At 43.3% G+C, this 61,787-nt stretch overlaps 1 protein-coding gene across 5 annotated transcripts; it reads left to right on the top strand.

Moving 5' to 3' along the window:
* Positions 1–12,149: 12,149 nt before the first annotated feature.
* Positions 12,150–52,366, top strand: IRF2 (interferon regulatory factor 2). 5 transcript variants are annotated; one of them, XM_053975504.1, is made up of 11 exons: positions 12,847–13,190; positions 13,271–13,318; positions 29,057–29,186; positions 30,114–30,221; positions 35,181–35,280; positions 35,896–36,072; positions 38,047–38,093; positions 41,163–41,274; positions 44,095–44,259; positions 49,616–49,662; positions 51,023–52,366. In XM_053975504.1, the coding sequence occupies exons 4-11, from the start codon at positions 30,135–30,137 to the stop codon at positions 51,332–51,334; spliced, it is 1,047 nt and encodes a 348-aa protein (XP_053831479.1). In that variant the 5' UTR covers positions 12,847–13,190; positions 13,271–13,318; positions 29,057–29,186; positions 30,114–30,134; the 3' UTR covers positions 51,335–52,366. The 5 variants fall into 5 exon arrangements, with proteins under 5 accessions (XP_053831476.1, XP_053831480.1, XP_053831479.1 ...); XM_053975501.1 differs by lacking the exons at positions 12,847–13,190; positions 13,271–13,318 and adding an exon at positions 12,150–12,239; XM_053975502.1 differs by lacking the exon at positions 13,271–13,318.
* Positions 52,367–61,787: the final 9,421 nt, after the last annotated feature.

Here is a 61,787-nt window from a genome sequence, read left to right as displayed (position 1 = left end):
GGCGTCTATGGGAGACAGTAGCACAGCCACAGCCAAACTCTGCAATTCAACTCACTGAGGTCTCATGGGGATTTTGGTTGGGAAATTGGAAAACTGGAACTCAGATCTAATGAGATAAAGTGAGATCCTGAGTGGGGGCTGTGGGGGAAGGGAGGGATGGGAGAAAAGGCATTTTAAGGCACAATCAGCCCTGCCAGCCACATAGGCACAGTGTTGGGCAGCAAGGAGAGGCCTTACCTGAGGTCTTACCTGTGTGCTCCCACTGACTGCTGTGGTACCTGGCAGTGCATCAAGCCCTGCTGTCTTACAGAAGTTTAACTTCCAGCAGGGATTAGCTGGCTTTGGCCTGGTAATATCCAGACAGCCATGTCGGGTCAGGTGGGCTGGGGGCTGTGCATCCACTATTCCCAGTTTTCCACAATCATGGATAACAAAGGCAGGTGGACAGCAGTCCTGTGATAACGGACACTCAGTGAGCCCTCCAAGCCCTGGGGTTTTGTCCTTTGTGCATTTCCTTTAAGTTAACAAAATAACCAGCCTTAGCGTGCAAGCAACAGCATTGAAGCTCTGGCACAAAGCGGGAGATGGGGATCTGAAGAGCACTGGGTTTTAGGGAGAGATCATGTTTTCACCAGAACCATGAACAAAGTAGGACAAAGAGGCATTTTGAGCAACCTGTCTTTGTTCACTTTCCTCATGTCTTCAGCTCATCAGGACTATCATAACTACTGCATCAAAAGCAGCGTGGCCAACAGGCCAGGGAAGGTCACTCTGCCCCTCTGTTCCACTCTGGTGAGGCCCCACATGGACTATTGAGTCCAGCTCTGGGGTCCTCAGCACAGGAAGGACTTGGACCTGTTGGAGTGAATCTGTAGGAGAGCCACCAGGATGTTAAGAGGGATGGAACACTTCTCCTATGAGAAAAGGCTGAGAGAATTTGGGTTGTTCAACCTGGAGAAGTGAAGGCTTCAGCGTGACCTATCTGAGGCCTTCCAGTACCTGAAGGGTACCTACAGGACAGATGGAGAGAGACTTTTTACAAGGACATGTAGCAACAGGACAAGAGGGAATGGCTTCAAACTGAAAGTAGGCAGGTTTAGATTAGGTGGTATGAAGAGATTCTTTACAGTGAGGGTGGTGAGACACTGGAACAGGTTGCCCATCCAGTTGTGGATGCTCCATCCCTGGAAGTGTTCAAAGCCAGATTGGATAGGGCTCTGAGCAATCTGGTCTAATGAAAGGCGTCCCTGCCCATGGCAAGGATGTTGGAACTAGATGATCTTTAAGGTCCCTTCCAACCCAAGCCATTCTATTGATTCTATGAATCCAGACCCTTAAGGAGAAAACAACAATAGTGTATCTTGATCGGTTCTGGTTGGTATTATAGCTTAGCTGTGTTGTCAAGGTGAGGGACAGGAAAGCAACAGTGTAGTTGAAGTTCTTGACATGAGTAATCAGATGTGATGATAGGCCAGGTAGTGAAGCTCTTCTCAGAGCTATCTTCCATGTCTGCTCCCTTTTGCACACGAAACCATTTAATGCACTGGTATTTGGCTCTGGCTAAGGGAGAGAAGTCATTGACTGGACAATGTCTGTGACTTCTCAGCTGGTGAAGTGAAATGCTGCTGCTGAGAGTGCCAAGTGCTAAAAGTCACGCTGCTGTCGTGGTTTGACATGGAAGTGAATTTTTTTTTCAGGATGTTGGGTCAAACCAATCAGTGGTCAGGTTTGGATATTGGCACCTGGAGGGGCCACTGAAAGTATGGACACGCCTCTGAGAACACAGGGGGTTAAAAGCAAGAACTCCCAGGGGAACTGTCTCTTTGGTTCCGGTCCTCAGAGAGTGCAGTGCAGACCCCCACTGCCCAGCCATGGGCTGGGTGGGGGAGGGGAAGCCACGCGGCCTGGTCCAGGTAGGCCGAGGGGGCTGAAGGACTGGAACCGAGCCAGCTCCTGTGGATGGAAGGATGGAGAGAAGCGGAGATGCCTTTGTTCCCCCCCTCAGAGGGAAAGTGACAGAGAGCCTGACAGCACCTGGAGATTTGCTGCCAGAGGAGAAGGAGAAAGAGGGGGGGATGATGCCCAACGTGGGAGACGGGAATGCTGGGCAGAGATTTCAGCCGTCCAGGGAGTCTGAACTTTTAACCCTTTCCGGGAAATGAGGGCTTTGTAAAATATTACTCCTCCTTGATTTGTAGTGGAAGAGAGACAGTCTGGGACCTGAGATGTTAGAAGAAGAAATATTTAGGTGGGAAGAGATGATGAAGTAGCTTTTGGCTGGACTTTTCTTGTTAGCCATGGACTGAACCAAATTCTCCTGCAATAGAGACTGCATTTTAGGGGGATGCAGTGGTGACCCAAGGAGACCTGTTTCAGCTTCGAACAGCACAGGAATGGCAAGAACAGAGGAAAGCTGAGGAGGGAATGGTGATGCCCTCTGTCTTCAGAAAGAAGATGATCTCTGTTCCTGGACCCTTGGCCCCAGGGGAAAATGGGGGGGACTGTAGTCCCAGGATGAGAAGCTGAACTGTTGCTTCTTTTGGTCCTTGGCAAAGCATCCTTAAAGGAGCCCTATGAGCAGTCTGTCCATGCACGGTGGTGAGAGCACTGTGACATGGAAAGGAGAGCGTCACACTGGCAGATTTTCTCCGGGCGGTTGCCATGTATGACATGGAAACACAGGAGGTGGCAACTGTGTTTCCGGGGGGGTCTGTGGTGCAAGAGAGACTTCTCTCTCCCTTGATCGATTGAGTATTGATTATCTGAAGGGTGGTGATTTGATCAGGAATCCCGGGTGATGTTTCATGGTGGGTGTTTTGGAAATTGGGAGGAGGAGGGGCGTGTTTTAAAAGGTCTTCATCCTGGATTTAGTCTGTGTGTGTCTTGTGTAGTAGTAGTTTAATAAAGTTTTTTTTTTCCTTTGTTAATAAGCTTGGGCCTGCTCTGCTCTGTTCCTGATCACATCTCACAGCATTTATTTGGGAAGGTGTATTTTCATGGGGGCGCTGGCATTGCGCCAGTGTCAAACCATGACAGCTGCTTTGGACAATTGGTCATGGACCAGTACCAGCAGATGAGCAAGTACTTGCAGATGAGCTGAAATGTTCTCTTTTCAAAAAGAAGAACATGATTCCCCAGGTTGGGAAGAAAGGGGAGAGAATGTAATGAAAACCTTAAATACACAGTTCAGTTGGAAAAGAGTGAACTGTGTCTGCACAAACACTACCAGCAGATCTTCAAACAGCTTTTGTGTAAATGTTCTCTGCAACTATTCAACAAACTATATACAACAGGTTTATGTGCATTAAGATTTGGCTTGCCAAGCAGTGAAACACGGCCCTTTCTTTAAAGCTGATTTGGAACTATTAACACCTGCTTATCAGACTTGTACATATCCAGCCTGAGGCATAATTTTATAAGGCTTTCCCATACAGAGAACTCTTGACTCTTCAGCCAGATCCACTCCACAAGTGAAATGGCAGTGCAGGAGGAAAATAAATGCAGTGAAATCATACATAATTGCTTTTTCTCCACCTCTATTATACAGGGAACAGGTGAGTCAGCATTCCCATGGAACTACTTTACTGTGAAAGAAGGAACTCTGCCTCAGCCTAGTGGCTGTTTACTCTTGCCTCTGCTTTTGGTATCTGCATACTAAAACTTTCCTGCAGGGTTGATTACTGCTTATAAGCATCATAACATGCATACCTGTGGAGTACTCCTTTCATTAGAAGGAGGATTTGCCGCCCCACATGTAATTACTGACAGCAAGGTGCAAATAGTGACCACAAGTACCTGAGTTATGTTTTTCAAAATAGTCCCACTGTCATAATGTACTACTGAATTCCAATTGGGTTCATGGGTCCAGGTGTCATGCCACGACTTACAGAGCGAAGGAAGCAAGCCTTCTCCTAGCTTTAAATTGCCTAAATTGTTGCTTCTGATTGTTGTTGATTTATTTGAAATTCTAAAAACACAAGCACAAATTAATTGCACTACTGGAGAACCACCATACAAAGCAATATTATTTCTTGTAGCACTGCACAAAAGCAAGGTTCCTGAGACAGAGAGACACTTTTGTACTAGGCACTGTAACAGTAAGTAAGAAGAGACAGCTGTTATCTCTGGGAACTTATCATCCACATTGTCTGAGAGAAATAAAAGTAATGAGGAAAACTCACAGCAGACAGGTAAGACTGGGAAGGTAACAAATTTCCTGAGTCTGAGCTGGCACTGACTCCACTAGCCTACCTTAAGAGACAGTCCCTCTGAAGATCAAGGTTGATTGATCTCCTGGTTATTTTTTAATTTGGGCATTTTAGCTCAGCCTATTCAAAACTCCTCTGCATGGCAATGATCTTTTATCTGCCTGCCTCTCTCTGATCTGCACTTGGGAAGTCAGCAGGTAGAGTGCATCACGAGCCTTGCTTCTGCATTGCATGTCACTAATTAAAGAAGCCATTCAATATAAAGCTCCTACTCATGTTCTCTATTAATAGCCAGGAGTTTTCCTCCACCCTACCCTCCCACAACCTCTTTCTTTTAAAGTGATAAAGCAGCCCTGTCCATGGTTTTGAGATCCCTTGCGCTCAGACACCAACTCAGCATTTTTCCAGCTGCATTACAGCAGTTCTCTGAAGAACTCAAGGCAGTTTCCTCAAAAATATGCCACATAATGTCCCTGTAATGCTATCAAGATGTCAGCAGCAATGGAAGATTCTGGGAATAGATTACTTAAATTTGATGTCAGCTTTTACTGTGCCATGAAAGGTTTCTTTTTCAGACCCTGACACTGATTATCCACTCACTTCTGAAAGCCTCAGTTATGTGGGCTTCGCAAACCTGAGAGCAGGGCAACGGCCAGAGTGGCAGAAATTACTTGTCAAAAAAGAAGTGCAGTGAGATGGGCTGCAGGAGAAATGAGTCATAGATGAGCTGCACTCCAAAAACAGCTCAGCAGGGCCAGCTGCTGCCTTTCAGAAAATTAACTTGCTGGACTTGACAAGCTAGCACTGAAGGTGCAGCAGAGGAGCTCAGCTTCAGCTAGTACAGTGCATCCAGAAGATGCTTCATCTGCTCTTGCTTTGATGGTGAGCTGGATGTGCAGAGGTTATGGAGAAGCACTCTGGAGATCAGTGTTGCTAGGCTGTATACATTAAGGCAGTCAGCAGACAGGACTTCTTATCCAAAAATTACTCTTTTGTTAATAATTAAACACAGATTAGGAAAGGTGAAAGAGCCAAAACTTTAAAGAGAGTGGTGAGTTGGAAACAGATTTGTATCTTGTAGTGACCATTTTAACTTCAGATAGAAAAGTCTTAAATTAACTGTTTATAACTGGGTCCCTCTTTTTTTTTCTCTTTTTGTGGTCATGTTGGGTGGTGTTGCAGTATGAGCTGGAGAGTGCACCAAGGAGGAAAGGCTGGAGCTATATTTAAATAGCCTCCCAAAGCTGTAGCATAGGAGGCTGTTGCAGGGTCAGACAAGCTGTGGGGCACACAGAGAATTTCCTGTTTTGTCAGCAGGAAACCTCCTGAGGAGGACCCCCTGCTTTTTGACACCCCTATGTCTCCTTCACCATTGAGAGGTCAGTGAGGTGGCCACATCCCAGCACCTCTTGCCTCTCCTTCTGAGATGGGCAATGGTCCCTGACGAGTCCCATTGCCCAGCAAAGGGATGCACTGGCATGGACCATGACAAGTGGGGATGGGAGCTGGGATGCTGGTTTGTCCATGTGGGCACATTTGTCAGGGGATGCCCAGCGTGGGCTGGGGTAAGACCAAGGGGTGGATTGGCTCCCTCTGTCCTCCTGTCCTCCAGTTTTGGAGGGGAGGAAAACACCCCTATCATGGGGTGGAACTTTTCTCCCCACAAAGCCATGGGATCATGGCAGGATTTAAGGAAGAATATAATCTGCTTGGGAGAGTGATTGATAAGACAATGTGCTTTTTAATGTGAAAATCCACTACAAACAGGAAGGTAAAAAGAGAAAAGTGTCTTTCCCCTCTACAAAGATAATTGAGCTATTTTTAACAATAAATAAGTTTTGAATTAATAAACCAAAGGATGTGTTTATACCTTATATGAAGCAAAGCTGATAAAAAAAAAACAAACCTGATTATTATCCTGAAGAAACATATTCATTCTGCTTTGTCAAGCCAATGGGCAACATATCACTTATCTTTATATTCTACCTCAGTTTCACTGGGAAAATTGCCATAAAAGCTTCCACTTCAGTGAAACACTCTATTGAAGCTGGGCTAAGCGGGATCACTTTCAGGTGTGATCTGCTGAAGCAGCCTGCCTCCCATCCAGGCTTTCTGTGCCAAACTCCACTCCAGCCCTGAAACGTCAAGATGCTGAATGTGTTTTTAAAGGACTTCTTTCCTCCCTAAATTTTGCTGTGTGGGCCAAGAGATGTGAGTAACCAAAACCATTTCACAATGCTGTTAAGCAAATTCCTGGTTCTCTTTCTTCGCTCCTATTAAATAAAGCTAATTGTGTACAGCAGCTGAGCTGGCAGAGCGATGGGCTGAAGTATTGCAGCCAAACAAAAGCAGTGACAAGTAACATGAATCGGCACTGTAGTCGTCAATAGTGTTCTGCTATCTCCTGTATTTGGTTTGGGCTCAGGAGACAGGCTCTTCCCACTTACCTGTCCTCCTGCAGCACCTGGCTGCAGCCAGACCATTATGATTGGGAAGGCATAACAATTTCTTAGTAGAATAATGTCTGTCACAGGTTACTGTTTTATCTCTTGGCTCTTTCTGACTGAATTTGCTAAGGGCTGGATAAAACAACACCTTTATGAAGACACTTGGCTTTCCTGAAAGTACAAGAAGCTTTGAATTGCAACAGAAAAGTTTTATTTTGCAGTTTAGAGAGGCTACTCTTTTAGAGATCTGATCTGAGTAAATAGATTTTTCCATCTGGAAGTTTTCTGTAATTATTACCTTAATTATTACCAATAGAAACAAAGCCACACTCCCACCATCTCATTTCTTAGCAATCAGAAGAACAGCACAGCTGGAATATAGAGCTGGGAAGTACTCCCTAGTTTAGACACCCTGTTAAGCCTCTCATAGGTAGGTGTCCCTGCTGGCACAGCCCAACCAACACCAAAGGAAATATCCCACGGATGGGTTTGCTCCAAAACGCGTTCAGGGAATTCCCTCTTTGTGCTGTGTGACTAGCACTGGGGTGGTGCTGCCGGCGCTCAGTCCTGCTGCTGTCCGTGGCTCCCTGCTGCAGCCGGCCAGGAGGGCTCAGCCCGGGCTTCTGCCGCTGGAGGTGCCACAGCTGCGCCCTGCCAGGAACGGGCATCCCATAGGAGCAGCCTGAGCAAGCTGCACACTTCCCTGCAGCCATTAGAGTGGAGGAAAAAGGGGGGAAAGACCACAAAAAGTTTGAGTTAAGGAACCTGGACTAAATGAAGACAAAGAAGGAGAGGTGGGAGGTTCTACCCATCCACACTCCTGTGTGCATATTTAATTTCAGATGCATGCTCTCCCTGTACTCAAGAGGAATTGCTCATGTCCTCTTATTTAAGAGCCTATTTGCTCAATTGGGACTGAAGTGAGTTATTTTTTTCCTTCCAGAGGCTGGGTAAGGAAGAATAGACCCAGCTATATCTCTAGGGTTCTAGCAACAAGCTTTAGTTTTTATGAATTTTAACATGAGCATAAATACTTTTAGAACACTGCAGAAACACCAAAGCCCAGACAGTCCTTTTATTTACAACAGTATACACACAAAGTAAATGAAACAAAAAACCCCCAACCTACCAACCCTCCAACAAATTAAACCGATTTCAGAGGACAAACTAATTAGAACTTCTTAAAAGGTTAGTCAACACTTTTCCATTATACTTTGGGTGATTATTTGTGTTACAGTAATATGCAAATACTTTAAATTCTTAGCCCTAAAAATCTCATGGGTTTTTTGTTTGTATGTTTTTCTCTTTTTTAATAAGAAAGGTGTCATTACTATCTAGTATCTAAAAATATCAGTGCAAAAGATTACATCACCATCAGAATGTTTATCACAGAACAAATTAAAACTGAAAATAAATTTAACTGTGCATCATGTTTAAAAATGGGTGTAGGCTCTCAGGAAGATGTGGGTAATACTATTAAAGTAAGAATTATAAGACTCTAGCAATTGATTTTTTTTCTTGATACTGGCCTGTAACATAACTTAGCTTTCCTACTTCAATGTATCAGAAAAATAAACAGGTCAGTTGTAGGTGAGTAGGTAAGCTTGAGTCCCAGCTCCATGAGAAAATTCACCTTCTCCAATTCTACGTATGAATAGTCCCAATGCCTATGACAGTGATTTTAAAAACCAAAATGCTGGTATAGTCAGCTCCACATAAAGACAGGGTAAAACCCAAAACAAAAGCAGCAAAAAGGGAAGATGTCATAAATATTATTTAGCCTTTCAAAAATATTATTAAACATACAAAACAAAACAATAAAACAAAACAAAACCAACCAAACAAAAAAAAAAAAAAAAAAACACACCAAAATGGATGGCAAAATGGCATATTTATTTACCTTCTGGAACTTAGGGGATTCCCAGTTTGAAGTTTTTTTCTCACATAAATGAACTCCAGACTAGAAAACAGACTCATTTGTGAAGGAAAAACAGGATGCTAGTGGAAACAACTAATTCCAGTAGCCAGATCCCTAAAGAAGGTGGTTAAAAGAATAAGTTGCAAAATTTGGCAGTTCTGCAGAGGAAAGGCTGTGAATACATGACACTTCTGGGTTAAATTCTCTGATTTTAAAGCTGCCATATCTCCCTGAAATAGCAAAGTCACAAGAGGTTAAAGTCTCTTTTTGGAGGGAATGAGTCACTGCTGAAAGTTAAGTTTAAAAAATGAAAGTTGCCCATTCCCATTACCTTTCAGCATTAAAAAAAGGAATCACAACAGAAGATTTAACTTCTGGTATAACTTCTGATTTTGTGGTGCTAGGAGATGTGTAGGGAAAGGCCTTTGTCAATGCACAGAATGTATCAAGATCCTTGAAGGTGCTCCACTGAGATCAGGTGAAGGTGGTAGGAGAAAATGGCAAGAGCGAGCTGCAAATTCTGCCCAATGGCTTGGCTAGTGTTTCTCAGGGAAGCCCACTGTTTCCCTTGACCAAAACCAACTAATGTAATTCATAGCAATGGCACTTAGTGAATAGTGTCCTCTGAATGAGACATTAAAGTATTAAAATGATGGTATTTTTTTCTACACAATATTTACTGATACATAAACTACAGCATTTTTGACAGCTAGCTCATTCTGCAAGCAAATTAAAAGCACATATGAAAAAAAAAAAAAAAATAACAGCTACTGAGTATTGCAAAAGCCAGCCCAAGTCACTCTGCTCTTTGCTTGGAGGGAGGTGTTGGAGTAGCATTCCTGCCCTGAATCATTTGCAGGCATTTCTATTCAGGACTTTTTGAAGGGTACCAAAGAGGTTCTAGCCCCTAGAAATTTGTGGCTTTGGGGGCTGTTTGAGGCAGAGTTGGTGTTTTTACATTTAATAGACCTCGTGAAATTTTATTTCTTCCATGAATGCGTACAGGTGTTTTTTTGGGATCCCCTGTGAAATACTGGCACCTCAAAGGAAGATGTCCTACTGTTTAATTACCAGCTGTGTGAAGATCCACCTTCTTCTGTTTGCTTTAAATTGGCCACCTGCTAGTTTCACTTGATGCTCTCTAGTTCTTACATTAGAAAAGAAAGCAAATAATCCACACCTACTCCTCTCTACTCGTTATTTTCTCTGGTCTGACTGTTTTCTGTTGTTTATCGCTTCTCCATCCTGTATAATCTTGGTCACTTAAATCCTTGAATCACTCTAACATCAGGGTGGCTCCATATTTTTCTTTATGTTTGTTGTTTTTCTCTGGGTCTTTGCTGTTTCTGTCACACATGGGCCAGAGCGATCCTCAGGAGGCATGTTGCAGCCCTCCCCATTCTGTTCTTTGCATTTCACCCTGCCATCTCCAACCAGCTTTGGGATAGTTTTGGAGTTCTGAACCAATTCTTCCATGAGTTAGATCCTATTTTTAAGTTTAATTTCCATGAGTTATTTCTTATGCAACTGTTAGATGTTATTTCTAAGTGGGAACAAGTTGGTTAGAAATTTCTCAGTTTCAATCAGTTTACTCCTCTCTAATCCAACCTGGCCATATTAACCACCTCCAACGTGGTCAGAGGGCACTAATACCCTACCATTACCCTAGTTAGACCTTAAGTCTGTGAAAATTTGGCTTTAGTTATTAGAGTTTGCTGATTTTGCTGCTTCTTTTGTCATGGAGTTCATAGCCTCTTTCCCTATAGCCACAGCCTAGTCTGACCCTCCTACATAAGCTGTGGTCTGTCACTACCATGTCTTGCTGACTATTTCCTTTCCCTGCACATCTATTCAGTCAAAATGCCAGTTTGAACCAGGTGTTCCATAACCCTCATTCTCATTCCCCTGTGGCTTCATGGACATCAGTCTCTTCTGGAAGTATCTAGGAATATCAACCATGTGAGTAGGACCTTCCTTGCTTCTCTTGTGCAGCTGCTCTGGGAACCTGTGTCCCTCCACATGAATGTGGCTCTCTCCTTACTGCTGGGAATGTTTCTATAGGAGGAGATGCTTGATTCTACTGTCCTACCTGGCACCCTGTGTCTTGCTTCCCAAACCTCTTCCTTGACCTTTCCTACTTCACTGGTGCACATGTGGACCACAGCCACCTTCTAGGCCGTAGTGGTTTATTGGGAGGTGGTAGATTGCTGACACCCATGGTCTCTACCAACCTAATTTGTTTTGTGATAATGTTCTCAGTGCAAGGAAAGCCTTTTCACAACAGGAGGTCTCGTCACCCACAAGGATGGACTCCCTTGCTAGCTCGGTGTCCTCTGCACGTCCAGGGATGCTGCCACGAAGGATCCTGAGAGCACACAGCACGTGGAGAACAGGTCCCCCTCCATTTGCAGCTGGAGAGCACACAGCTCCTTAACCACTACCCTGTGCCACTCCCTGAACAACCCCCGGTGTCCCGGCACTTCTCCCACCGCTGCCGGCCGTGCATCATATATCTGCACAGGGAGCTGCACCACTTGGCTACCTGAATACCTTGTATGTATGTGCATACAGCACAGATATAGACAGATATGTGCGTGAGGGAAATACATACACCTGTCTCCATATACCGCCTTTTGAAATTACTATATTTCATATCTCCTCCAGCCTCCAAGTGCTGTTTTCCTTTATCATTTATGGCTAGGGCTAGGAATGGCACATTGCAACCTCAATGGATTTTATTTACTGTAGTTTGAATCGGGATTATCAAAATCCTGTAGAAAGCTTTGGTTTCTACACTGACTCCACAACTAACGGCAGTTTGCAAAATCTGTTGAAATCCAAGAGCCCTCTCTTGAAGTAAGCCAGCCGCTTGAGCCTCGCTGGGTTCAAAGGATCTGATCTGTAATTATCTTCGTTGTGGAACTACGACATTGTACTTTTCCAAAGGCAACGACAGCTCTAGCATGCGCGTGTACCAGATCGAAACCAAGACTCCCACCTCAGCAGAGGGGCTAGAGACGCAAGGAGCGATTCAGTCCGTGCTGGTGGAACTGAGCGGCAGGGATTTTTCTCTCTGGTCTCCGGCAGAACCTGCTTTGAGCGCTGGGTTTGCGCGTCCCAGAACAGTGCTCCCTCGCCCCTCGCTCCCCGGGGCTGGCTCCAGCTCTCGGTGCAGCCCAGCGGGCCCAGCGCGTGTTGCGGGAGGCCGGGGATCAGCGGGAGCCGGTGCCGGGCGGGGGTCGGTGGCGGAGCCCCGCGCTGTGCCGTGCCCCCAGCGCTGTGCCGTGCTGTGCCGTGCCGTGCCCCAGCGCTGTGCCGTGCTGTGCCGTGCCGTGCCCCGGCGCTGTGCTGTGCTGTGCCGTGCCCCGGCGCGGCGGTGACGGGCGCAGCGCTTCCGCGCCCGCCGCCGCAGCCCTGCCCCCGCCGCCTGCGCGGCCGGCCCGGCCCGGCGGAGAGGCGGGGGGATTTCCAAGCGGCGGCGGCCTCGCCGCTTCCTCTCCTTGTTTTGCTTTCGATCTGGCCCTCTCTCCGCCCGGGCGGAGGCACTGAACTTTTAGTTTTGCTCCCGCGATTATTCAGCGCCTGTTTTCATTTCCATTTCGTGTCCCCTGGCAACGGCGGTAACCTTGAGGAATTATATAAGGGCCGCGAAAACGGGCCGGCAAGGTAATTTTGAATTGTTTTCTATATTTTTTTCTATTTATTCTTTTCTTCGTGTTTAATTTTCATTTTATTTTTCCGCATTGCTGCCGTTTCCGTATGCGGGGCAGCGGGGGCTCCCGGGCAGATGCGCATCGGTTTTAAAAACAAAAGGTCGGGCTACAGCGACCGGGGCCGAGCCCGATTCCGCGGCTACATTTGAGAAGGGGCGGGGGGGAAGGGAAGACGCGGCCGCGGCGGAGATGGAGCGGACGGGGGGTACCCGCCGCTTCCCGGGTGGGGAGGGAGCTCGGGCGCACAGACAAAGGCGGGGGCGTTGGGTCGGGAGGGCCGCGGTGCGGGCCGGGCCGCGCCGGGGGGCCCCCGCACTTGTTGCGGGGCTGGCGGCTGCGGTGGCTCCGATAAGGGAAGGGGGGCGGAGGGGCCGCGGGCGGGGGTCGGTGCGGCGGGGGGGGCGCTGCCCCCGCGGGGCCGGGGGCGGGGAGGGGCGTGGCCCGGCCCGCCTCGCGGAGGGCCCGTTACACAAGCGGCGGGGCGGGGCCGCCGCCCCCCGGCCCCAGCGCCGCCACCCGCCGGGACGGGGAGGGAGCGGGGGCCGGGGGCGCCCCGGGATCCCACCCTCGTGAGGGCACGGCGGCGGCGGTGCGGAGGGGGCAGATGCAGCGGGGCCGCGGCGGGCGGGGTCCGCGGGAGCGGCGGAAGGAGGAAGTGGCGCGGCCGCTCGGTTCCCTGCAGGAACGGCCTCCCGGGCGGGCACGGCCGCCTTTGCAGGCGCTGTGCTGCCCCACGCTAGCGAGCCGAGAGCCAAGCGCTGGACGTCAAACCGCAGAGGGAAGTTAGGAACAAGGATTTCCTTTGTGCGCAGTACGCGGGGTCAAATTTCTAGCGTCTTGCGATGGCTGGGATCGAATTTGCAAGTACCTGAAGGGTTGGATCCCTCGGCTCAGATTCCCAGAGGTACTTAGGCCTTTGACTCTTGTTTTGATTAGTGTGAACTCCTAAGCACCAGAGTCTGTGACTTAACCTTACTTCTTTAGACACAGAGCTCAGATAAAGGAATTCCGGAGTACAGAACTTTCCTTCCGGTAAGTGTACGGTTGTAATTTATAGCCCACCTTACCGTGCTAAGGTCCTGCAGACAGCATTCTCTTGAAGGTATGAGCAGCTGTAAAAGAAAACATCAGTTTCTGGAGATGAAATACAACATGTTTAAGTTTACAGTTATTTCATTTAAGTCTTAACAATCTTTGCAGAATGCCTGTTAGTACCATAAAAAGAGAGTTGAGTGGAGCAGCAACATTTAAATTCACCCTAACACAGAGACGTAGCAGAATTGACGTGTGATGCAGATGGTCTCAGTCTGAATTGCTGTCTTTCTTTGCAACCAGCCCCTTCAGATGCATCAGTGTCCTTCTTTGGCCCCTGTTGGTAACATGCTGCCAGGGAATTACTTCATGTGCCCGTTTTTGCTGGGAAACCATGATGAAAGTTGTGAGAGCTCCAACTCCTTAGGCACAGTATCACTTCATGTGCCACACTGCAGCTCTTCAGTGCGGTTCAGGCACAGCAAGGTGTCAGCCTGCTGAGCCCTGTGTTATCTCCCTGAGGCCGGGGGTCCCAGCAGGTTGGCAGATGCAGGTAGAGCAGTCAGTCACTATTATTGTTTGACACATATGTTAGCACTGCTACCCAGTTACTTGCTGATGACAGAAGTGACAGATTTTAGGAGATGTCAAGTCAGTCTCTAGAGAAGAGCTGTTCATCACAGGCCACACTGTGTGGAAATGGGTAGCCAAGAGGTATGAGAAGTAACATGCAGGTTATTAGGAAGAGGGGGTTAAAGGCCCCTTTCTCAACTGAGAAAAGGTCTTTCATGTGTGGGACCAAGTAGAGTTAGGGGCAGTTTTAATACAGAGTTGAGAAAATGATGAAGAAAAAATGGTGCTAAGATTCAAGACAAAATAATTTTTTTTAATAAATAGAGTTTACATTAGAAGAATAGGCTTTATGTAAATAAATTTGCAACCAGGCTATGTATGCCTTCAATGAAAAGATGTGCTTATATATATTAATATATGTTTGAAAACCAAACGGTGAGGAAAGGCTGATGGATAAGGATTGTAAAGTTTGCAGTGACACTCTCTCTCTTGAAGTGGTGCATCACCTTCATGGTGTTAAAATATCTCCATGATAGAATACTTGGAATATCAGAAGCTTTGTGGATGCATAGAGAGGACTGAGTAGCTTGCATGTGCATGATGTGGGAAACTTTTTGTTAAAGAGGAAATAACTGTTTGGGGAAGTAACAGAGCGTCCCATGTCTTGATGTTCTAGGCCTGTGTAGGAAGAGTAGAGAGATTAGGGCTTTATGACTGACTGCCCAGACTAGATGTTGACAATAACTGCCATATTTAAGGGAGTGTAGAGAAACTCCAAGAGTAGGAAATATGATTGTTAATGAGAGGCCTCAGTTGCCCCCATGAAGATTATGTCATGGCCCAACATGACATTTGCCCAGGTGCCAAAAACCCCTACTTTCTGGGCGTAGCTTGTACAAATACACTGGGGTAAACAACTCTGGACAAGGTACTGCCCAGCAAGAATTAAGTTCAGAATTTTGTATTCAAAATCCCAGCCAGTTCTGACTTGACACTGATCATAATGTTCTTAAACTCAATGTTGTTTCAGGAGCTGCAAAGACAAGAGTTGTTGTGGCAGTGTTTACTCTTCCAAAGTAGTTTTTTATATAGCGAGGAAAGAAATTAATCAAATGGTGAGAGGCAGCCAAAAGTGTAAAATAGTTGCAAGTGGCATGTAATTCTTCAAAGACACTAATAGTAAAGGCTCAAAGCAATTGTATGTCATCTGTCAAAAATACCAAAAAAGATGAGCAGGCTGACAAGCAAAGTAAAGCAACTCAGTACAAGTAAAAAGACCTCTTTCAAATGTTAAGCTTTTGTCTTCAAATGGGAAAGGTGGAAAAGAGCATTAAAAATGTGTCAAACACAATTAGGTAAGCCAAAGAGTCATGCTGCTAACGGCATGAGAACAATTAGAATATACTCTTTGAAGTGCATCAAACCCAGGAAGCTTGCTGATAAGTTATCCATGCGTAGAAGGAGTGCTCAAGGAAGATAAAGTCAGTGGAAGAGTGAAACAAATTCTCTGAGCCTTGCTTCACCAAGAAAGAGTTTAAGGAGATTCTTTTGCATAAGGTTTTCTATTTTTTTTAAGGAGTGAACATGTCGGAGAGTTTTCCAAAGTGAAGTGTCTGTAGGAGAGGGTATGAGAACAAACTGTTGGGAAGGATGAAGTAGAAGGCAGGTGATAATTGTTGCAGAAGGTGGTGATACTTGTTGCAGAGTTTTGAAACAACATAAATGGAAAGTTGCTGATATGTTGCCTCTTGTGTGTAACTCCTTGAGTAGGCTTGCTTTGGTGCTCCAGAAATGGGATGTAATAAATGACCTATCCCTTTTTCAGGGTTTCTGTGGAGATACAGAACTCGAGGATGGGCATTTTTGTTTGGTTGGTTGGTTGCCAAGGGTTAGTGAATGGGACTAATGAACATGGGTATAAATGTGAAACAGTGACAAAGACTAGGCCTGATTTTTGTTGCCAGGGCATTGAGTGTCATGACTCGTCCAGCGTTCTCTAAAGGTATTGCTGAGTTGCTGTCTGGTTGATGTAGTCCTTACTAAAGTAGGGCCAGTTTCAAAGTGGGATCAGTTTGCTTTGGGCTGTGTAGTCATGGCCAGTTTGCTCAGTGAAAAGAGGTTGTACCCCTCACCCCAAGTCTGGCCAGGGACTATGCCATTTAAGGGATGGAGGAAGGGATAGGTGGGAATGTGACAAGTTTGCTGGTTGTATTAACTCATTTGGAGCATGAAAATCCCAAAGGCTGAACCACAAACTCTGCAGAAAAATCTTATTTTGAAAGTGTGGATGTAAGTTTGCAGATGAAGTTCAGTACAGACCAATTTCAGTGTAATACGCATGGAAGGGATTGCAATCCTACTTTTCTGTACACAAAAAGGAAGCATGAACTGACTTTCTACTCAGGAAAAAAATCATACAACTTGTATAATCCAATGAAAAGTTAAGCTCTGTGCCAAGATGTGGCTAATAAAGGACAGGACAGATTAGGAATTATTAGGAAGGAGTTAAAAAAACAAATAGAAAGCACCATCATGCCACTACAAATCCATGTTGCTCCCCTCTTCTGATTCAGGAAGTAATGAAATTTGCTGAGCTACAGAGGAGGATGTCAAAGATGATGAAGTGTAGGAAGGAGCTTTTGTGAAAGAGTAAGTAACTTGGAAAAGAAGTGACTTGAGGGACCGTGGGGATATTCTTTAAAATCATTAGTGTCATGAAGAAAGTGAAGAGGCAAGATAAATGAGACTCAAATAAAACAATTGGGAGGCAACTTCAAAAAAACATGTTTTTCCTGCAATACGTAAATTGTGGTGCTCACAGCCACTGTGTGTATGTCAGGAATTTACTCGGGTTCACGAGTGATTAGTTAGTCTTTTGGAGAGAAACTTGCTGTGCAACTTAGCAGTCACGACAGTTCAGTATCAAATTTTGGGCACTGACTGCTGACAGAGAATTACTGCAGATGTTGATCAAGAATCATTGCTGAAAGCTGCTAGTAGAAATTTCCACTGAGAAGCATAAGCTACAGTCCATTTGCAGATAACAGAGAGAAGCAAAACCGCATATTGCCCTTTGTTATGTGAAACTTGTAGCATAAGATTTTATCAAACTTCCAGGAAAAAAATAGCCTATGATGATCCTGTTTAATTTGGGCTTGCTACCCCAGCACTTGTTAACCTGACACCAGTTACAGTCAGGTTAAGTATATCCTGCATGCATTTAACATTGCATCGGAGCGGTACCCCTGCAATATTCCTCCGACATTTGCAGGATCAGAACCTCAGCTTGTGTTTTGTGTATCATATATTAAAAATCATGGTCCGTTTCTAGGTAAAGATACAAAACTAATCACGTGTTACTCTTGCTTATCTCTGTGTCTCATTTGTAAAGATTGCTCTTTTGAAACCTGATTCTTCAAAGGCCTGCAATGATTGTGATATTGAGGGCATAAACCATGAGGCAGTATTTACAGAAGTTTTATTGTAGCTAGTGCTGCTACACACTGTGATTAGTGCAAAACATTTTCTGGTTTGTCCTTTGAGTTCTCAAGTGCAAAACAAAACGATAAGCAAGCTTAAAAGATTCCGGATACAATGAAGGAGAGGAACAGATTTGTTAAGTTGCATATTCCTCATGTATGAATAGCATTATGAAAAATATTATTTGGTTTAATTAAATAAGTTCCTCTTGGGTTTTTTTTGTTTTGTTTTGGTGTGGTTTCATTTTTTAAAATAAATTTTATTGGAATGTATGAAGGTTCTTTGTATTGACTATGAGTAAACTCTTGTGTTAAGATTAAAATAGCCATTAAAAAAAACTGAAATAAACAATTAACAGTTAGTGGAATGGAATCCATAATAATAGATTAATGTCAGCCTATGTGTATGTAAATATATATAGACAGATGTATGTATCTATGTATCTACATATATATAAATACTTAAAATTAAGATATTTTGTATATAGCATAAATAATACATTGTACAGCACATACTTCTTATTGATAAACTGTGAAAAGGTTTTAAAACTTGCTCTTCAAGTTAGTGCTGGATATGTTTGCAACTTCTTGGAAGCTCATGTAAAATTTCTGGGTTTTTGAATGACCTAGAGAAGAAAGAAAGAAGTGGTAAGCAGTACAGTAATGATTGATTTCTTAATTTGTAATATATTGCAAGCCCAGTTTTCTGTATGCCAGAAATCTTCTGACCCCTTTGTTTGCTTGGGAGCAGATTGCATTAAATCAAGTACAGCAGTCTTCAGGACAACATTTTATCTTGTTGCAGCTTGGACACACATCCAGGAGCAAATCTGCCTGCATGTGGCATACTGTTTCACCCCAGGTGCAGAATTTAAATTTTAACTCTTAATTAATTTAACATGCAATTGTTGATATATAGGTTGCTATCTTTCAAGATAAGCTTGGAAGTAATAATTTTCATATTGCTGTCTATTAAAGAGTAGGGCAGATTGCCGTTTGATGGTTTTTCAGCTAACTTAGACAGGCTTGGTTTGTAGCTTCCAGCATATTTCTGGTGTTAGGAATGGCATTAAAGTGTGTCAAAACTGGTTAAATTTGTCCTTTGTTCTGAACTGCACGTGACAGTGGATGTTGTCCAACCATTTCCCTTTTGCTGTAAAATTATTTTAAGTACTTTTAAAAGACTTAGATACTTTAGAGTAATACAGCATAAAAGAAGGAAGGGTTGCTTACACATTTGGTTTTGTAAAGTGTGATCTGTGGTTAAGTTCTGGGTTTTTTTATATATATGGAGGGATATATGTGACTTGAAGAGCCCTGATAAGTGCACAGAAGACAAAGCCTGTACTGTAATATTTCTGTTGATATTGTATATTGCTTGACAGCAAGCCTCCCAGGCAAGCCTCTTACAGCTTTATCTAAGCAAGATACTGCCTTTGTTGTTAAATAAATTAAGGTAGCAATAAATTTAGCTCTTTATGTGCATTTCATGCATATATGTGTAACACATTTGGTGCGTGATGTGGGCTTTTGTGTATTTGGTGTACTGGCTGCTCTTTAAAGGTGTTTTGTTGAATCCTTTATTTAGAACTTTATATGCAACTGAGACGTGAATCAAGTGGAGACTAGTGAAGTATTGAATTTAATTGGATAAGGCATATAAATCTGTAAAATCAAAACTAAACAGCTCCACCCCAAAACACTTTCTAAAATTGCGACAGCATCTTAAAAAGTTTATCTAAATAAAAATAATTCTGCAATAGGAAAATGGGCAGGATAGGAGAGTAATGTTTTTAAATTACTGTCAGCTTGCCTGCAGCATTTGAGTTCCCAACAGTGTTACATGAAAAAGATGAAAGCAAAACTTGAGGATAAAATTGAAACCAAATATAAACAAAAGTGAAACCAGCTCCGTTGGTTTTCATTTCCCAATTGGCAAAAATGAAATAAGCACCGAGGAAAGAAGCATGAGAGGTTGAAAAATTAATTCAGTTTTACCATTTATTTAATGTGTTGTCTAAATTAGACTGTTGCATGGCAGTACTCCCTTAGCAAACTATACAATAGAGGGTAGGGGCTGCACTCCTGGTTTATCCAGGTGCCACTTTTCACAGCCAGAGGTCTGGGCAAAAGCCCTGCAATATGGGAAGTGGCATCTTCTTCAGTCACAGAAGGGATGTTTTGAAATGCTGTGGCAAACACGTACACTGAGTACAGTGGAAGTTATGACACCCAGGATGATGAAAGGGAGTCAGTAATTCAGCTGGCCAGAGCGCTTGAGTTTTAGTCATGTTGAGATTTGAGTTTGCTAATAGAATAGGGTATAAAATACATGGTTGGCTTGTTTTTTGTGGGTTTTTGTTTTTTTTTTTTTTTTTTTGCATTCCACCTTTGGGGTCATCCACTTAGATGGGGGCAGATCAACGGTAACCAAAAGATGTAATCCAGTATCAGCTTTGCTGATGGCATGAAGTGACTGAATGGTTTCACTTCATTTCCACACATCAGTCAGCATCTAGAAGAATGTACTTTGTGACGTTGAGAACTACCTGGTGAATTAGTCAAAAGATGGACAAACATTGGACGGCTGTGTAATCTCAAATACATTCATTTGAGATTTCATTTCTCCTTCTTCTATTTAGATTTGAGATTTCATTTGTTCTTCTATTTAGAGATGCATGCTTCTGGGCTGTATTGAAAAAAAGGTTGGGTGTTGACAAGAAGCTTGAACAATCTCTGCTCTGCTAAAGCTGTGCTGGGGTGAAATGAAAAACTTTAATTCCAGAGGTCCATTTCTCACACATTTGAACACATTGCATTCAAGCATATAAAAAGTAAAATTTTTAGATGCCAGAACAGTTCTGAGATTTGAGATTGATGAGAGAATCCAAAGAAGTCTAACTTTGTTAAGTTTAATAATATTTATGCAGCTTAGATGAGAAATGTGGATGAGTTAAGTTGTCTCACTCTAGCTCAGTAGTATTTTAGGAAATTTCTGAGATAGAAATAGCTGCTGCAGATCACAAAGTGAGGCTAATTGCTGTTGGTCTGTGATCAACACAAAAGCTTTAAATTAAAAGTACATTTTGTAACCAATCCTATTAACTATTCATATCCTGTATGTCCTGTGGCATAGGAAAGAGTAGAGTAGCATTTCTAGAAAAGGAGCATTAGATCATATCATTTCAACAAGCATAAGTACAAGCATTTAATACTTAGTACACTTTGTGGGTGTACAAGAGAAAAATATTTCTTTCTTAAATTCTCCAGTGTCAAGCAATATCTCTGTAATAACTAATTTAATTTATTTTTTGTGCTCAACACATCTGTGTCTTTCATGGTGCTATTTTTGTAACTGTAAATAAGTTCATGTGACAGACATGTTTCCAGCTCACAGTGGGTGATTCAGAGGATCCCAACCCCCAAGTCTGTGCCTACCACGATCTGTCTGTAAAGAAAGTGTCAAAGTAATCATAAGAATGTTTTTTACAAATCTGAAATAGTGTATACTTTTCTTGAATACCTTTTCTTAGAAGTAAAGGAGAAATTCCTTTGCTGAAAGGGCTGCTTTTGCTTCTCTCCATGAGAAGCAAAAATAGAGGTAGTGAGAGGTAGTTTATGTCTTTTGCTGCTGGATCTGAGTGCTGTGCTAACAATTAGAACTTTAGGTAGCAAAGGTGTAGTTGTGGGTTAGCTATTAACTTCAGTGGTAGAAACTGCCCTTGCCCAGACAATAAAATGAAAGCTTTAAGCAAATATTAAATCACACTTTAGTGTAGTGAGCAAATAGTTCTTGCTGTGTGTTGCAGAACAGTATGTTATACAAACAAAGGTAGCTGTGGGAAACAAGCCCAATCCAAGCAAGGTGGATTATATCAGATGCAGGTCATGGCCAGTGAATGTGAAAACTCTTCCTTGAACACATTTCTCAGTATTTGCTATCTGGAATAATTTTTTCTGCATCCTTGAGTGCCTCTAAAATGTCATTGACTTGCAATCCTGTCTGAGCCTCACAAGCCATCATCATTGTGAGAACAATGAGCTTAAGCACTTTTCTTTTACAATGGCTCTTTTCTAATGTATAGCACCCTATAAAGCACTCCCCCTGTACTTAGGCAAAGGAATGTTAGGCAGGACACTGAGATAAAGACTGCCCAGGCTCTAAAAGGTACTCTCACAGTTTAAGATTCCGATATTGCTGGTATGTTCATGCGTAATTTCCCACTGCTTTCAGAGGGATCCATGTAGTAAAAGTGCTTGTTAAAAGTTTTAGGGATGTCTCCTGTAAACCTAGTCATGGAGCTCATGAGAATGCTGTTGAGTTGCATCAGTGAAGTGATTGTTTATAATTTTTTTGAGCTTTAATAGCCTTCTAGTTTTCACCTTGCCAGAAAATTCTTTATGAATCAGGTGTCAAATGCTGAGTTTTCCTGACAGCTTTAAAGAACACACAGAGTTTGGCTTCCATGGATTCCAAATGACAGCTAGCAGCAGCAGCAATTACATGTGGGGTATTCAGCAGTGGATTCACATGTGAGTGCTTAATTCTAGAATAAAATTGATTATTTCGAGGTTAACTGCTCCCCAGTGCAAGGAATTAATTACTCCCTGACAACCATGAGAACAACTCTCTTCTTGTAAACAAGCCCCTCCCAAACTTGTCTGAGTGAAGTACGGAAAAGTCACCACCTCTCTTTTAGGCAGCATTTGAGAGAAAAATATTTAGAAATTCCAGATACTGAGGACAAATTGTGGTCGGTAATCAGACGTAACACGAAGCTTAAGAAGAAAACAAATCAGATATTGGACTGATTATAAGTAATCAATTTATGACTGCTTTTGAGACTCCTGGAGGAGGTGGCAAGGGGTAGTGTCTCTTGTGTGTCAAGATATGTTGTCATCCTGATGCCACCAGAATCTGGCATCTCCCATCTTCACTCCCTGCAAGACTTGAGAAAAAAATAAAAGAAACCCCTAGGAAACAAAGTATTCTTTTAAAGCTGAAGCTAAAGCAATTATTTTGGATTGTCACCAGACTAGCAGACATCGATGCATGTGCAGATGAGCATTGTGGCAAGGATGCTGTGGAGATGATCTTTAGCAATATGTTAAAAGCCTGGCCCAAGTTCCCAGTTGATGTAGGTTGCTGCAATGCCAGAGAAGTGGATGTTCTCGGCCACAGACGTTGTGTTCTTCAAGTGTGATAGTGTTCAACACAGGAGCCACCACAAGGGAAATTTCGTTGTGGGTATTGAGAAGCTGAAGCCTTGCTTCATTATGGCTAAGTCCAGAAGCAAAAAAAGAACAACCTTCTGGCTTTATTGTATTAAAATAAGATGGATTTTCTTCAGTGAACTTCTAGTCTACAAATCCAAGGGCTAACCTTAATGAGGCCTGAGATCACTGCAAAATAACACCTCATGTCTTTGCTGCTGAGGGAGAATAAGTTCTATATGGAAACCAAAGGAAAGAGTCTGTTTTGATGTGTAACGTCTGAATCCCAGCCAGGGCATGTTAACACCCTTTGGGTGGAACAGAAATACTATAGGGCTGATGAAACACACTCCATATACAGTATGAGTTCTCACAGAACTGTTTCCTGGGCGTGTTTAACATGCAGTGTGTAATGCTGATTTCAGTACATGTTTAAGTTACTTTTGCATTTGTTTTCTTTGGTTTTTGTTTTGTTTTGTTTTCAGGGAAAGTCAGGTTGGTTGTTTTTTGCCCTCTGTTGCTTGAGGATAAAAGGGCTTTTCTTCATTCTGCTTTGTGTATCGTTCTTGGGTACAGCAGCAGGAGAGGAGCACATGCTGAATACTTCCCTCCTCCTCCATCTGCCTTGCAATGTGGTGGGCACAACCTGGACACTGCATTGCAGGGCCTTGGAAGGTTAGGTAGCTGTTGCTAGCATGAATTTGTCATGCAGCAGCTTGATTTCCCACGTTTTTCACCCCACAAAGCTTTCCCCTTAGCAGCCATAGTCCTATTGTAGCCCTGCCACATTTCGTTTGAGAACCTAGGGAAGCAGGTGAAGTATTGCCTGGTGGTTAACTGTAGAGGTTCTTCTTAATGGCCAGGCCATGCCTTGCACCACTTACACCTGTGCTCTCCCATCCTGCCTGCTCTCCAGTTCTTGACTGTCTGGCATTTCTTGATGAAGTTGCCTCCTTCCTGCAGGCACTGGAGTAAGTAAGGTGCCACCTTTCCTGGCTGCAGTGAACTCTTTCTTGGTGAAGGACAGGAAGGACATAGTCTTTTCTGCTGCCGCCGAAACATTGGGAAAGAGCAGGAAAGATATTGCTGTTGCTACAGTGTGGATCAAAGTGTTACAGCCAACACAGGAGCTGGGTCTGTGGAGCAGACTGGCCATGGTGAATAGTCTAAAGGAGCTCACAGTAAGAGGTGCTTAGTTAGAAACAAATCTGCCAGTGATGTCTGCCTCATCCCTCCCTGTTCAACAGGGCGTCACTGACTGAATAATGGTAAGGAAAAGGAGGCACCACTGCATGCAATTAAAAGACCAGAGAGCATAAGTTTTGTTTTCTAACTAGCTATGAGTCCAGAAAGTCCATTACTGGTTTTTATGGGTTTTCTTGCTTCGTATCTAAGTGAGGATTTCACTTTGAATCTGTAACCCTTGTACCTCTAAAAATGGCAATGCCCACTTTTCCTCATTTACTACTCTTTAATGAAGTGTTTTGCTGTTGGTTCCAAAAAAAGATATGGATATTTGCATAATTTGGGATTATCAGAAAGAAGGCATGTTCTGCAGCACCTGTGGTAAGATCCTCCTCCACCTCATGGCAGATAGGAAAGGTACCAGGCAGAGGTCTTGTCTCCCCACACACTGCGGGCAGGGGGAATTCAGGTGTCCACAGCCAAAGCAACTGAGTAAAGTGCACTTCTGTTTTCCTTTCAGTGTCAGTCTCACATTTCTGAAGTATTTCTGGGCAGATGAGTCTAACAGGTTTTTTTTACCTGAGAGAAGGTTCTATCCCTCTGATGAGTTTGACTTCTAAGCAGGGCTTTTCTCAGAGTACAGATGGTGAAATCTTTGGAAGTGGTATTCACAGCAGAATAGCTGAAAAAGGTGGTCATACTGCAAAATCCTATATGAAGGCAGAGTTCAGTCTGTGACTAAAGAGCAGAATTCTGCTCCAAGTACTGTTATTTAAAAAAAGATCATGTTTCCATGTATGCAGGAACAGTCTTGGCACAGACACAAATACAGAACCCAGTTCTCTGAATCCTAAATTTAGCATATGGTCTCATTTCAGCATATCTCTTTGGTCACATGGGATGATTGATGCTTTTCTTAACTGCATCAGCCTTAGTAAACAAAGGGAATAGTTTAAAAGTTTATCAGCAAAGCACAAGTAAAGATAACTTCTCTAAAAAATAATATTGCCTGTTCTGTGTTTGCAGAGAAAAAATAAATTGATACCATGCAATATTCTGCACATATCCTCTGAGGAACAGATGTTTTTCCACAGCTTTGAGCAAAGGCTGTGACCTACTTCGCAAATGTGCCTCCAAGATCCTATCCCACCTTAACTTTTCACAACCATTAGTAATATTTCCATATACTGGTAAATCTTTTAACTTTTGTGATAGGGAAAGAAGAACTGCTTTTCCAGAGGTTTTTTGTGGGGTTTTTTGTTGGGTTTTTTTGGGTTTTTTTTTGGTTTTTTTTTGTTTTTTTTTGTTTGTTTGTTTGTTTTTTGTTTTTTGGTTTTTTTTTTTTTTAGTTTTTTTTGTTTGTTTTTTTTTTGTTTTGTTTTGTTTTTGTTTTGTTTTGTTTTGTTTGTTTTTTCTTTTGTTCCATAGGAATATACTTTTAAGAAAGTACCCACAGACACAGAGTAGCTTGTATTTTTGGGATAACCTTTGTGCCTTTTCAGTTATCCAGATGCTGCCAGAGTGAAACTGAAGGAAAGAGAACATTGTGTACTGCTCAGAATGCCTGCCATGCCATTGCTTTCACTTTCTGTCTACAGCTGCTGTAATTCTAGTGAAGAGCTCTTCATTCTCAAAGGTTGCACTTTCTGTATGGCAGGAGTGTTATCTCTGTGAAGGAAAAAACAAGTCAGACTTACTAGAATGTTCTTGCGGCGAGTAGGGAGGGACTACAAGCCCTTTATCAATCATTATGGAGTGAAAATATGTGTATATGCATATTGCAACCAGTTTGTACCTTGTTGGGGAGTAGCCTTCACCATGTTCTTGAAGTTCCTCATTGCAAAAAATAGGCTGAACTGACCACAGGACTAGCATGAACAGTGCAGTAATTAAAGCTTCGAAGAAGATCAAAATAATCCCTCCATAAACTGTGGTGGCAGCCAATCCATGGGCCATGATTCTTGTGTGGGAATGGCTTTTCACAGGCTCCCAGTGGCCTCCCCCTCTATGCAAATCCCAGTGAGCTGGGGCTGATGTCTTGCCCACCTGCCGTTGGTTTGGGAATAATTTTATTGATGTCTTCATGTCCATCGATATGTTTAAGCACCCACCTCTGAAACAGGAAATGCCCCTGACTGTGGTCCCCTCTAATATTAAGACAGGTGGTAAAAATAGAGCAAGAAAAGGGAAATTATATTCTTGGAGCTACCAGTCTTAATACATTTGTAGGAGGCATGATTAAAAATAGTGATTTTTGAAGACTGGCTGTCTTACTAAGAATGCCTTACTAAGAATCATAGAGTGATATCCTAGCAGGTAGTCCTACTTACAGTGTCTAAATGAGCTCCTCTTTTCAGATAGGGCGGAAAAATGCTTTCTGAGGTCCCATCTGCAGTTGACTGTGTTTCTTGGTGATTAGTCTTCCTTTCCTCCACCATGAGAAACCAGAAGAAAAAACAAACAGGAATTATTTTCAACATAATGCCAGAAAGACTTCAGCTTTGGGTCTCTGGGAATATTAATCATTTTCCTGTGAAGCCTGCTAAGTTCCTGGACTTCTTCAGAAAGCTGACTATGCGAAGAGTAGTGTTAGCATGCAGCAAAGCTGGGATGGGACTGTAGAGCGATGGAGTACAAGGTGCTTCTTTGCCACCGGTGGAGCTGGTGCTGCTCCTTCCCTCTGCTCCTTCCTTCCTCCCAGCTGGTTCTGTTCCTCTCCCTGGCTCCATCCATGGTCTCTGCAGTGTGGAGGAAGATGGTGTCAAGTGACACAAGGAAGGCATTAAGCCATTTTTCTCCTGATTAACCAGAGTGTGAAGGTTCAGGCAGTCAAAAGTAACCAGGCTTCTGGAGAGGTTTCCTTAGGCCAGCAGATGGGTACCCACAGCTCAGGAGATCATGGTAGCAGTGAAGCCAGTGGGACCTGGATGTGTTGGCAGCTCTGAAAATACTGTTAGACGTGCACTTGCCCCGGGTACAAAAAATACCAACAGCTGTATGTAGCGTCTTCTAGGTGCGAATGTGCAGGGGAAGTGCAACATTGAAGCTGATCAGGAGTGGGAGATAAGTGGGTAAGTGCTTCTAGTTTTACAGTCACCTCCAGATTATAAATGTTGATGTTTTGTTGTCCTTAAAAGGATTGACTGTTCCTGCTTTTTTTCTTTCAGCTGGGTAAACACTGAAGAAAGGCTGGCAAGAAACTTGGCATACCTGTTGTTTTATAGGGCTCATCTTAGTTTCTGATTTCGTAGGTTTGTTTTATAATTGATATATTCAGATGGGTGGTGAAGCTGGCGTGGTATTAGGCAATGGCCCCTGAAACTTGAAATAGGCATGCGTTTGCTGCCTATTTTGGAGCATTTCAAATGTCTTTACAAACTGGAATGACTCTTAAAGTCAGGTGATTTAATCTGATTTTAATCACTGATGGATGGACTCCAGGTCCTCCCACCTGGAGCCAGTGGAATAAGGCTTCAAATTCCATTTATGGACAGACAGGAGCTACTTTTAAGGCACTGCAGATGCTGATGTTTCTTTCTGTACAAATTAATCATGCATTTGACAGCTCTGGATGGAGATACTGCACCTTCATTTCTCACAGGCAATTACTCAGTAGAGTTGACTTGGTATTTTCATCAAAAGGGTGTTGTTGACATGCAACTGACAAAAACCCTGTTACATTTTAGCGCCATTGTAGTCATTGCTGTCCTGAGGCAGACAGGTCTGGGAATGTCTTCTGAAGACATCCAGTTTTATTTTAGAGCAGCATGTGCTCTAAAAGGAGCATGTGGTGGGGGTTTTGTTTTGATGAGCAGAAGCACGGCTGTGCTTCCTCCTTTGTGAAGGACATAACTCCAGAAGATTATCACTGTTCCCTCCAGCTGAACATCATTGTAGGATTATTTGTACCTGGGTTTGAATTTACTTTATGCTGAATAGGTCTTGGGAGTCACTCCTCTCTTCTCACAAGCCAAACTTTTCTCCTGATTACCTTGGATTAATTTGTCTTGGTGTGGGTAATGGATGGAAAGGTGTGTGCTGACAGCTGCAGTTGCTAATCCCAGAGGAATCCCAGCATGCCAAAAAGGAGATGAGCACCTCTCCACAGCATCTAAAGGGGAGCAGCTGGGGAAGCCCCCAGGAATGTGGGAGGGAAAAGACAGGTTGGCTCAACTCTGCCATGTTGGGCAAGACTGGCTTCCTCGTATTAGCGATTGTTGGCAGCTTTCTTGCTTCCTGAGATGTATTGCTTTTGTACAAAGGCAGCTTCTGTTTCCTCCATGTTGCCTGTCCCAAGTGTGCAACATGCTGCTACTTTCAAGATGACTTTTTTGCCTTCTGTCTAAGTTGTTCATTCAGATGGGTTTGAAATTTGTCTTAGAGGCTCATTACCCAGAAGATGAGTCCAACTGCTAAATGGGATCACTCATATTGAGTATTGAACCTAATGCACAGTGTTTCCAGGAATTTACTCAAAGTGCATGCATACTTAAAGATTCCTTACAAAGAAATGCATCTGTTGCAGATAATTGTTTCTTTCTTGTCAGACAAATAAAAATTTGCTCATGTTTTTAGTACATTTCCATTTGCATTTTTCAGCTTTGACTCAGACTGTAGTAGGGGAAGATGGTAGAGATCTCCTGTACACATTCTGCAACCTGGATGAGGATTGTTGGTGCCAAGGGGAGGGGGGTGCAGCAGCATAACTGCATTGCTTGCCACCAACCTGGGGATGAAAAAGTTGAACCCACATTACCCTTACCCAGAAAACAGCTTCCCTCTTACACAGAGAAGGGATATGCACAAGGGCTTGTCTGCTGTTGGATTCTTGGGGTTGGCTGTTTTTTCATATCTGAAGTGAACCTGAAAGGGAGCTGAGCAGTTGCAACCGTTTTCTGAGCTATTTTAGAAATTTGTAGTTTACTGCAAGAGGCTGCAGCTGAAGCACAAGTGACCAGCTCCGTGCAGTAGTAAACAAAATACTAATATGTTTGCTAAGAGATTAGTGTGAGCATGGCTGCTGGTAAATTGTCTGAACACATCAAAGAACCTTATTGTTACATTCAGATTTTAATTCCTTATTAGTTTCAAGGAAATACATGTCCTCAGAGCAATGAGAGGAAACTTTGAACGTTTTTCTTCCTCTTGTGCTGGGTGTGGGCTTGATACTGCCTAATTGTTAGTCTGTCCCATGCCTGTACTCCCATAGGAAGCGAGAACAAACCCATTTACAGTTGTGCCATTGCTGTGTGCTTTCAAATTTTTCTTTCTCTTTTTTATTTTTAAGATCAAAGGTGACAAGGATAGTGGAGCAGAGAAGTTAAGAATGATGCAGAGAACACAGATGTGAAGAGCAAAAGAGAGAGGAAGGAGCTGAGCCCGGTGCAGAGGGGGCAAGGAGAAGCAGCAGCCTAAATGCAAGTACTTGAATGTGGAAATGATGGGTTCCAGGGTGCTTAACAGACATTTAATGTGGTGCTTTAATCTGCCTCTAATGCCAGTTGGTTAATATTTTTAAAATTTTCTGCCTCAGGTTCAAGACTTTGGACTCTTATGTCAATAATTTACAGCTCTAAACAGGGAAGTGGCATTGAGGTCATGTGTGCATGTGTGAGAGAGAGAGAAAAAGAAGTCAGTTTGAGTCTTAACTGGATAATAAAAGGTGGCGTAGTGTAGTGTAGGGGTGTGTGAAGCACTCACTTCATAGCTGAACAGCACTGAAATGTAAAATAGCAGCTAAAAAATCAGTGAGTGGATTGATCAGAGAAAGCTGGAGGGAGGGGGTGAAACTACTCAGCCAGAATCAAAGTGCTCTGCTAAATTGCTGTGATGTAAAATGTACTTTTATTAATTCTAGTCAAGTTCATGGGACTGAAACTGCCATTTCAAAGCCCTTTTGTTAGCAGAAGCATCATTTTAGCTAGTACAATGATGCCTCCTGCATGTGATATTTTTTATTATATTTTTTTTTTCTTGGCAAAAAAAGGTCTTCTGCAAATGCAGGTATGTGGACCAAAAAGAGGTGTCTCCAAGAGTGTAAGTGTTTTTCTTTGTGTCTTCTGGTATCCCACCTGTATCAGCAGACAAACTTTTGCTGATATCCTATGTCATCTTCAGATGAAGGTATTCCTAATACAAGTGTACCAGAAGAATATTTTCTGCCATAATGAAGACTTTATCATCTCAGTTGCTTTTAGGGGAGGTTCGCACACAGATCTAAAATAATGTTTATATTTACAATTGTTCAGCCTGCAAAGCTTTAATAAGTGTACTGTGCAGAGGTGGAGGAGCTGCCTGGGAGTTCTGCCTGGCAAACAAGTAACCTTGTCCCTTGTTCCCTGCAGCTCCTTCCCAGGTGGGTGACAATGCCTGTCGAAAGGATGCGGATGCGGCCCTGGCTGGAAGAACAAATCAACTCTAACAGAATACCGGGGCTGAAATGGCTAAATAAGGTAAGGGGGGATGTGCATGCATGTGCTGAAGGGGAGCTTGATAGCAGTGGCTGAGGTCTGCATAGGTAAATCAGCTCATTCCTGGTTTTCAAAGGGGTGACAAGGAGGAAGGGCAAAGCTGAATTCTTCCTGCTGAACCTGTTCCTCCAGTCTTGCCTGCCAGATCTGAATCGTCCTGCTTTGGCCTGGTAGATCTGTGGCTCATTTAAAAGCATTTTCCAACTCTTTGTTGTTGAAGTGAGTGTTTTTGAAGACTCTACTTGGACTTTTTTTTTTTAACCTGGGAGCACATTGTTCAACAAGTAGCATCAGAGGCATGTGTTCAAAATACTCTCCTGAGGAGGAAGACTATGTTCTGTGTTAGACTGAGTTGAAGCAACAATCTGCTGTTTCAGACTTGTGTGACTTCTCTGACACTTCTCAGCTCGGGAGAAAATAGGGTGACTTTTCCCCTGCCAGACTCAAACCTAATATCCCTGGTCCTGAGCTCTTACTAAGTGCTCAAGACACTTTGAGAGCACAATCGTGAGCTTAAAAATGTCAGTGCCCAATTTGAATTTATTTTGTTTGATTGAGTAAAATCTAGGAGTGTATTTGAGACTTTGAATAGTAATGAATTGTGGAAATGTTGCATGCTTTCTGCACTATGCAGGAGAGTAATTCACCACACTGAAAAGCATGAAGCTGTTTTTGCTACAGAGGCTACTTTATTATCAGAATGGGTGGAAATACACAAAATCAGGGGCAGGAACATAGGAACTGCCTGTCTGGTTAAGTCACTAAGCCAAATAGTCTGGTATCCTCCCTATAGCAGTAGTAGTTGTGGTACTCAGGTACTCATTTTTAGAGTTGAGGAATGGCAATTGAAATAACTACCTTTTCTTTCAGCTTTCAAAGCTAGAAATGCTCATGACTATGAAATTATCAGGAGCACTTTAAATTTCATCTGTGAACCTTGTTTCTCAGTAACTTCCTGCATCAGTGACTCTCATGCTGTGGCTGGTAAATAAATATTGCTTTATCCATTCCCTAGTTAGCTGCACTGTGAATTTGAGTAGGTCCTTGTTCTTGCATAATGGGGTCACAGCTGAAGAGGAGACCGGTTTTTACTGTTGGCTTTGTAATTTGAGTCCCATGTTCAGGTCTTTCTGGTTGAATATCTCTATTTTGGTGTTAGGTTTCCTACTGACACTGTATTTGCTGTCCTTTGCTGGGCATTCCTGCCTAATCCTGAAAAAAAATTGTCTGCGTTGAGGTTTATTAAACTCTGATTCCCCACTTCTACCCTCTGGTTAGGCATCTGCCTGGATTGCCTTTGTTATGCTCAACAAGAAAATTGCACTCCTGAGCATTTCTGTGTAAAAATATTTGCACATTCATTTCAACAATGGATTATTAAACCAAAAATATTTCTATTTTTACTGTAAATCTTGACCATAAATGAAGCCATGCATGGAACCAGTGAAGTGTCATGTGTATCACAGCCTGTTCTATACCCACAGAATCAATTTTATAGGCTGTAGTATTTTAATCAGAGTTTGGTAAAGGATACTTCACAGTTTAGGTAAGAAGGTGTGTCAGATTATCAAGAGAATGAAACTCATGTGTGTGCACAGCTTTTAAGGAAATAAGGTTTAAATATGAAAGAGACATTATTACCATTCTGGGTTGTTATTGGCTGTCCGTTCTTGGGGGCTTTTTCTGAACTGAAGAAATAATTAAATCTCTCTCAGTTAGAAATGACAAATCAGGTACAGGTGAAAATAATTCTTTCCCCTACTGTCAGTTCATCATTATACCTCCAGAACAAACCCCTTCTTATAGGCCTTGAAGCATAAATACTTGTGTACCTCTTTGGTGAAAATGTTATCCTTCTGAGTGGCATGAAGTAGGAAGAGAATTTCTTTGCCTTCCCTTCTTAATTCCCTTTACCTTTCTTTACCTTCCCTACCTTTACCTTCCCTAAATACCTTTACCTTCTTTACTTTTCTTTGCCTTCCCAGAGAGACAAAACTGGGAGGTGTTAATGAAACAACATAGTTCAGCAGTGGGCAGAGGGGATGTCAGGAGGGGGAGTAGGAGAGGTCAGCGTTCCTCATGGATCTGGAAAAGGAAACATTTCGAGCTGTAATGGAGAGACAACCCACTGCTTTGATGGATGCTTGGAGTGTTATCTTGGAGATGGATGCTACTGTTTAAGATTTGTCCTGACTTTGTAGCTAGTATATGGTCTCACGCTCCAAGCATTTTGCAGTCCCAGAGCTCCCAGTGATCACAGATCACAGAATATTCTGAGTTGGAAGGGACCCACTTGAGGATCCTCAAGTCTAACTCTTGAGTGAATAGCCCGTGCAGGGATTGAAACCACAACCTTGGCATTAGTAGCACCATGCTGCTGTAATCAGCTGAGGTTTGATCTACTTTCCTTTTCATGCCTATTTCTAAGAATGTCACAGCTTTTCCCTTTTGGTATTCCCACTGGAGTTTGGTAGCAATTCCTGTTACAGTGCAAAGGTTTTGTGGGTTGTGTTTTTGACTTTAGGTGAGGCTAATTTTTTAACAGAAACATGAGATTCCTACACAAGAGTCCAGTGATGGAATGCTGGACCAGTCAGCACATGGTTTTCCAAGTCTGAGGGAAAGCACTGATGACCCCTTCCTGTTAAGGTCATTATTAGGCAGCACTGGCTGAAGAAGAATATAGGTAATGTTTGATAATGTGGGAAATAAAGAAGTATTATTTAAATAGAAAGTATCCAGGTAAACTAGAGCAGAGCACTCTACTACATGGTATTGATGTAATCAGCTGTCTTTGCAGGATTTCAGGGAAGATTAGATATTTCATAGTTGATGAGATAATATGTAATTTCTGTATAGGAGTGTAAAATTATATATGTATTATAAAATTATAATACACATAGCTTCTGTGATTTTGTTATTTGTGTGATGATTTGATATAATTCCTGTGCTTCAAGATATCTGGGATTGGGAAGAACTTTCTGTAATGAACAAAAGCACTGTAATGACCACTTAGACTACTGCTGAGTGTCCTTGCAGCTTCTTTTGAAGCAGTGAGTACAGTTGATGATGACAGGATGCTATGTCTGGAGTCTTGTTCAGTCTGCTAGGTTTTGAATTATCATATGGTCTATTTTAATCTGGTCTATTCTTGAAGTTCTTGTTGATAGAAACTGTTTTCTATTGAAGTGATGATTTTTTTTTCCTATGCTTATTATAGTCTATGAAAGACTAAAGGCAGGGAAGCTTATTCTAGGTCTGATGAATACAGTAGTGTTGTGGACCACAAAGAGTGGCTTTGAGGCTTTCTTTTGACTGCTTTGAGTTGGGAAAAGAAGTATCTCTGTGGATGATTTACTTATATGTAGAGGGAAGAGTAAAGAGGCAAAAGACACGTGACAGAAGTGATGGAACTACATTAAGAGGAATATTGAGTGTGAGGACTTGAGGGGAATGAGGAACATATTAAATCATTGCTTGCACCAAATTAAAGATGAAGCCAAGCAAGAAAGGAAGAATGCAATTCTGAATAAGCAGATATGACAGAAAGGATTAAAGATGAGTTGAAGGACAAAACACATGCTCAGAAGAAGAAAAGATCACATGGGAAGGAAGGGAAATAAACGTAGCCTTGGCATGAGTGAAATATTAACCAGACAGTCAGGGAAGAAAAGTGGTTGCTGGGGAAAGGGGAAAGGGTGAAGGATTCATCTAACCCGGCCAGATATCTACAATACAGTCATTTAAATGAGAGCTGCCTGTCTAGAGTTGTATGTAGTCTGTAGGAAGAAATAGGCTCTTTTAGGGTGGAATTCAGGCAGCATAGCTCAGGTGGCTGCTGCAGGAGGAGGGTGCATTTTGCCCTGGAAGTACTTTTCTCTTCACAGACTGATAATTGGATCTGAACCTGCAGTGACAGAGTTTATAGTGCAATATGTCTGCATGTGAAGCCAGATAAGTATTCTTCCCAATAGGGGAGAAAAAAGCTCGGTTTGTATGGCTTTGAAGAAAACAGCGTGAAGAGTTCTGAAGCAGCCCTCTAGGTCAGGACAAAGGAATTCATTACTGTGTTGTATGACATAAAAGCACATCTGATCCCGCATCCTTCTGGCCCAGTATCCTGTGTGCTAAGTGCTTGTGGAAGGAGTGTAGGAAACATGTTATTCAAGCTCTGAAAGTCACTGGACCCCCAGAGCTGGAGTTACATCCTAAAACTATCATCTTTAATAGTTGCCAGGGATCTTCCATGATCCCTTGGGGAATCAGTTTATACTGACACCATATAAGGCATGCCCTGATTTAGCTCTGTGTTAAAAAAACTAAATTAAAAAAAAAACTTCCTTTGCATTTCTTTAATTGAACTTTTCTTTGGTCTAAAGTTTCTGAACTAAAATGTGTTTAGGTATCTTCAATGCACTTCTTCACATGAGTGTGTCTGGTTTTTTTATCCCCACTGGAGAGATGTCTGCCGCTGAGATATTCTTTTGCTTGGCATACAAATTTACAAGATCTCTTTTCTTCACCATGCTACTTTTTATTGGCTGAATTCTAAATCCCTTGATTTTGCTCTGTTCCTATGGTTGTTTAGTTTCCGATACATTTTTGCTAATCATAGAAGTGTCTGTGCTGACAAAACAACGCTTTGTATGAAAGCTTAGAAATGTGTAGTACTGCGTGTTTTTTCCATGTGTCAGCTCGGAAAGCTGCCAGGCTCATCTTCCCTGAAGTGGCTTCTGAGTATTTCATACACTTGGACTGTGCTCTGCTTTGGTGATGCCAATGGATATTTTCCTGTTGATTTCAGTGACAGTGACACTGGGCTAGAAGGGAGCAAAACACTTGGAGATGCTGAAACTGTGCTTATAAATTAGTGACTTAAAATCATCAGAAGATTCCTCAAGTCTATCAGTGTTGGCATTTCCTGTTTGTTTTCCCTTCCAGGAGAAGAAGATTTTTCAGATTCCCTGGATGCATGCCGCAAGACATGGTTGGGATGTTGAAAAAGATGCTCCCTTATTTAGAAACTGGGCAATTCACACAGGTATTGGAACTCTCTTTTTGCAGGACAGATTTTCACATCGTTTTCCCTTTTAAAGTTACATTTTCCTTCTTTTTTGTCTTAGCTTTTACTAACACAGAGAGTGAATTTAAGTTTCCAGATTTGTGGGAGGCTAAGTGTTTTTTCAAGGCCTGTGATACTCTCCAGCTTAATTGAAGTGCCATAACTCATTTGCATTGAGGAACACAGTAAAACATAATTGATTTAAATGTTAGCAATTGGGTTCAAAACTGTCAGGAGTAGTGCACAGTCAGCACTTTGTAGACATAGGCCTTTAGGCTTTTTATGCCTTTCTATGGATTTGAGCCAGATATAATAAAGGTAAATGCTGTGCAAGCTTTTCCATGTTGTTATGGAGTCACATCAGATCTGCAGTGCCCTGAGTCTTTCTTGAGCACAAACCGTTCATCATCTGTTCTAGAAATGTGCATGAGAATGAGATCACAGCACTCTCTTGCAACCTCAGCTATTGTTAGAATGCTTGTCATGGGAACCAAAGGCTGATACCTTGAAGCTAACCTACGCTGTTATTAATTTGCCTCAAATCTTCAATCACGTGTCATATGTGCCTAACTTTTCTTTTCTTTTCTTGCTCAGGAAAATACCAGTCAGGAGTAGATAAACCTGATCCAAAGACATGGAAAGCAAACTTCCGTTGCGCTATGAACTCCCTGCCTGACATAGAAGAAGTGAAGGACAAAAGTATAAAGAAAGGAAACAATGCCTTCAGGGTGTACCGGATGCTGCCCTTATCTGAAAGACCTTCCAAAAAAGGTAGAGGGGAGAGCTTTTCAACATGAAATGCTGTTGAGGGCGTTGTGTTGAGAAAAAACACCTGCTTGCAGGTAGCTTAGTATGCAACAAGCCACCAATGCAAGCTGTACATGGTGCCCTGGCTGGCTGGGAAATGACTGGAACTTACGAACGACTGTATGAAAAATGGGCTGCATTCAGAAGAGAGGATCAATGAGATGCAATACCCCCAAGCTGTTGATATTTGTCTGTTAAACCTGATGGAGTTGTGTTCAGAATCTACTCCCAGGTCTCCTTCAGTCAAAGAATATGATTAGGGGGTATTAAAGCTCAACACATTTAACTCAGTAGGGGTCATTCAGAATATGGTGGCAGACATTTTGGTATCTTTTTTCAAGCAAGGGTACAATTAAACTGGCTCTGTCTTGAGCTGAGTGAGAGCAGTACACTCACTCAGAACATTAAACCACGAAACCACATTGTTAGTTACAAAGACCATGAAAAACCAACCCACAGAGCATGATGATGGTGAAATGGGAAAGGTCTGAATCCCCAAATTTAGGAATTAAATCTCCTTCCTGCCAGGAGAAGACCTAACCACCAGGACAATCTCTTAAGTATTTGGTTTTTTTCAAAGTAGAAGCATTGCTTTATTTAGGGCTCATTAGCTTTCATATGGCTTCCTAACTGGTTTATGCAGTAGAACAATGGTTTCCTTAGTCCTCTGGTATCCTGTGTTGTCTAGAATTTTGGATGAAAAGGTAACCTATAAACTAAACACATGGTGTTCCTCTAACACCTGTAGCTACAGTTTGCTACTCTCTTAGATTGAGAAGTGAAAGGCAGATTTTCAGTTTAAGGTCAGTGTGACTGGAAATTATGAACCATGGCATTTTTGGGGCAGAATCATACTGTGAAAGGGAGATCAATGTGCAAAAGGTAGAACATTTATTTTGAAACTGTTTCCAGTCTCTTGTCAATAGTGTATTTTGTTTAGGCCCATTCCCCTGGACCACAACATGTCTCCTGGCAGTAGATTCGTGTAGGAGATAGAAAAGTTCATCTTTAAAGCTGAGATTCTGGGAATAGGGTCTGTGGTAGGAGAAGATTCTGCAGAAAGTCCAGTTACTGTAAAACCCTGACATAGTTTGGGCCTCGTATATATTTTTACATGCCCTTTTTTTGTGTCATGTGGCTAAACACGTGTAGGAGCAAAAGAATCTGGCTGCAAACGTTTCTAATTTTCTGTGGTATCATGTAGTAGAGATGGGAAGAGCTCCTGGGACATGTCTGTGCTAACACTGGGGCAGAGCTGAGCTTGCACCAGCAAGTCTGAGCTTCTACATCAGGTCAGAGCAGGGGCAGCAGCACTGGGGTCTGCCAAGGTGCATGACATTTTGTGAGGGTCACATGCAGTATGATTTTTGGGATTTCAAAGTCCAGCATGATTGCATAAACCACTTTTGCATGAATTGTATTATGTATTTCCCTACCAGCTTGCAACTATTTACAAAAATATTGGTTGAAGTTTATTGTGATCTCTTTTCACATAAAATCAATTAACAATCTCCCTTTTCCTGTAGCTACAGAGAAAACGTCAGAAATGTGATGAGGCATATATTTTGATTTTTCTTCCCTTTAAGAATATTTTTCTCCCCCTTTCTTTTTTTTTAACAGGCCTTGTTTTTTAATTTGTCATTCTTCCATATTTTCACTTTGATTTTTTGACTGCAGTTGCTTTCCTTGGTCCCACAGTGGCTCTCTTTTGTAGCCTTTTAAAAAAGAAACACAAAGCCAGTGCGTTCAAGGTGAATTTTTTGCTGCCCAGGCCTTAAGGGAAGGGTAAAATTAAGCAAAATGTGTTCTCCCTTTGCTAGGAAGTCCTGCCATTTTGAGGCTCATTTTGTGGCTATTTGTTGGTGAATACAGAAAATGTGAAGGATAACTAACTCATGGCACACAGGACTTTATGAAATCTTCCTTCTGTTGTTGCAGGAAAAAAGACGAAATCTGAGAAGGATGACAAATTCAAACAAATTAAGGTAAAAAGTGTCTATTTAATGGTGCAAGAGCTTGTGAATACAATCTGTGGCAAATATTTTTTAACAGCCCAAACAGTATATTGTGGTGGGTACTTGCAAATGCTTGTGGTTTGGTTAAGTAACTACAGTTAGCCAGGATGCTTGGGGTTGGTTTTTTTTTGAAATGTGAAGGCTGTTAAAGCCCTGACTTACGTCATCAATGGACACAGCCCTTGTGTTACAATGCCTGGAGGTTGGAAAACTGGCAGTCCGCTATACATTTGCCATTTCTTTGTCTCTGTAAGGAGAAATACAGTAATTAGGGAAGGAATGCTTCTGAACAATGGAGCTACCTTTTGGAGCAATTAATTTCTGTGTGTAAAGCACTGGAAATTCATTTTCATTTAGGCAAGGGTCAGAGCTGCACCTTGTGCTCATGCTTTGTCTGTTACAAGGCCTCAGTTGTAAAGCTCTTCAGTTGCAGCCTGAGATTTCTGCTTGTTCAGAGCCTGGGCCCAGACTGATGTCTGCTGTCCCTGCGAGGCATGGTATTTCCTGGCTTTCACACCTCTGCAAAGGGCCTCTGGGAGGTGGTCAGTATTACACACCAGCAGGAGCTAGTCCACCTTCAATTTTTTTAACGAAAAAACAAACCTCAGAGATTTCAGACTCTCAGCTTTCAGTAAAATTGGTGTCCTTGGGCTGTGTGTAGCAGCTGTGCTACAGTGCAAGGACAGATCGGTCCCCTGCTGCTCACTTGTGAAGGGCTGTGCCACTCATGCCTGGGTTCAGGCTCTGCAGCCTCTGGCCAGGAGATTCTCGGGGCCAGGTGAACCCAGAAATGTGGGAAAAAGTGCTCCACTGAAACGGTTTGGAAAGCAGGTGCTGCCACAGCAGTTGTGACTTGTGCAGTTACACCTCAGAATGGTGTGACTTTTAAATTGTCTTAAAGGAACCACTTTGTAACTATCCTGCTTGGCTCATACAGCCACGTGTGCTTGTTACCAAGTGGTAGCTGATGTTTAGAGGGAGCCAGTAAAACTGCTTTGGTCAGAGCCGAGCAGTGTGCCAGCACATACACCTTCCTACCAGTGATACCTCCTGTTAGTTCTTGTGGCTCTGAGCTGGGGCCAGGTAGTATTCTTGTCTGTTCCCCCATTGTGACAGATGTGTGCAGTGGCTAGCCTGGATTTGAAGAGGTGCTCTTCCCGTACTCAGCCACTCTTAGGCTGATTGTTGAATGTTGAAGGCTGTAGTAGTGAAGGGTAGTAAGTGAATTAAAGCAAATGCACATTTCTGAGCATGAAAGCTTCTTACAATTGCTTTGCTTGGTGATGAGAATTCCTGAGATCCAAGTTGCATGTTTTGAATTGAACGCCTTACGGTTGCCTTGAAAAATGTCTTTTAGTGGAGCCCAGTGGGAGGCTACTCCACAATTTGCCTGGTAACTGCATTGGCCGAATTTCTACCTTATCCTAGATGTATCCTTTAGACCATGCAGCTCCACATTGAGAGATATTTTTTTAAATCCCAGTAACATCTTTCTCTATGCATTTAGCTTACGCTAGACATCTGAACACTGAAAATTCAGGTGATTTAACACCAACTGTGCCAGTATCCAAGTCTCTTTGTGGATCTGGCACCATCACCTGAGTTCTAAGATGCATATTTGTTTCTGAAGCTTGAAAGGGGCTACTAAATAAACTTCTCTGTAATCAATCCTCAAAAAAGTTGAGCAAGTGCTTCATGCATAGTATTTCCATAGGGGCTGCTGTGTTTGCTGTGAATTAAAGCAAACAGCACCAGATACTCAAGGCTCCAGTGTGCAGCCCTAACTTGTCTCTGCAGTTGTGACCCTCAATGGATCAATAGCAGCTAATTTTATCTTTTTAAGCTCTCGGAGTCTTTGACCTATGGGCCAGCACAACTGGTGCATCTCATCAAAGATCTAGCTGCCATTAACACTTAACTCTCCACCCTTCTGATGTGCCGAGGAATGTTGCGACAGGGTGCATGTTTGCCTTGCTTTAGTGTCTGGGAAGGTGCTTGTGTTGAAGTGACAATGCTTTTTGAGTAGATCACAATCACAGCATGTGACATCCAGGAAAAACCTATCACAGTGCCCCCAGTGTTTTGTCCCAAAGATAACAGTTCAACAGTACTGGGATGGGCTGGCACTGCAGGTCCTGAGGCTTACCTTTGCCCTGCCTTTGATGAAACGCTTTAGAGCAGTGAAAATGAGCATGGTGTGGACAGCTCTGCACCTCTCTGTGGGTGTCTCTGCCTCAGCAAGCAGGGGACAACTTGCAGCCTTGCAGGGCTGGTAGAGTAAGAACAGAAGACTTTAGACATTGTAACCAATAAACCTATGAGAGAGTTAATACTGGAGAGGAAGTTGCACGTGTAGAATAATCCTTTTAAAGAAATCCTGAGTTAATGGAATTAATTTTTTGGTGTCTACTCTGAAGGGATTTTTTTTTATTCCCACTCAAGTGTATCAGGCTTACAGAGAGGCATCTTATGGAAAGCTCGATCTGTGTAGAACAGGTGGTGTTTTCCAATGCTGTTGCCCTGTGGTAATGTTTATGATGTGATCTAAAAGGCTGTATTTAGTGTAAACACTTTGGTTTGCTTTCAGGCTTGCTATAGAGAAAAATTAAGGCTAGAATTTAGTAATTGCTGTACTTAGAAACTAAGGCTTCCTTTTAGAGAGTGGAAAGAGATAGAGCATATTTGGAAGGGACTGAGGGTGACTGTTTAAATAGAGTACTGTTTTCAAGCAGTGTTTCTTCCTTGCTTGTTTCAAATGTTAATCTCTTGTAGTAAATAGCTTACTACTTCCTTGCTCTCAGAAAGCTTACTCTAAATTTGAAAATTAAAAATAGCTTTCATTTCAAAGAACAAGATTTGGAAATGAATTTGTCTTGGGCTTCTCCTCAGAGAAATATTTGTTCTAAGACAGTGTCTTGCAGAAAGCAGGGGGTATATGGCAGGCAGAAGTCATGGGATTTATTACCACCTCAGAACAAAGAGATGAACTATCTCCTAAAATAAAGCAATCCTGACCCAACTGTACTGTTTTCATTCTAGCAAGAGCCAGTTGAATCATCTTTTGGGATGAATGGGCTAAATGCTGTCACTTCTGACTATTTCCTGTCCTCCAGTATAAAAAATGAAGTTGACAGTACAGTGAACTTTGTAGGTAAGTACTGCTATGCTTTTTTTACATACTAAGCACACAGGTGACTTCAAAAACCTTTTTGGTGTGCCAGACTTATCTTTCCATCAGCATTTTGCACTTCAGGGAATGGCACGGTTGCAGTCAGGTAGACCCATTTCTCAGTAGCCTAGGCCGTGCAAGATTGTGGTTGCAGGCCAGCCCCACCCCTTGCAGAGACAGTGAGCAGTACTGTGCCACTGGGGTGGCTCCCTTGAGAGTAAAGCACTTACAGGCACTCTTAGCTGGCTTCTCATGGTGGGGGCTTATTCCACAGGGTAGTCCTCAGCCATGAAGAGATTGTAGCCAATGTCACCTGGGAGTTAAACTGCAGTCAGATGGCAGTTTCCCATTGCTTAAAGCAGAGGTTTGTATAGAATAGCATTTTATTTGGGAGTTCAAACCAGTAGGCAAAATGTAGGAACTTGATTCTTTTCACTGACACCTCAGTAGCAGAGATAGTTTTTAACGTCACTGAGCTAACGAAAAGGATCATCAAAGATTGCATTTAGAAACCAGTACATTAGGAATTAGCTGTCATCTCAGCATGTGAATAATTGATCCTCAGTAGAATAATTGGACTGGGCTTTGACAGCTCTTTTTTGGCTAAGGTTGTCATTGCAGCAAGAGCTCCTAATAGCATGACCCACATACCATTTTGTCTAGAACTCCACTTTTAAATATGACAAATATTTTAGTATTCTGCTTGGAGAGATGGCAGAAATCATGTGCAGTGACTATTTTCGATCCCCATTTCTTAGGTCACAGGGCTTTGCATAGTCATTCCCCTGAAGTACTTGTGTGGCTGAGGAGTTTGTGAGTAGTTTTACTCTCTTTATGGCAGTTCATTTAATCAGCTGTTGCTTTGTAAGAATATTAGAACATGCTCCTACTGTTATAGCTTGAAGGAGTAGCACCATAGTGCTATTAGTGCTTCCTGTTCGCTGACTGAGGATCAGGTAGGGAACTGTCATCCAGTGTTGTTTAATTATTGAGATGTGAGGTGTGCTGCCTTATCCAGACTGGAGAAAGAAGCTGTTATTTAGGATTGCAGGAAGGATTTTAATGTAAACAGGGAGGAAAAGGTAAAATAGAATTGTTCTGCAGAAAGACAGGAAATCAGCTGGAGGGGATGAAAGACAAACAGCACCTGCAGAGTTTCTGACATATGTGCTGCTCACTGGAAATTGTGGCATATTGCCCAAGTGAGAAGTAGTTTTTGCTGTGCATTTTATCTCTCAGGGTGGGTAAAAGTTTGTCAGGTATTGAGGAAAGAGATAAAACAGTGCAGATGGCCTGCTCATACCCTGAGTGGGTTGCGCAATATTCGTCTCTCCCAGATAAATTAACTGTGTGTGCTCTTGCACCATTCTCACCACACTCAATAAAAGCTGGTTGTTTCAGAACAGGAAAGGTGAAATAAAGGGGGAATGAAATATCTGAAACATAATTGTAGTAATTGTAATTTTAAAAAGTCTATCTGGTATGTATGTAATTTTTTCTATGCTGGCATTGTTTCTTAAAATACACATCTAAGTTTTCCAGATTTTCCAGTGGTTACCTGGCACTTCACAAAGCAAAATAATATGCATCTTTTCCCTGGGAAAAACACCTGTCACTTTTCTTTTTCAAAAAGCCCTGTCTAAAGATAGAATGCAGGAGTGGATTGTCTGTATGGACATGTGCATTCATGTTTATTTATCTTAGTTCATGCAGGAATAGATGCTATCTTTTGACTTTTTAAAATTTAATAATTAGTATATTCAGGTTACTTAACTGAAAAATTGCAAGATCTGTTGTATTTCATTGCCTACATGTTTTTCCCTGCATGGGTCTAGAAGAAAATTGACTGTTTGAACAACATAGCATTGTGTTTGTACAGAATTTAGGCTATTGTTTCCTTTATGTTCAGTGAAAAAATATCTAGAGTCTTTCTCTTGGGTAACCATGGTTTCAGGTTAGCCATCCTCTGGGATGGCTCCATCCCTGTGCATTCTTCTGATCTAACTCATTGGCTTTCAGTTCTGGGCTGGATTAATGCATTTGTCATGTGTTCATACAGCTGGGATTAAAGGAGGAGTTGTACAAGACAGAGGAAATTCTGTCAAGCAGCTTCAGATGAGTGAGATTCTGGCTTTTACCATACTTTTGCTTTGCTCAGTAACTTCTTGGTACCTTGGTTTGTCAACCTTTTTCAAAAGGTTGTAGTGCAGAACAACTAATATCTGCAAAGCGTTTCAGGACACTTGGAAAGCATCCATGGTTGCTTCACTTTGTAGAAATAAGTAATGCTCCTTTGACATGAAATTTCATGTGCTCTTTTGGTATTAAATATCATGTGCCTGGGGGAATAGGAAACCCCTCTGTTAATAACTAACCAAACTGTAGCTTTTTGTCACAGATCATGGGGATTGCAGGTACAAATTTATTTTCTGCATACCATCGATGGCATTGAGAGGGTCAGTGACAATGGCCATATTGTCTGGAGCAGAAATTTTTCATAGATTATGTCATATGTACATCAGAGTCCCACAGTGTTTTGCTTGACCCCGTGGCCAGGTTTTTGCATGCTGGTTCTGGTCTTCTGTTGTATAGTTTACATTAGAGCATTCAGAGGCCATGGGGTGGTTTACAGCTTGCTTATTGAGGATTGCAGATTTCCTTTAGAACTGTCACTGAAAGCAGGTGGTGGGCATGGAAAAAAGTGCTGAAACTATTGAAGACTCAGATACCAAACAGGCTCTTAGAGGTTCAACAGGGTTGAGATTTTGTCAGTAATCACTTTTTTTTGTTTCTAATCCCAAGTTGTAGGACAGCCACACCTTGATGGCAGCAGTGAGGAGCAGGTGATAGTTGCCAACCCTCCTGATGTTTGTCAGGTGGTAGAGGTGACAACAGAAAGTGATGAACAGCCCCTCAGCATGAGCCAGCTGTACCCTCTACAGATCTCCCCTGTCTCATCCTATGCAGGTAAGCAACTTAGTGTTTCTTTACACTCCTTTTTCTGGAAATGTTGGGAAGACGCTGGGGGAAAGAGGGCTCTTCCAGGCCAACTAAAGAGGATTCAGAAATGCATACTCATCGGCCTTCTGAATTGTTAATGAAACTCAAAAATGCACAGTCCTCTGCTCATTTCCTTGGGAAACAACTTGACAGATCTGAGTTTGGAAATGTGAGCTACAGGTTTTAGCCTGTGAGTAATGGAAAAAGAACTTTAATGCAGAGATCTTTTAGAGGAGGATTTTCAGTGGTACAAATGACATGCCCTCTGCCTTGCTAAAGATCAAAGGTCTTTTTTGCTCTATGTTTACTCAGCGTCTAGCACAGTGTGCAGTGCTAAGGGCTGCACTAATGGTATGTATGCAGATATGGAGCTGAGGGCCCGGGGGGAGTGGGTCTGTCTTGCTGCAGACTAGAAGAGCCATGTAGTGACTGATAACAAGTGATCTTTCAAGCAGCAGAGCTCTGGACATCTGGCTTCCAACGTCTGCCTGCCATCTGGATTCTCTGATACCTAAAAAGAGGATGAGATAACCGGCTTCCCCCTACTCCCTGTGAGGGTGGTTATGGTTTCCCTTTTCATCTGGCCTCTTATTTTCATATAACAGTTAGGAAGTCTTTAGCACTCATTTATCCCTTATCCAAGTCTAACAGTGTGTTCAGAAGTTTCTTGGGGAGAACAGACACAAATGTACGCGTGGACATGCTATATAGAGGTCCCATAATCATATAAGTCTTATTTCATAGGAAGCAGGACAAAGCCACATTTGAAAGTAGAAGAAGTTTCAGATCCAACCTGTCCTTTCTGTTTTAACATGGTGCTAATTTGCAAGCTTTAGGAGACTGGGTAGAAACACAAATGTCACATTTTAAGGCAAATTTAAGTGTAAATAGTTCTCCGTGCATTTTATTATTTTACATGTGGTTTTGCCTTTGACTTATTAGGCTGAAATTTCTTCCAGACACATTTTTATAAAGTATGTATTTAGTAATTTTTATCTTTGGGACCAAGTGAATAGTATGATGTTCTTTTGGATTGTCTCCACTGTTAGTCTCACACATGTTGATAAATGACTATGCTTCCCAACATGTTTAGTCTGCAATGACCAAAGATTTAGAATTTAGAAGACCTTTGCAAAGCATAAGGCAGGGAGATATGAGAGTGCTTAAATTTATTAGCAGAAGGGAGACAAGGGCCTTTGAAACATCTTTCCTCTTTACAAATGTGTCTTGGAAAACTTTTCCATCTATGCAAACATGACAATGATGCAATCTTTTATCTTCAGCTATAGGATGTAAATTCTAGAAATGCAAACAGAAGTGACTGTCTTGGTCTGGAAGTCATAGTGGTTTCTTGGATTGGAATGATCGAGAAGGATGGGCTGCTGACCACCTTGACATGAAAAAATCATAACCTACCTGCCCTAAGGTCATTGCAACCAGCCTGCATAAGGAAAATGAAGGATGACTGAAGTACTTCTGATATCCCCTTACACTGTCTTAGTACCTTGGTGGCCTTCAGTTGTCCTAACTTATACCTGGACCTGCTAGCCCAAAACTCAGATAACAGAGTTGCATGCTGCTGGCATGTTTTTGAGTACATCTCAAGATAGCTCTTGATGATCCTGGCTACTGTAGCTAGAGGCCAGATGGAAATCAAGTACTGCAAGGGACAAGTCCTGGGACAAGTCTCATTTAATGTATTGATGAACAGAAGATATATTGAAGATGTTTGTGAACTTCACAGGTGACAACAAATAGGGCGCACCAGTCGATATGTTTGAGGGCAGAGCCATCATCCAGAGAGTCCTGGTGAGATTGCAGGAATGGGTCAGCAGAAACCTTATGAAATTTAGCAAGGGCACATGTGAAGTCCTGTGTATTGGAAGGAAGAGAACTTTACAGCAATAGCAGCTGGGGCTGATGGTATGGAGAGTAGCTCTGCAGAAAGGTGGGTAGGCAGTGAGCTGAGTGTGAGACACCAGAGCACCTCAGCCACAGAGAAGGCCACCAGTTTTCAGGATCTTGGCCAGTAGATCTAGGGAAGTGATTATCCTCCTCTACTCAGCACTAGTTGTGCTACTTTAAAAGTACTGCATCCAGTATTGAGCTCCCCAGACCAAGAAACATACACACAAACTAGAGCAAGGGCAGAGAAGGGCTACACAGGGTGTGGCCTCTCACTCTGTGAGAGGATAGAGGGACTGGGGCTTGTTCAGCCTGGAAAATAGATGGTTTTGAGGACTTCATAGCAGCTGCCTCTACTGCAGGGATCTTCCTGAGAAGGCAGAGCCAGGCACTTCACAGCAATGCGTGGTAGGAGGATGAATGCAGGCTAAATTGAAACCAAAAAATATGGTCCAGCTGGATATAAGAAAAAGTATCACCTGTTTTACCACAAGGACAGTCAGGCAGTGGTGCAGGAAATCCAGAAAGATTGTGCTGCCTCCACCCTCAAAAGTTTTCAAGACCTGAAGGGAGAAGCCCCCAAGCAACCTAATCTAGTCCTGTAGCTGGCCCTGCTTTGAGCAAGAGGTTGGGCTGTAGACCTTCTGAGGTCCCTTCTAGCCTGAATTGTTCTATGAACCACTTTTTTTTTTTTTTTTTTTTTTTAAGGAGGTATTTGCTCTTGAGGGTGGAGCGAGGACAGGAGTCTGTGTGTTAGAACTCTGAAATTTCTATGACACTCATGTGACTATTTCTGCTTTGTCTTGCTCCACACAGACCTGTATAGAGCCACAGGAACCTTGGCCTTGTGCTTGTGGGTTTGCTCTGTCAGGTGCTACTGGCTGAATGGCAGGAAAGAGTATGACCATAACAGCTGTGCAGGAACAGTTAGTTGAGCTTGTCTAAAACAACAACCAAAAAAAGTAGCCAGATATGTCAGCTGTCCTCCATAAATCTGGTTTATTTCAAAACACCTCTGGTTCCTTTCTGAGGTTACTCAGGCAACTGACGTGAGTTTTTTCATATATCTGCTGATGTCTATGAAGTCCTTTTGGTTTTTATTACCGAGGCTGTTGTCAACCGCCTGTTGTGTTTGACACTGATTCAAATACCCTTCTTGATAGAAATAACCTCTCTAACTTTCCATGCCTGCATGGCCAGCTTCCCTGGCTTTGCTAACTATAGTGCTATCTCTTACTCAGCATTTTGTTATGTATAAACACCAAGGATGGATTCCTTTTCAGCTGCATCACTCTGTTTTTGTTGTGACATGCTTCTTCATGTCAAGGAATATCTGTTACTTGTCTCTATGTGGATTCCTTCTATTGATTCTGTCTTCAGGGCTGTTTCTCCTTTGTGTGAATTAGTTTTTCCTCTCCTCCCCCCAGTATGGCTTAATTAGCCAGCTTAGTCACATTGGCACAACTTTCTCTGCCTGGGTCAGTGAAGGAGAAGCCCTGCAATGCATTAGCTTCACAGGGCATTGCAGTTAGATTTAATGTTTTGGACTGTTCTGCTTACTGCACACTGTTGTGGAGACTCTGGCACAGGAGAGGTGCTGGCTTTGGAAGCAGCAGTCTGGAGTAGCTGGGCTGGAGTAAAAGGATTTTAAGTACAGTTTAGATCCTGGGGTCTGGAACAGTGGTTCAGCCCACTGATTTACAGGCTTCTGCCTGAACCTAATGCTTAGCCAAGCCTTGAGAGGATGGCAAGGCACTGCCAGTCTCTCTGAAGATGTGCAGGGGCACGATCCACGAGGCATGATCTGTGCACTCTTAGCACTCATGTCCAGTGCAGAGCATGAGATCGCTCTCTGGGAAGGCAGAGTTGCAGGGACTGTGCAAAGCAGTTTGCGTGGACTAAAATGCATAACACAGAGCTGAGAGTGAAAACTGGGGCTTCAGAGCCCTCTTGCCTGCTATGATAATTCATCACATCATTCCTTGAATTGTGTGATTTCTGTGTTCCTTTGGATAAGCCCTGTCTGTGCAGCCCTGCTGTGGGGGTTGCAGTGTTGGTATCCTGATGGATGCCTAGGGTTATCCTCACAGGAAACAGGACACAGTGGTTCAAAACCCCACAAGCTGAAGGAAACCTGCAGTCCAGGACTCCACTGGATTAGTCTGGGGAACCAGTGGCTGTGCTGAAGGCAGCAGCCATCACTGCAGACTGAAAAGAGGGGTTTCTGCCCTGTCTCAGAGGTATCTGAGGCACAGCAGTCTCAACCACTCATGGGCCAGGAACCTGACCCTCAGACAGTAGGAGATGTGTCTTCAGGCACATGTAGGCTTGAAAATACAGTGAAACTTCCTGGATTTAGGGCTCTTCTTCAAGGGAGGGCTGCAGCTGCAGGAGGATGGCTGTCCCATTGGAACTGTACTCCTGTATTTGTGCTCTGGTTCAAGTGATGAGGGTGAGGGAGGCCATGTGCAGTGGGGGGAGGTTATGGGGCTGGAGACTGTTCTATTGCGACTTGCTCAAGTTCGGGGTGGAGGGTTGAGAAACAGGCTGGAGAGTGGTAGCAAAAGCAAAACCATACCAACTGTACCAGAGTGTATCAACAATAATAAAGCCCCAGAAGTGACAACAAGACCTTGAGGTGGCAGGCTGAAATAACAGTGCATGAAACAAAACCACATTTATCTTCTCTAGGATGGAGTTGTTACTGATTTTGCTGGGAGATAAGGATTTGGACAGAACTTTGTCCTTTGCAGGGCCTGGAGTGGCTGTAGAGGGGAAAGGGAAAGGGAGCATCCCCTGCTTGCTGGAGATTCTTCCCAGAAAGCACAAATCTACTTCTTCCCTCTCTATTGCTGTCTTTTCCAGAATATAGACATGTTAACTGTGATAACCATGTGAATTTACCCCAGCTGTTCAAGGCAGATGTGCTGTCTAATCCTGCTGTGGCAGGGTCTCCATGCTTCTCTGACGCCGTTGAACAGGACAGGAACAGAGAACTCCACATTAGAAGGCAAAGAAAATGAACTGATTTATTTCAAATGCACCGCTCTATATACAGAGAACATCGAGAAGACTAATTTCACTGGTCTTAGAGTAAAAACATCCCACACCATTGGTGTGCAGTGAATGATGCATAGAGGCAGAACATATCTATAAACAATGTGAATAACAAGGTAGATTAGAGAATTATTTACATTCTTTCCCAACTGCTTCCTAGGCTCTCGCCTGGTTAGAAAATCCTTTTCTCTTTCTCTCTGATTGAGCTGAGAATATCCACACTTCTCCATTGTTTTCTGGTTGTTTGACTTGATTCTGTTTGCTTCCACTTGTTGGACATACATCAGGCCTCTTGAGCTGGAATTTGTTACTATAGATAGCACAGCATGAGTTTCATTTTTGTTTCTATTTTGTTTGACAGAAAGTGAAACAACTGACAGCGTTCCAAGCGATGAAGAAAATGCAGAGGTAAGTGCTTTCTGGATTTTTAGCAGTTTGGGTCAAGGTCTCCCTGAGGTATTTATCTCCCTTCTCTATTGCAACTCTGTCTACCCATGGAATATTCATTTTGGTAATAGCTAGGGGAGAAGAGCAGACCAGGAAGGTTCAGGGGATACAGACATTTGGATGATTGTCAGAGAATTAATATCTCTACAAATTAACTTCTCCTCATCTGTCCAAACTACAAGATTAATTTGCATAATAAGATGTTCTGCAGTGCCATCAACAGTGCCAGCTAGTATGTTAACATGATGCATTGAAGTTGCTGGGTAGTGAGTATTTTATCTTGGTTGAAAGCTCGCTCACTTCATTTTCCTTAAATGGCACTTGAACTCATATAACTGGAGGAAATGCTTACACTTATGACTGAAATGAAGCTAGAATGTTTGAGGTAGGTGGGGCAGAAAGCTTTCCTGAGCAGTCAGTTGGCTATTGCTGGGTGAAAGAAATCCATGGGGAAAATAACCTGAGCTGCACATATAAAAAAACACCACTTGCCTTTTATTTTGGGGCTGCCATCAAGGTGCCAGACCTACCAATCTCCATGTGTACTTAAAAGACAAGTGAAGTTCATTGAGGGCTCTTGGATGCCCCGTGCTCCAGCTGTATTTTTGCATAAGGCCTTTTGCAAAGCTCTCTCCTGCTGTGTCCCCCACCAAAGGCTCTCTGAATCCTCCTTGTTGGAGGATTAGCAGTTATGCATCTGTATAACAACACGGCTAACCCACCTGGTCTCTGGTTCCTGGGCTGGGGTGGTGCCCATCTGTAGACTGCCAGTAGTGACTCCACAGACCTCCTTCAACAGAACATGCCATTGCAGCATCTGTGGTGGGCAAACAACTGGATGCTCATCTTCCCTTGATGAACTTCTTCCCTGTGATGAGGGATGCACTGTCAAGTGACAGTGGTTTCCCAGCAGCCTCACCTGTATTGCTAGCTTGGGTAGTGTTGGGTCTCTGTGCCTGCCTCTTGGCAGGAAGATGCTCTCTCTGATAACAGAGGAGACACTACCATTTGGAGTTCTAAATGTCTGCATCCATTTTTGTCGCTGGCATACTGGGAATAAGGCCTTTATTTTCCATTCAGAGGATCTATAGGTAGTGCCTCTTGAGTGGTGGAGAGCCAACAAAATTTAAGCACATGACATCAGAAAAGGAGAAATGGCTGAGAGCAAAGATATCCTAAGCCAGTGGCTAGAGGCTCGGGCTCCTAGAGGTGGGATAATTCCCATGCAATATGTGGATATTCCTATTTTCATCTTGTTACTTGGAGTACTTCACGAAGTTGTGTTCTCTTATACAGTCTTCCTTTATTTCCCCATTTCTAGGGACGACTTCATTGGCAGAAAAAAAACATTGAAGGCAAACAGTATCTCAGCAATCTAGGAATGAGGAACACTTCTCATATGCTTCCCAGCATGGCAACTTTTGTAGCCAACAAGCCTGACCTCCAAGTCACCATCAAAGAAGAAAGCTGCCCACTGCCTTACAATAGCTCCTGGCCTCCTTTCCCAGACATCCCTCTGCCACAAGTAGTGTCCACAGCCTCCACAAGCAGCAGCCAGCCAGACCGTGAGACACGGGCCAGCGTCATCAAGAAAACGTCAGACATCACTCAATCAAGAGTCAAGAGCTGCTAAGCCTTTGACAGTGTGGTTTTTTAGCTTTGTTTTGTTTGGTTTTGTATTTTACGTTTCTCTAGGAGAGGTTCATCCCTTGACGCACACAAGACAAACCCTAAGGTAAAGCCTTGGCAATATAAAACATTGCAGTGTCTGACTCCAGTGCCGGAGTGTTTTTAACTCAGGACTCCAGCAGTCAGTGTGTATACCTGAACCCATATTTCCAAGGTTGCTACATAGGAAAAGAACCCAAGAACTTTGGCCCACTCACAGGTTCCAGTGCTTCATAAGAGGACCAACCAACCACAAGGGAAGTGGTGCTGCTGCGCTTCTTGCTGTCAAGGCTGTGATGGAACTGAAAGCCTCAGAATGGGAGAGAAAATGTGAACTAGCTGGAATATTTTTAAATAAAGAAAAATCTATTGTGAATATTGTACATAGTGCAGTACTAGCAAAGTTGCAGTCTGCTTCTGCACCTTATTAAGAAAGCACTTACAAAAGGCCTTTTATTACCTTGCTCTACTTAATGGCACATTGAAGGTCCCTCTCCACCTGTATTCTTTTCCAAGGCTATTCTTGCTAGTGTCTTTAAAGAATAGAGGAAGGGAAAGGAAACTAAAACTTTCCATGTGGATTTCATACGTTCTGAGACTGCTTTCATCATGTTTGTTTCTAATCTGCTATGCTTGAATGCCGCGTGGTACAATAGAAAAATAAAAGAAACTTATTACAGAGATATTATGCAAATTCCCAGATTTAAAAAAGAAGAAAAATACTCTAATTCTAACCAGAGCAAGCTTTTTTATTTTTTATACAGGGGAATATTTTATTCAAAGTAAAATTCTAAAGTGAATATAATTTTTTTTAATCTTTTCTACAGCAAAATTTATAATTTTAAGATTCAGTCCTTGGTTATCAGCAGTTATGACATCCTTGTGGCACATTTTTTTTTAATTTTGTAAAGGTGAAATAGCTTTTATGAGCTCATGTAGCAATCAGATTATCCTGTGGATTGACAATAAATATGGTATATAGTTAAATTTTTAATAACCCTCTTGTTTGTCTCTCATTTTTAATCTTTCAGAAGGCATGGGTTTGATAGGTGAATATGACCTCTCAGAGTGAGCAATTAGTGTAAGCTGCCTTTACAATTTCTGGAGTACCCATCTAACAGAATGGGAAGTGCTGTGCTTGAGGCAGCTGAAGGTGGAAAGAGCAACTAGAACTGAAAGGTGACTTGTTCAAGTTCAGCCTCAAATGTAGAGGTTGGGAGCTGGGGCACCTCTTTAGCTGTTACTCTGTGGCTGTGCTTTGAACAGGTTACCTCGTGGAAGGGATCGTGTCAAAATCCATCGCCCACCCAATGCAAGCTCAGCCATACTTCTGCTGTTCCTCATAGATCCCCATGTCCCTTGCTTGCACTTCCTTATCTGGAAAAATCTCATTTTGCAGTTTCAACCAATTAATGGAATGAATCAGAAATCAAGTTAGCATTGTCCAGGGCTTTCAACGTAACTGCATGATGGCAAGTTCTGATTCCTGGAAAGCTGTAGTGTGTCTGAGAAAGGGTGCACAATGACTCACATGGTTGTGGTGGTGGGCAGGCTGTGCCCATTGCAAAGCACTCTGCACTTTGGGCTGGCACAGACAGAAGTTGAGAGTACTCACCCTTTTGCAGTTTTTAAAGCGGTTGGGTGTGACACAGATTGATTCAGGTACATAAAATATGTGGACAGAGTGCCCTTCAGGTGTGATTACCATTCTCATACCAGCCTGACAGGTGTGTGAGCTGAGAGCAGAGTATATTGGGCTGATGTGCAATAACATGCACAAAAATGGCTGTGTCACAGGGAGATCTGTTACCTGTGCTTGCACAGTCATAGAAGCCATCCAGCCTTCAATAGCATAACTGCCAGTTCAGCTCTGAAACACTGGGAACCAGGTACCTGTCCATTAGCACTACAAGCAATACCAAGTTAATCTTGTACAATTCTGTGATGTGCTCAGCTGAGATGCCTGCAAGAATCTCTGATAGGAGGCAGGTAAGGGCCAGTCTCTCCCTGTGCAGCTACCACAAAGCTTGTGGCCAAGGCACTGCCCATGCTCTGTACACCCATCTCACTTCCTTAGATGCCTCAGGGAAACACTCCCTGCCCCTGTGCCTCTTCTGGCATCGTCCCACTTGGTAGTGCAGGTGGCAGGCCAGGCTGGCTTCATCCCTGCTGCCTTAGGTTAGCTGCTCTCGCCGTCTGTCTGTTAATTACTTTTGCCGAGTGGATTTATTGCAAGGGGCTAGTGAGGGGAGTGCTGGCACATGTGTGGGTGTTTCTTAAGCCAGAGAGGATGCACTGTCTCCCTGCTGATGCTACAGCAGAAGAAACAGCTCAATGACCTTTCTGGTGAATGCTTTGAGGGGGATTTCCACCTCTGCAGTAACAGCAGCAGGTGCACAATGTTTCTGTCAACAATAATGAAAATAGTAGTGGGGAGGAAGGAAACCATGGGGACCACAAATAGTGCTTTGCCCAGGACCCCAGACTTTCTGAGGAGGCACAGGCAGTTGCACAAAGGCTTGGGATGCATGAAATTCAGCTATGGTACATTACAGCTTTTCAAATGAGGTTTTCTTCTGTGTGTGGCAGCTTTAAATAACTCAGCAAAGGCACAGAAGGCCCTATCAAAGTTTGGTATATTACGTTTTGATGAGTAGCTGATAGGTAGCTCCTTTGGGCTAGTTCTGCTCTCAATTACACACCCATGATCTAAATAATTCAGCAGCAGCTAAAAGGTGTGTTGCCAAGCTTCTCACCATTAAAACTCCAAGCACTGCCCAGCCTTCTTGGTGAACTTCTGTTCAGATCTAATTTTGGACTGGTGTAAGAAGGTGAAATGTCAGTGGAAATAGCTCCTTGTTTTATACAGGCTAATATTGCTGTAGAAGCAGTGAAGAGGAATCCAAGTCACTGATTTTATTTTAATTTTGTAAGGAGCACCTCTCTCAGACCTCTGCACTGTAGCTGTTCTCTGGAGAACACCTGGTAGTGCCTGCTGTGTACTGCCTTCATTCCCTCCGCTCTTTTGAGGTACGGTTTCTCAGCTGATTTATGCACCTCATCCTGCCCTTTAAAGTTAGTGCCTTTGTATATGTTTCTCCAGACTGTTTCTTAGGAGAAAGTGAACTTTTAAGGTGTCCAAACCAGGTAGAAGGATTGGGATTTGCCAAGGTGCTGCGTTATTAACCCCTGCGAGTTTCTGCCCTGAAACGTGGGGGAGCAGCAGGAAGTTGGGCGGGTGCTATGTGCCCGTTTAGAGATGTTATCTCTCACAGTCAGTGGTGGTAAGTTTCAGTTTTCGGTAGTATTTTTACTCTCAGGCAATTTTTTTTTCTGACCTTTTTTTTTTTTTTTTTTTTTTTTTTTTTTTTTTTTTTAAGGACTTAAAAAATTACTGCCACACAAGTCACTGTAATATTTTAAAGGTCACTTTTTGTTCCTGTTGCACATGAAAAGGCACAGGTCTGTCAGATACAGCAGCTGAGATACTTTTTTGAATACAGTTCTCTTCAGGGCAAGAAAATATAGACATATAAACAGGGGTGTGAGCTTGTTTCTGGTGCAAGCCCTCAAGAGCTGATGGTTGTTAAAGCTATTTTAGTGCCTGGGGTGGGGTCAGTCTCAGTACCCCGGGAGGCTGTGTCAAGCTTCCAGGTGGTCATGGCATTAGTGTGCACATGCAGCCACCTGGGTATTTGTGGGGCTGCTGCAGCCCAGCCCAGCTCCTCCTGCCTTCATTTTTGTTTTCCATTTGGCTTCCCTTCACATCTTTGGTTCCTTTAGCCAGGTTTCAGCCATTTCACACGTGCACTGTGTGACTCCTGCAGCTGGAGTCTGCTTCATATCCTTTCCAGTTTGGTTCTCCTTATCCCTCCTCCCTGGCTGCCTTCCTGCCCTCTTCCCCCATCAGTCCATAGGGCCCTGCCAACCCCCCTTGCCTCACCCTCCAATTTTCCCCAGCGATATGACTTGGTGCTTTCATCCTCTCTTAAGTAGCCTCCAGCAGTGCTCTGGGCATCTGTAGGGAGTACTTCGATCCTGCACCACCCTTGAGGCACTCTGCTGGTTTTGGCTGGGGCCAAAGTCTTGGACTAAATGAACTTAATGGACATTCTGTGGACACTTTATGGGCATTTTATGAACATTTTTCAGGGAATGATATATGTGTATTTTTCAAAGGGTGGGAAGGAGGTGGTGGTTAATTAGGATGTATTGAATACTGTGGGACTTAAGCATGACATAAATGGTGTGGGATAAGGAGTGGAGAATGTGCTGGTTTCGGCTGGGGTAGTGCTAGGAGGAGGCTATGTTTTGGATTTTGAACCAAAATGGCCCACTGTGTCACCTAAGCCTTTTTGCCTCTAGTGGACAGCCATGTGATGGAAGGGGACAAACCAACTAACAGGGATTGCATAAAACACGGCATGGAGCAGCCCTGAGTGTGCACCCACCCACCACCCACCCGCACAGCCCGAGAGCCTCTGGGGGTGCTGCATCTTCCCGTGGGGTGCTGTGGTACCCCACTGTGCACAGCCACATCCCTGCTGGCATGAGGACAGAGGACGCTGCAGATGACGCCATTCAAGGTGGCTTTCCCTAAAAGCCATTTCCCTGAAGGCTTCCGCTGCCCCAGCACACGCCGTGTGACTCATCCTTGTATTTGAACTTTTTGCAGCTTCCTTTGGCATTTGCCATAGTTTTCTGGAGAAATGAGGTAATTCCTGTTTTGCTGGAAGGCCTTACAGTGCCATGGCTCAGTGCATTTTGGGAGAATATTGCTACTCCTGTTTGGAGACGCAAGTTTCTTGATATCACAGAGAGACTTTGTGAGCATTTGATGTTTATTGGTAGAGGAAAATTTACAGGGAAAATGTAAATTATGAGCATGAGCAAAACTGACACAAGACCTCTTCATGAGCATTTCAAAGGGTTCTTCTAAAATTAATTATATAAAATTAATTCTATAGAATAATAGAATCTCCTGAGGTTGAAGGGACCCACCAGGATCATTGAAATCCAACTCCTGGCCCTGCACAGGACAACCCCAAGAGTCACACCATGTGCCTGAGAGCATTATCCAAACACTTCTTGAACTCTGTCGGGTTGGTGCTTTGATCACTTCCCTGGGGAGCCTGTTCCAGTGCCCAACCACCCTCTGGGTGAAAAGCCTGATATTCAATGTAAGCCTTCCCTGACACAGCTTCCTGCCTCTCCTGCTAGTCCTGTCACTGGTCACCACAGAGAAGACGTCGCTGCCTGCCTCTGCTTCCCCTCACAAGGAAGCTGTAGACCACAATAAGGTCTCCCCTCAGTCTCCAGCTGAACAAACCAGGAGACCTCAGCCACTCCTCACGTGGTTTCCCTCAAGACCTTTCTAACAGAATGAATAGTTCTACAATTAATTGTGCGTAGATGTGGCACTTAGAGACGTGGTTTAGTGATGGGCTTGGCAGTGTTAGGTTAATGGTTGGACTTGATGATCTACAAGTAAATGATTCTATGATTAAAATATAAGTGCAAGCTTTCGGAAAGAAAAAAATTGAAATATCAGTTTAGAATCAGTTACCTAAAGATCAGCAACCCACCCTGCCATGCCTGCCTCCTCAGCTGTTTGGAGGAGTCTCCCTGGGCACCTGCATGCCCTGTGTCAGGCTGAATACACCCTTCCTTGGGAATGCACCCAAATGTCCCAGCCAGCTCCTGCCACAGCCACAGTCAACGTGCTCACGACTGGCACAGCAACTGGTAAATGTGAGCTGGGGAGCTCACCACACTGGGACAGCAGGGCTTCCTTCACACAGCCAAGTGGCCACCTCTGCTGAAGTTATCCTCACCTGAACTTGTTCATTTCATGGTTTTATACTTTCAGGTTCCAGATAGGATAGAAGAAAAGCAAAACCAAAGCAGCACGATAAATTGTAGGGAATTACATTTATGGCAAGTCTGCATTTATTCATGGAAATCTGGTTAACTGGGTTCTAAATAGTTTTACTTAAATCTCTTAAGTTTCCATCTTAATAAGGTCTTTAAAAGCAGACAGATGATAATAAATCAAGTTCACTGCAGGCTTAGATGCAGGGACAAATTATCCCATTGCACTGATCCACTCTGTCTGCAGCAAATGCTAATTTGAGGTAACATAGCCTTGATGAAGGAAAAAAAAGGGGATTAGCTAAAGGAACATCCATCCTAGTAAGTCAGAGTGATGCAATTTTTATTTAGATGCTTTAATTAACCAAACACCATCTTCTTGTGTAAAGAAGCTTCTTGCTGCTCTGTGGGACCCAGAGCATTCAGGTGCAGGACAGCGGTATCCAAGGCCACTTCATCAGAATTATTACCCCTCTCAATCTCTGTGCACATAATCACCACAGTCCCGCCAAGCTGAAACAATGTCCCAGCTGGGTCACTTCAGGTGAAGCCAACAGGATGTGCACTGGCTTCCCTTCCCTTGGCAGCAGCACAAACATCCCCAGCAGCACGCCGGGAGCTGGTGCTGGTGACCAGATGAATGCTGTCCAACAGCAGCTGGCACCCTCTAGACAAGAGATGTTTTTTTTTCTCCTGCGCTAAATGACACACAATGCCAAGCCATTCAATTACCTTAGAGAAGAAAGCCTGGTTTCAGCAGGCATGTAGCTGCCTGGGTTATTTTGGTCCTCCTTTGGATGTTTCTTCATGTGCTAACTTGAAGTTGTTACAAAGATAGGCTTCAGCTTCAAAGAGCAGTGTGAGGAAGAGCAAGCTGCCTGCCCCAAGCCAGTTGCCCCCAGTGGAGGAGCTGAAGGCATCAGGTATGGCTGTCAGGTCATCAGGTATGACTCCAAAGCCCCCACATGGATCTGTATCCACCTGGAGACCAAGGATGGAGGAAGAGTGTGCTTGAGGGTTTCTAGAGAACTGCTGTCATGGGATCTGGGGAGGCACATCCTGCCCAGCGCCTCTGCCACTTTTTCCAATGGCTTTTGTTGATCTGGAGACAAGGACATGGTTTGTCCCCTAGAGCTACAACAGCTGTCATGTGCATCCTTGTTAGGACAGAGACAGCAATGATATCCTCCAGGATATCCCCACATCAGCTCAGATGCTGGGTACCTCTGCATCTGGGGTGCAGAGCCTGAATGGCCATACCCTGATGTCCAGAGGGCTCAGGCTGTGGGAACTGCTGTAACTCACAAGCCAATTGCATTTTTCCTAAACACCTCTCCTTGCAGCAAACCAGGTCTGTTTGGCCAAAGCTCAGGTTACCCTTCTGAATGCTGTGTCAGTTTGGAAAGAGTGGGGACCCTCTTTTTTGGAAGGGTAAATCATGCTCTTGAATAAAAATTTGTGCCAAATTTATGCTGAGAAATTTATCTTCCTAATAAAATTTATATGCATTGGTTGAACCAGTTCTGGATTTTTGGCAGAGGCCAAATTGATGAACACCTTAGTAGTGTCCATGACCTTCACCTTCATTTGAAGATCTTTTACATGCTTTTTATTGTAGCAGCAGCACCTTTCACAAAGTTCACTGTCCTTTGTTCAGGCAGTAAAGTCCTTCAGCTGACAATCTGCACACCTTCTTATGCATCCAGAAAATTGCAGTAGCTGCTTTTGCCACAGTGCTGCTCTGAAAACTCACACTTGATTGTTTCTCCAATGAAAAACCCACACTATCACCTCTGCTTTCTAGGATCCAGGGAAGAGCCTGCCCACCTTGCTCCCAAGCTGCCTACCTTCATGCTTACAAAAAAAACCCCAGTATAAATACTTCAGAAACTCTTTAAAAAATGAAATTTTATTCCTCTCTGACCCCATTTCTATTTAAAATCCTGCCAAACTGATTGTCTCTTGCAAATATGGGTGCAGTTACTGTCAGATGGGCAGTACTGCCCAACAGCATTGAGCTCAACTCCACTTTTGTCATGACTGGGCAGCAGTTTTGCAGAAGTCCAACTGTATCTTTCACTGAGCCTGCACTCTCATTCTGCTTTTGTATATCTCTAGTAGGTGTTTCTGCTCTGCTTGGAGTCAAACTCCTTTTTTTCATTGCTTTCCCTGACTGAGTAAATATGTACTCAGTGCCATGACATTGTTCTTTGGGCTTGGGCCGTTTCCAGCTGATTAATTATTACAGCCATGCCGTAGTTTTTACAAGAAGAGGATGGGGGATGTGCGTCAGATTGCTGGCCTGAATGCACCAGTATCCTGTCTCCAAGATTTTGGATAAGTGTTTGGACAAGATTATTGGAGCCAGGGCAAGTGAATTTGCCTTGCCAGAGTGAATTTGTCCTTGGTAAACCCCCTGCCATTTGCTAATCAGCATTTTGAAGAGTTTGTGAGCTGGAGGTTGTAGCCGAATGATTATTTAATCCCAATGGACATACCTTGCACAAATGGGCTCTCTGATATTCCCTGGCAATTAGTTTCTTCATCCAGATATATGTTGTGTAAAAAAGTACTGCTCTTCAACTGCTTCAGAGCAATTGCCTGATAATTTAACCATAAAACAAGCATTCTGATTTTGTCAGATATATAGGCTAGGAAAGTGATTACATGTTCACATTTCCAAGAACCATGCATTCACATGGTTTGGGCACAGGTAAAATCTCAGTTACCTGGACAAACATGTTAGCAAATGACAGTGTTCAGTGACACTCTCTGGGCACACAATACTGGTGCTACCTCTGCAGGAGCCCAGATGACACCTACAACAATTGGATTTGCCAGATCACTGGGTCACCAAACGGAGACAAGCAGCTGCCCTTCCTCAGTGGTGCTCCCAGGAGAAGGGCGGTCAGGGAGCGTGAGCTGGCATGAGCAGCACTTTGAAACTTGAGCAGCTGAGCATGAGCCACTGTGCAACCCATCCCTGCTGCTCCTGGAAGCGTTCTGGAGCTGCCTGCCATTGTGCTCCCTGCCCAACCATGGGCTCTGGCACTCTGCAAACAGACAGGACATGCAAATGTCTTGAACATCTGGATTTCCAACTATGCAAAGAAAATAGCCCATTGTGTGCAATCAACAAACATATATTTCAGGTTTTAAAAAAAGATTTTCTTTCAGACTGCTGTCTGGTTTTCACTGAGGAGTGTTACTTTCTTTCAAAGAGGAAGCAGGTGCTTAGAAAGGATTTGTTTTTGCAGTGAGGGGGAATTGCAGGAATTGTGGCCATAGCTCGGCCCCACTCTGCCTGATTCAGAAAGCCCCATGCTCAGCAGAGCTGTGTGTGCTGAGCAGCCCTCCCACCCTGCGGGGCGGCAGCAGGCAGCAGCCCCTTCCCCTGGCAGCCCGGGGGGCACACGTTCATCCCTGTGCCCACGTGTGCCTGCACACAGGCTGTCCCTGCAGTGTGAAGGGCAGCAGGCTCTCTTCACCTTTTACAACCTGATGGAAAACAGAGACAAAAGAGAAATTTCTATGGTGACAAAATGGGCCTGGAAACAAGTGTCGATGTCAGTCATGGGCTGTACACAGCACCCTGTACTTGGGGAGCCTCATAAGCTTTAGCCAAAAGCCTAGACTTGACAGGGATGGGAAGGGGGAGGAGAGGAAGGTAATACTGACTTGTTTCTCTGTCATTCTCTTTGGCTACCCTTTCTTTCCTACTTGAGTGAATGTGGCCACTGAGCTGAGAAGCTTTTAAGCAGGATTTACTAACTGCTATGCCACCTGCTTCTCCACAAACCTGGCAGAATTCAATTTTTTTCTTCTTATTCACGGGCTTTCCAAAGAAATAAACACAGGTAATCAATTTTAACCAGAGATTTATTTCATCTCACTGCCTCACCAATACTTTGACCATTCCAGAGCAGTTGTGGATGAAATGCTGCTTCATTACACAGAAATTACTCACAAATGTGGGGAGAGTTCCCACCATCCAGCCTCACCTTCCCTGGCAGCGGTTTGCATGTGCGCTGAGCCAGGGTGGCCGTGGTGTCTATGCCCAGACGGATGCTCCGTGTGCCCTTGGGAACTGGCAGTGAGAAGGAGCACGCTGAACAGCAGCTGATTCCCAGGCTGGCTGCTGACAAGTGACTCTTGGGGCAAGGCCAGCACAGGGCTGAGGAGCAGGGCTCGGCTCCCTCTCACCTCCCGTGTCTGGAGCTGCTCAGTGCAGGGGCTGCCTGGGCATGGCACGGGACAGGCACAGCGTGCTCACCCTCCTTCCCCTCCAGCAGCCCTTTGCACAGGCCTGCTGAACAGAAGGGAAGAGAGAAGAGAAACAGGAACTTCTCTTTGGAATCGCATCAGCCCAAAAGTGAGAGAAGAAGCGAAAGTTAAATAGAAGGGACTGTTTTTAGCAAAGGCTGTTGAACTTCCTAACCTCACAGTGAGCAGTTCCTATGCTACAGTCTGTGGAGGCATGGCTTGATTCAGTGCAAAAGTTTCAGCTCCATATTTCCTGTCACTAATTTGTATTAATTACCAGCTGG

The sequence above is a fragment of the Vidua macroura genome, chromosome 4 (assembly GCF_024509145.1).
Source record: "Vidua macroura isolate BioBank_ID:100142 chromosome 4, ASM2450914v1, whole genome shotgun sequence".
In the NCBI taxonomy this organism is placed as follows: Eukaryota; Metazoa; Chordata; class Aves; order Passeriformes; family Viduidae; genus Vidua; species Vidua macroura.
The sequence above is the reverse complement of the archived record's forward strand: the minus strand, read 5'-3'. Positions and strand labels throughout refer to the sequence as shown.

Excerpts from the sequence above, each read along its gene's own strand:
- IRF2 (XM_053975501.1), top strand. The coding sequence starts at position 30,135 with ATGCCTGTCGAAAGGATGCGGATGCGGCCCTGGCTGGAAGAACAAATC. Across the intron at positions 41,275-44,094 it reads CAGTACAGTGAACTTTGTAG|TTGTAGGACAGCCACACCTT; the intron begins GTAAGTACTGCT and ends TCTAATCCCAAG. Across the intron at positions 49,663-51,022 it reads GCGATGAAGAAAATGCAGAG|GGACGACTTCATTGGCAGAA; the intron begins GTAAGTGCTTTC and ends CCCCATTTCTAG.